This window comes from Hermetia illucens, chromosome 2 (genome assembly GCF_905115235.1).
Source record: "Hermetia illucens chromosome 2, iHerIll2.2.curated.20191125, whole genome shotgun sequence".
Taxonomy (NCBI): domain Eukaryota; kingdom Metazoa; phylum Arthropoda; class Insecta; order Diptera; family Stratiomyidae; genus Hermetia; species Hermetia illucens.
The window spans coordinates 8,552,275-8,624,157 of NC_051850.1; the positions used below are offsets into that span (position 1 = coordinate 8,552,275).

At 47.4% G+C, this 71,883-nt stretch overlaps 4 protein-coding genes across 4 annotated transcripts; all 4 read left to right on the forward strand.

The window, feature by feature from the left end:
- The first annotated feature begins 1,161 nt into the window (after positions 1-1,161).
- On the forward strand, positions 1,162-25,564 carry LOC119647572 (mucin-2-like). The gene is made up of 4 exons (XM_038048572.1): positions 1,162-1,295; positions 1,369-2,115; positions 23,739-24,251; positions 24,723-25,564. The coding sequence occupies exons 1-4, from the start codon at positions 1,289-1,291 to the stop codon at positions 25,448-25,450; spliced, it is 1,995 nt and encodes a 664-aa protein (XP_037904500.1). The 5' UTR covers positions 1,162-1,288; the 3' UTR covers positions 25,451-25,564.
- A 7,652-nt stretch (positions 25,565-33,216) lies between these two features.
- Positions 33,217-34,384, forward strand: LOC119647816 (peritrophin-1-like). The gene is made up of 2 exons (XM_038049044.1): positions 33,217-33,358; positions 33,439-34,384. Exons 1-2 carry the CDS (start codon positions 33,352-33,354, stop codon positions 34,215-34,217), a joined length of 786 nt encoding a protein of 261 aa, XP_037904972.1. The 5' UTR covers positions 33,217-33,351; the 3' UTR covers positions 34,218-34,384.
- Positions 34,385-53,780: 19,396 nt separating this feature from the next.
- Positions 53,781-56,151, forward strand: LOC119647815 (mucin-2-like). The gene is made up of 2 exons (XM_038049043.1): positions 53,781-53,879; positions 53,944-56,151. The coding sequence occupies exons 1-2, from the start codon at positions 53,873-53,875 to the stop codon at positions 56,031-56,033; spliced, it is 2,097 nt and encodes a 698-aa protein (XP_037904971.1). The 5' UTR covers positions 53,781-53,872; the 3' UTR covers positions 56,034-56,151.
- Positions 56,152-65,816: 9,665 nt separating this feature from the next.
- LOC119647820 (peritrophin-1-like) lies at positions 65,817-66,664 on the forward strand. The gene is made up of 2 exons (XM_038049050.1): positions 65,817-65,972; positions 66,031-66,664. The coding sequence occupies exons 1-2, from the start codon at positions 65,966-65,968 to the stop codon at positions 66,501-66,503; spliced, it is 480 nt and encodes a 159-aa protein (XP_037904978.1). The 5' UTR covers positions 65,817-65,965; the 3' UTR covers positions 66,504-66,664.
- Positions 66,665-71,883: the final 5,219 nt, after the last annotated feature.

The following is a 71,883-nucleotide window of genomic DNA, read 5'->3' on the forward strand; positions in this document are numbered from 1 at the left end:
TGCCGAATTATGCAACTTAAACCTGAAGCATAATCACACCGGGATGTCAAAGTCTGTATTTTCCGGGTTCCTCTCCATGTCGGGTTAGAAGGCAATGTATCAGTTGTTGATCTGGCCAGTAAAGCAGCAGGAATGTCGCTATACTAACCGGGATCCTTTTGTGGAATCAGAAATGGGATCATGACTGTGATGGTAAAGAATAAAGAAAAACAGTTGAGGAAACTGCACTAAGCGAACTTAGTCTAGGCTTATGATGTGTGATACGAACCCAGGCCCTTACAGGATTGCCTAAACTTCACTAAGAAGAGCCTTGGGATGATAATGGGTATATTCACCGATCATTGTTGGTGGGACTGATGCTATCTGTGGACATTGTTGGCGCACCTTTTAGGACCATTAAAAGGGCAGAATAGTTCTCCTAGGACGCGATGAAACTTCTCTTGCTATGGTATGTTCTGAGCCACTGTACATTCATGAATAAAGTCAAGGCAGGTCACTTGGTCTGCACGAACGAGGAAGCTCCTGTTTGGAAAGTCCATAAGAACAACATCTATCGTAAAGGACGACAAAAAGGGCTCTGATTTCCGTTTAACTATGGTCTCTGCGAGGACCCAAGGATCTTCTTGAAAGTAACGAGCAGGGTGACCTTGACTTCTTACTGACACTTCTGGAAATTTTAATGCGGTTGTCCGAGCCCTGGCCTTCTTTTTCTTTACAGTCCTTTATTCGGGGATTTACCAAAAACTGCAGATGTCCGGGGTAAAAACCGTCTAAAAATCAAAACGTGCTTTTTAGCAATACCGAAGTTTCTTGTATGACAGTTCACTCGATTTTTGTGCAACTCAAGATACAAAGTAAAACAAGAGCAAATTCTTGTATGACATGCATAGATCTGATGCTTTCGATTGACAGAGTTTTCAATTTTCCTGCTTGGCTCTTGCGTTTGATTGCATTTTTGTGAACCTCACAAGTTCACAGTGTTATCTGTTGTGTTAGCAACTTGTCTTGCTTGCATGTCTCACATGAGAATCAATGATTGATAACGCTGGGAAAACGGATGATGCTTCAGTAAAATCTAATTAATATTTTTTTTTTGTTCCCAGCAGTGTTAGCTTTTGTCCTTTTTATGTCAAACCGTTCAAATGTTATCAGAAGTTGACACATTTTGAGGACTATAAAAGTTGGATTGGAGTTTTGGAAAATCATCAGTTCGACAGGTGCTTCCATCAAGAGTACGCCTAGTACTCTGAGTGCTAAATAAAAGATTGTTCCAAAGGAGGTTGAGAAAATGAAGGGTGAGATCCTTTTCTTACTGGACATGATGCCTGTTAATACTAAAACTGGTACTCACTGGTACTTTTTTTCCAGTTTTGGTCGCTATCGTTCTAGGGATCGCGTTTGTACCGTGCATGGTGCGAGCATGTGACTGTTTGTACCCGAAATACAGGCCAGATCCTGACACTTGTTGCAAATACTATGTTTGTGATAATTGCGTAGAAACACACATGACTTGTCCTAATGGACTTCATTGGAATAACAAAACAAACTCTTGTGATTGGCCATGCAATGCAGGCTGTGGTACAGGGAGTCCAGTAAACCCAATCCCAGGAACCACAACAACGACGACGCCTTCAACAACGACGACGTCTTCAACAACTACGACGCCTTCCACCACCACCACCACCACCACCACCTCCACGACAACAACAATCCCTGGCCCAACGTCACCAGGGGGTTGCGATTGTGAATGCAAGGATGGCGACTACACGAGCGGAGATAGCTGTTGCAAATACAAAGTTTGTGTGGCTGGAAAATATGTTGACATGACGTGTGCCGGAGGATTGCATTGGAATAATAAAACAAAAGCTTGCGATTGGCCTTGTTATGCGGGATGCGCAAATGGTACCGGAACTTCCCCACCGGTTATCACACCACCACCCGGGACAGGTTGCGGGGAATGTGAGTCTGGTGCATACGCCGCGGTTGACGGAGAAGCCTGCAAGTATAAGGCTTGCGCCAATGGATGCTGGACAACTCTGAAGTGTCCTGCTGGCTTGATCTGGGATCAAGCTTTAACCTCCTGCAAATGGCAAATTTGCGCAAACAGCAAACAGTAATTAAACTGAAGACAAGGGCTGGAAACTATCCAATACCTAAAAGCATGAACTGGACCACGATTTGACTTAACTTTTTTATCTTTTTTTATTTTTATTTCAAATTATCCTTGTAAATATCTACATATATAACAAATTATACGGGCCTGAGCATCTTTAATGAATCTTTAAGTTTTGTGGAAATTATTTTCAATTGAGCCCTCTAGGAGGGGTGTGCTCGGTTACTTTTCAGTTAAAGAGAATTGCATAGAAAGGAAAATCACATCAACCCGAGTAGGGACTGCACCACTCACGTAACAGATGGGGAGCTATCCTGGAGCTTGAACTACTCATACGGTTAGTGGAGCAGAGCTTGGAGAGAGAGATGTCATGCGCGTGTTAGGTTGCAATTATTCATGGGTAAATTCTTGCTATCCCAACTCCCGACAGTAAACTGAATTTCACGTCTTCAGACTCTGAGGCTTCACCAGCCTAACCCACCGTAAAGGATGCAAGGGGATGCAAACAACAATGGACTGAGTCAACGCCACCAACGAACTGTTGGAGGATGCGAGGACCAAAGATCCGCTTACGCAAACTGAGGGTGCTGCTGGTCTTCCTGTGGAAGGAAGGGGCCATACCATCAAAGGGCTCCAAAGTAAGGGACCCTCCCTCCAAAGCACAAGCGACCTTGAGGTCCAACAGTGCCATTGTGTCGTTCCACCAACATTTAGGATGTAGGATTTACCTAAGGCGCTTCGTAGAGCTAGGTTTGCCTTTGCTGATCATTACCAGGTATTTACTAGCAACTTATGTTCGTGTATTCTCCGAATGGCATAGAAATATCCCGAAGACTTTCGTAGACGCCCCTATAGAGCTTTGATGGCAACACAACGATTTCCAGCTCTAGCTTGGGAATTGCACAGGCGTTTGATCGACACATTTTTAAGGGAAGGTACTACTCCTTAGCAGCTAGTAACCGGACTGGTCGCCTCGTTTTTAACCTGGCTGTAGACTACCCCGTACTAATTTATCTGTGCTGGGATCTCGGTCCTTTGAAGGGACGGGGAAGATGGGGCAGCAACCTTGTCGGGAAGACCAAATCCAGTGGCCGAGGAGAACCTCCACTTGGTGGCACCAGGAAACGCTATAAACTCTATGACTTTTTTTTTTTTAAGTTAACGAGCACTCAGGCCATTATTAGGCCCATTGTACTCTCCCCGTAAGAGTTGCCTATTCAATGGCTTCCCACCTACGTTGTTCGCAGGCTTTAGCGAATCTTTTTTTTTTTTTTTTTTGAGGAGGTGGAAATTTTCAAAAGACTCTGGCCTGGGCACGCCAGAGTGTGGGATTTTTACCCACTAAAACCACCCCCGACTCCCCCCCTACCCCGTGGGACCACCTTTAGGTATAACATCACGGGGCGGGGTTAGCTTACTTTAGCTAGGTCTTCTTCCGTCTACCGCGTCTTCCTCACTTCTTCTGTTTTTCGCAGTTTTTCCTGGATTACAGCGATCATGGAATTGATCGCATCCCAGTCTTCCTGACAGGCTACCATTCTTCGGACAAAATTTTCCGGTGATAGCACTTCACCTAGAGTTTCCTCCAGGTTCCTCCTTTCTTCCACGAACCTAGGACATTGGAAGAAAACGTGCGCCGGGTCCTCTGGGACCCCGCAGTTTGGACAATTAGGCGAGGTGTCCAATTTAAACCTGTACAGGTATTGACGGTATCCTCCATGGCCGGTGAGAAACTGGGTGAGATTATAATTGATCCCCCCATGCTTTCTCTCCAGCCACTCTCCGATGGAAGGGATCAACCTGTAAGTCCAACGACCCTTTTCTGACTGGTTCCATCGCTGTTGCCACCAGCTTATGGATCTCTCCCTTTCGGCTTTTTTCACCTGAGATAAGGGAGAGATGGACCTGGTGTTATAAATGTTCATCATTTCGGTTGCCAGGATGTCAATCGGCATCATTCCCGAAATGACGAACGCTGCATCGTCTGAGACGGTCCTGAAGGCAGAACACACCCTTAGGGATGTTCTTCTGTAGACCGCACTCAGTTTATGTGTATTGCCTAAAACCTGCAGTGCTTTTCCCCAAACTGGGACTGCATACAGCATGATAGAGCTCACCACCCTGGCTATGAGCAGCTTGCAAGTATGCCGCGGGCCTCCTACGTTCGGCATAATCCATGCCAGAGAAATACTCGTGGTGGATGCTCGTTTACAAGTATGCTCTATGTGCTGCTTAAAATTAAGTCCTCCGTCTATCATCACCCCCAAGTATTTGATGGCCGGCTTGGAAGTGATGATACGATTCCCGATTCCCGATTCTAATGCGGGCGTAATTTCTTTTGCAGCGCTTAGTGATGAGGACCGCTTCCGTCTTTTCCTCCGCGAGTGTCAGTCCAGCACTCTCTAACCAAGCCTTAATAACACTGATTGCTTCGCTTGAGTACAACTCAGCATCCTCGAGATGCTTTGCAACCACAACCAATGCTATATCATCGGCGTAACCCACCACCGTAGCCTCCTCCGGAACCGGAAGGTTGAGCACATCATTATACATGATGTTCCACAGTAGTGGGCCCAGTACAGAGCCCTGGGGGACACCCGCGGAGACAACGTACTCTTTGGATCCGTCATCGGTATCATACCAGAGTGTCCGCTCTTTCAAGTAGCTATCAATAATAGCGGCGAGGTAGGTGGGAACACCAATCGTCGCCAGAGACTTTCGTATAAGGTTCCAATTGGCCGAGTTAAATGCATTCCTCACATCTAGGGTCACCACCACGCAATATTTGCTGGTACAACCCCTTCCGTGAATTGCATTTTCGGCCAAGCCAGTAACCATTTTGATGGCATCGATGGTTGATCTGGCTTTCCGGAACCCATACTGCCTATCTGAAAGGCCCCCTTGGCTCTCGACGACTGGAAGTAATCTATTATAAATGGCCCGCTCCAACATTTTCCCCATAGTGTCTAGAAGACATATGGGTCTATAGGAGGACGGTTCACCTGGAGGTTTGCCAGCCTTAGGTAACAGTACCAGCTTCTGCCGCTTCCATGGTGCGGGAAAAATACCCTCCGACATGCACGTTTCAAACAGCTCCGCGAACATATCCGGTCTACTTTTGACGGCAAGTTTGAAAGCCTTATTCGGTATGCCGTCAAGACCCGGGGCTTTACTGTCGCCTATTCGACTGCAGATCTCTAGAAGCTCGTCCCTGGTGACTGGTGGAATCGGCGTCACATTCAGGGGGCGCTGGAAGGTGTCAGCACCCCCCTCTTGCTGGGGAAATAACCCCTGGATTATTTTCAACAAGAGCATAGGGCACGTGATCTGCGGAGACGATCGGCCTCTGAATTGTCCTGTCACGATTTTATAGGCGCTACCCCACGGATTTATGTCCGCTTCCGAACAGAACCCCTTAAAACATTCCCTCTTACTCCGCTGGATGGCGAGCTTGAGGTTCTTGCGAGCTTCCCTATAGGCATGCTCCTTTTGCCCCTGATCGATCCTACCTATTGCCCTCTGAGCCGTTCGTCTGGCTCTGTGGCAAATCGATCGAAGATTGGCAAGTTCACTATTCCACCAATAATTGGGTCTTCTAGTGGGGAATGAGCATCTCCTAGGCATCGACGCGTCACATACTTTAGAGATGCTCTGTGTGACATGAGAGCTCTATCCGTGGAGGTGTCTGCTTTGCTAGGCAAGTCTAGCCACACCTCCAGGAACGTCTGCTCATCCATCGCTTTGGCAGACCATCCTGGTGTTCCTCTGGATTTCGGCTTCTGGGGTGCGGGACTCCTGCCTTGTGGCTCCATCCTTAGTTCAAAGGTGATTGCCTGGTGGTCGCTGTACGTGAAGTCCTCACTAACTTGCCAGGACATGTCACGTGCTAACGCAGGGCTGATAAAAGTCAGATCTACAATTGACCCAGTGCCCCCTTTCCGATAAGTGTTTATATCGCCTTCGTTGGCCAGAACCACATCCAACTGGGCGAATGCTTCTAATAAGCACCTCCCCCTTGCGTTAGTCTCTTTGCTGCCCCACTCGATAGCCCACGCATTAAAGTCACCGGCTATCACCTTTGGACTCCGTCCCCTTGCATCGTGAACAAGATCGTCTAACAGTTCTTCAAACTCGGGCAGTGTGAGGCTCGGTGGGGCGTAACAGCTATATATGAATATACCGCTTATTTTTGCTCACACAAAGCCTCTAGACGCCTGACCCCTGCTATATTGTATGGCTTGACGACCGCACGCCCATATCGCCGCTCCACCAGTCCAATCTGTGACCCATACAACACCGTCAAGATTTCTGTACGGTTCACTAATGATAGCAATCTCCATTGCAGATTCGTAAGTGGTCTGCGCAAGCAAATCTTGTGCGACCCTGCAATGATTAAGGTTTATTTGTATTAACCTCATTTTTTCAGTGCAGTTAACGCCTTCCTGAATTCTGGGCATTTCCCACTTCCGGCAATATGCCGGTTATCCCTTCCCTCCTTTTCTTCGCACAAAATGCATTTGGGGTCTCTATTGCACTCCTTGGCAATATGTCCTTTTTCCCCACATCTTCGACATCGATCGGACCGATCGATGCCGCTAGTGCATGCCTTCGCGAAGTGTCCAAACATTAGACATTTGAAGCACCTTTTTAAGGAGATCTGTTCCCTTAGTCGGCAAACAACCCATCCAATCCGAACCTTCCCCACGGCCAACACTTCTGCGCTGACTCCACTGGCAGTCGCATTGTGGCCGTTTGAGTACCGCCATAAGCCTTTCTTAGGCTCACGATGGATTCTTCCCTGAAATCCTCCTACTTGAATTGTTCCTTCAAGGCAGTGCAGATCTCTTCTCTGGATGTTACCTCATCGAGATCCTTGCACTGAATATAGATCTCATGTTTTTGGGAACGAACCGCGACATTCTCCCCAAGTGAGTTTAAAACTTGGTTACCAAAGTCATCAGTTTTACCCACGCTGGATTTTTTCAGCTCAAACATGAGATCACCTTTCTGGGTTCTCCGGATTTTGCTAACATTTCCGCCTAGGTCTTTTAGGTCGGGGTCAGATTTCACCTTCTTCAGTATCTCCGCATATGTTAGATGTCCTCTGCTGGAGATTACAATTGCCTCCGGGCGAATTCGCACCTTTGGTTTCTTATTTCTTTTTTTTATTCACGACCTAAGTCCAACCATCGTTCTTATTTTCTTTCAGTTTCGGTTCGCTAGCCGACTTTCCTACTTTTGGTACTTTGGGCCCTTCTGAACTTTTAGTTTCCTTTGTTGGACTGGTCAAGACCCCTTTTTTCCTTTTTGGGGCCTGTTGATTCGCCAAAGCTTCCCCCTCCTTGTCTCTCACTCTTTTACTTGAGCGAAGGTCGGCGACTTTGTGATTGGGTGTCACTTGGGTCGCCTGTGACACTGTTGAGGCTGGGATGTCCGGCTTTTCCTTAGGCTTTCTTATTTCTTCCTGTGACCTATTATAAAGCACCCTGATGGCTCTCACCATGTTCTTAATGGCTTGGTGCACGTTGTGCTTGTCCTTGATGAATTCGGACAGCTCAACTATTTTAGTACCAAGCTGCATAAAAGGTAGTTCTTCTGGGTCAGGGCTCTGTTCTCGGTGAGTCCTGGCCAGACTACTCCTTTTACTGACTCCTTCACCTTTTTCAGTTGCTGAGCTCCCATGAGCTTTCTCTTTTGCCGGCTTTGATAGTGGAGGAGATCGTAAAATTGATGAGCTTCTCCTGAATGGATCTATTTGCTGCTGCTGGAGTACCTCTTGATCAGATCCGATGGGTGTCGAAATCGCCTTTTTTGGCCAGCTATCTCCTTTTAGTCCATCATTCTTTGCCTTCGCAATTGGTGTTCTTGGCAGAGTTGTGCTTCGTTTGAACACCTCCTTCTCCAAATCTAAAACACTTGCAGTATTAGATGCAACGGTGGCCAAGTTGTCCACCACCGAAGCACTGCGGTCGAGGGATATCGACGGCCGGGAGCCCGCTTGTTCACTCCCAAAAGCCGCCGGTACTGGGGTTCCGAGCCCCTGCACCGTAACTTTACTCCTTCTCAATTCGTCCATGTTGGTTTTATTTTCTGGGTGTCCTTCCCATAGCCATTTTGGTCCACGCACCAGAGATGAGCAAACACTAACAAACAAATGACAAACAGTCAGAAAAGAAAAGTGCATGAACACATATTTACACATCAATAGGTATGCCTTTATCCGCCACCTGGGGTCGCGCCTGATGGGAGATCTGGCCACTCCTCACAGGGGCTTTAGCGAATCTGAGAACATTCTCAAGAGGCAGAGAGTGTGCAGATTCTTCATTGAAGAAAACCTTGCCAAGGTGTCTTCGACTGAGATCTGAGGATGCCGGGCAGCTGCATAAAAAGTGCAAGGCTGTTTCCTCCTCCTCCTCGCATTGGTTGCACACAGCCGAAACCACTACCCCAATCTTTTCCATATGGTAGTTTAAGGGGCAGTCAAAAACCCTAGGATTTTCATGTCCCACTTCTTAAGGGACAACAAAAATGCCGCTCTAGTGGCCCTAGGCTCCTTCACAAGGATTTTCGCTTGCCGGCAAGAGTCCAAATTTCTCCACCCGGTTGCGTGAATCCTTGCAATTTCACCCTTCAGAGTAGACTTGACAGTAGATGGTTGGATTCAAAGAGCTGGTTCTGGCCCCACCATTGTGGATCCAGACCCTCGGCGAGCCAGTCCATCAGCCTCCTCATTACCGGCGATGTTAGAGTGCCCCGGCACCCACATCAGGAATGTTTCGTTCAGTCGGCCAAGTTTCAGCAGCACCTGATGACAACTCCACACCATCTGGCTTGATATGTTGTTGTGATTTAGTGCCGATAATGCCGCCCGACTGTCGGAACAGATTCGAATGGTGCGACCCCTCCATTTTTGTCGCAGACATTCTTCTGCTACCAATGAAATGCCATATATCTCCGCCTTGAATATGGTCGTCATTTTTCCGAGGGGTTGGGCCAGTTTTGTAGGGCCTACAAATAAGTTCTGTCGGTTTTTTCTTTAAATTTGAAGCTTTATTGCGAAAAATTGGTTATACATTCATTGTTCAAAGTATTGCCCATCGTTAGCCACAACTTTCTTCCATCTTTCAGGCAATTCATAGATACCATCGCGCCAAAAATGCAAATCGAGCCATTTTTTGAGTTTGTTGTAATTGGAGAAGTGCTGGTCAGCCAAGCCATGCTGCATCGACCGGAACAAATGGTAATCAGAAGGAGCAATGTGTGGAAAGTACAGCGGGTGGGGTAGGACTTCCCATTTCAACGTTTCTAGATATGTTTTAACGGGCTGTGCAACATGTGGACGAGCATTGTCATGTTGCAAAATAACTTTATCATGCCTTTGCTGATATTGCGGCCGTTTTTTTCTTGAGTTCGCGGCTCAAACGCATCATTTGACGTCGGTAGAGTTTGCCCGTGACCGTTTCGTTCGGTTTTAGCAGCTGATAGTATACCACACCCAGCTGGTCCCACCATATACACGGCATGATCTTCATACCATGAATATTCGCTTTGGCCGTCGATGATGAGGCATGGCCGGGGTATTCCCACATTGCCCGACGCTTGGGATTATCGTAATGGATCCACTTTTCATCGCCAGTAATTATTCGATGCAGAAAACCCTTCCTTTCTTGCCGTTGGAGCAGATGTTCGCACGTGAAAAAACGGCGTTCGACGTCTCTTGGCTTCAGTTCATACGGAGCCCAACTTCTGACCTTTCGGATCATTCCCGTTGCTTTTAAACGGTTGGAAATGGCTTGCTGAGTGACTCCAAATGTTTTTCCAAGTTCTTCTTCCATTTGCGATGGATCTTGGTCGATCAATGTCTCTAATTCTTCATTTTCAAAAATTGTTGGCCGTCCGGCGCGCTCTTCGTCTTCCAAGTCAAAATTGCCACTTTTAAACCGTCCAAACCACCTCTGACACGTTCGTTCAGATAGAGCATGGTCACCATAAACTTCCACCAAAATGCGATGACTTTCGGTTGCTTTTTTCTTCATATTGAAATAATGAAGTAGAACTCCCCGCAAAAACACATTATTTGGTACAAAATTGGCCATTTTCGTTGATGAAAAAAGTATTGTTGTTTACACTTCAATTAAATAATTTATACTGACGTTTGTGCCTATTGACCGTAGCTTTCCGATGAATGTTTAGAAATGTGGATCAATGGAATAAAAAACAAGCTACGCCATCTATTGTGAAAACCGACAGAACTTATTTGTAGGCCTAATATAATCGGATTCTCCGAGAACACTCCTGCACCCGATCCATCCTTCGTGACTGACCCGTCGGTGAAGATTATTAGGTTTGTAATCTGAAAAGACTCATGGCCACTTATCGACCATTGTTCTCTTTCGGTGATTACGACAGTGTATGTCTTTTCAAAGACGAATCTGAAAACCATATGATCGGTCGGCATCAGGGCTACCGGATGTTTTTCAAGGAATTTCCAGATAGACGCATGCCCGTTGGATTAGCTGCCTTTCCACGCCTCAATGATATCGAGCCTATATGCGTCGTTGGCCGCTTTCCGTTTCACCTCCAAGTGAATGGGGGGTAAATTTAGGATAGCTTCAAGTGCCGCAGTCGGCGTAGTACTCATTGCTCCAGTAATACTTAGACAACCAAGTCGATGAATCTGCAGCTTCCTGCCAAGCCAAGTTCAGCCAAGTTCAGTCTTGGCCACCAGACGATGCATGCATACATCAAAATGGGTTTTATTATGGAAGTACACATCCAATATATCCGTTTAGGTGAAAGTCCCCAGGTCTTACCTATCGCATTCCTACAGCACCAGAGCAATCTGCAGGACTCCAGATATTGCTCCTGGATATGATGCTTCCACGTTAACTTGGAGTCGAAATGTACTCCTAAGTACTTGACTGTTTGTGCCAGCTGGATTTCCGCCCCTGCGAAGGTGGGTAGCGTATACCTGTCCCACCTGACGTTCCTAGTGAACATAACTAGTCCAGTCTTCCTAGCGTTCACCGTGAGTCCATTGCGGAGGCACCAGCTGTGGGTTACATGCAGAGTTGCATTCATGCGGTCACATACTGTGTCCGCAAACTTGCCGGTAATTATTACGGCTAGGTCATCTGCAAATGCTTGCGCGAAGATTTTTTTGTCCTCCAGGAGCCACAGCATGGTATCCATCACCAAGAGCCATAACAGTGGAGAGAGAACCCCTCCCTGTGGGCAGCCCCTCAGACATCCTGCTTCAATAGACTTCTGGACGACCGATATGTGGATTTTTCTCCACTCTAGCAGGAAGGAAGGATCCAACTGATTAGCAGCGTTTCGATTCCATGTTGTCTTGGCGCATCACAAATTGCCGCAAATGAGGCATAATTGAAGGCACCTTCGATGTCCATGAATGCGCCTAAGGTGTATTCTTTTTCGGACATCGCCTTTTCAGTTCATGGAGTGCTGTCTCCGTGGATTCGTCTTTCTGGTAGGCGTGTTGCCTATGGTGAAGTGGCCACTTAGGAATGTGTGTATCCCTTATGAACCGATCTACTAGTCTTTCTAGTCCTTTTAGCAGAAAGGACGTTAGGCTGATCGGTCGAAAGCTTTTTGCGTCTGTGTAGGTGGGTTTTCCTGGTTTGGGAATGAACAACACCTTCAAATCCCGCCATTTAATTGGAATATAAGCGTGTGCTAGGCATGCACGATATATATTCCGAATGTGTAGACCCAGGGCATCCATTCCTTCTATTACTAGCACAGGGATGATGCCATCCGGACCTGCAGACTTGTATCTGTGGAACGATTTAAATGCCCATTTCACTCGCTCCAGTGATACTACTTTGCTTGCCAGATTTCAGTCTTTCGGTTGAGGGCTGTATGCACCTGTTGGCCCCGAGATTAGATTTTGGATGCTGCCTGGGAAGTGTACTTCAAGCAAATGAATAGCCCAGTTTCTGGCTACGTTCTTTGACCAGAATCCGCTTCAGCTTTGAGGTTGCCTCAAGAGAGTTAGTCTCTTCGCAAAAGCGTCTCCATCGTTTAGCCGATCTTATGCTCTTCTTTAGAGCCTTCTGTGCCTCTTTATAGCGATTCCAGCTAGTGCCTGATTCACCCTTCAGAGCTCGATTAAGGAGCATCCTTGTCGTTCTCCTCTGTTTTGCCAAATCCGAGTTCCACCGTAGTGTTTTACCCTTCTTTGGCATCTTGAGTGGACAGCTTTCTTCGAAAGCTTCTCTCATGCTAGTTGTGATCATCTGGGTTGTCTTCTCAATTCCAGCAATGGATTTGATGCGCTTCCCAGGGATCGTGACTCGGATTCCGAAATGGAGTGGGTGGAGGTGGATCCATGCCCATAACGAAATCAATGCGTCTGTGATCCGAGAGTGTGATATCGTTAGATACTCTCCACTCTCCGATTAGAGCCGCTATGTGAGGAGATGCCACCGTGATGTCGATGACCTCTCGCCTAACCACGTTGAAGAAAGTGGGTTCATTACCTACATTTAGGATTTGCAAATCGGTTCCTACTACATACTCCAGTAGTCTCGATCCTCTTGCATTGATGTTCGAACTTCCCCAGCATATGTGGTGAGCGTTGACATCACATCCTGCTATGACCCCCATGCCTCTACTTTTGGCATATTGGATAGCTCTGATGAATGTTCCACTGGGAACGTCTTCTGCGTCGTAGGGGAAATATGCAGAGCACCATAGTATCTATTTATCTCCCTGTTGACTTTTTATGGTTAGCTTAGCCAATGTGGTGTCGCCATCACATAGGTCGTTAACCAGGTTAGCCTGGAAGTCTTTCGAGACTACCATGCGGATGCGGGGTCGATCGCTTCCATTGGCATACAATAGGTCAACATGTTGGAAGTTTAGGCCCCTGACTGCCCCACCAACAACCCACGGTTCTTGTATGAGGTATATACTCTATGACTTACTGGTCGTGATGCAGTAGGCGAATGCTCGAAGACTTGTACAGGTGATCACACTCGAGACGGCACAGAGGCTCATCTGAAGTGGCTTCGGTCAGTAAACCATACCAGGGATATACTGATACGAAGGGAACAGGGGTCATGATCATCAACCGCGCAACAACCGCTACCCGGTCGAGGGCTGCCTTAATAAAGAACTCCAGACATCCTGGTTTTGCGCCTAGGTCCACCAATAATATGTCCCTAAAAGCTGTCTGGCGTTCTGACCTATGCTATCGCTCCAACTCAAGCAGAGTCTGCCTCGTCTTCTATTTCTACCATAGATATTCCCTTATAGACTTTCCGAACTGGATCATCCTCATCCATAGGGATTAGGTAACCAACCCACCGCAATTTGTTTAGCCGAATACTATCCACAACCAAGCGGTCGCTAATGTCGGCCGAAATTCACTTAGTACTTGCAGAAATAAACACGACTCCAGGAGATAAAGTACACGCGTTCGGTTGAGTCTCTGTGGCTGTACTGACTTCGGTTCCGTGCCGATCGGTGCGTCCAATATGCGGTTTGAAAATCCGATGCGGTTCGTACATTTGATGCCTCTACTGTAGGACGCATCTCGCCACATCGCTCCGTTCCCAGCTGAAACCGCGCGGGTTAAGCGATGCAATTCCGCGACGTGACTACGACTTGCAATTAGCATTGTGTTGCCGGTACCAAATATTGCCCCGGAAACGACTTGAGTCTCGATAGGGATGCCTACTTGGGCCCGCCCCGGACATCCAGTTTGAATTCGTGAGTGCATCGCTTCAGGACTTTGCAGGGACTCTTGTATGGTACCTGCAGCGGTACTCGAAAGCATCCACCCTTATGAGGACCTGCAAAGCACGTCTCGAGATCCCTGGGGGCCCTGATCGTAGTAGTCCAGTATCGCGTAGGTGGAGGCGGTCGCAGTTTCAAAAGCGTGTTCCTAAGCAGACGCGGCACAGCAGTATCGCTTAAACTCGACCTGGTGTAGAGTATAGGGTCGGCAGGCAGTCTTAATTTCTCTCCAGCGCGGTTTTTCGCGAATTCCTCTCGCTGGGCTGTTCAGAGGCCGAGTAGGACGAAGGACAGAGTCCGCGACCAAGACCGATCGCCACGAGCCATTAAAGCGGCCTTCAGCGTCCGGTGGCATCATTTCAACATCCTATTGAACTGAGGGTGGTATATAGTTGTCCTACTGCCTTTGAAAACCTGGAGCTTGCCTAGCTCTGGAAAAAGAGTAGAATCGAAGTCCATTCCCTGGTCTGTTGTAATAATGGCTGGTTCTCCAAAGCGCGGGAGCCACTCTCGGCAGAGGGCCATAGCACATGATTGTGCAGTCATATCAGCCTTCAGGTCACCGCGTAAACCTGACGATGATTGTGGAGCAATACTTGAATCTATGCAATTTTTGCAAAGGGCCAATAGTGTCGAGGTAAATGGTCGACCAAGGGATTACGCCTACTTCTTTTCTTACAAGCTTGGTGACCTTCCACGTTTGACAGGCGATGCACTGTCTGGCCCAAGAACTGATGTTCTTGTCCATGGCGGGCCGGAAGAACTTCCTGTTACTAACCGGTTCATTATCCGGATGCCTGGTTGCAGGAGATAGTAGACAGCATGAAGAATGCAGAATCTATGGCCTTGGTCCCTTTTGCGAGGTCTCGCAGAATAAGTGAGAGTTTGAGCCGAAGATAGGAAACTTTTGACTTCATACTTGGAATCTTTCCTTAGGTTCTGAAGTTTTGCGACTTCTTTCTGTATCTCGGCGATTGCCATAAAATCGACCTCGTAACAAAGAATCTGCAACCACGTTGTCTTTGCCAGATACGTGTTGAAGATCAGAAGTGAACTGGCTGATGAAGCCCAGTTGCCGAAGATGGCGAGTGGATCCTTTGTCGGGCTTCTGTTTGAGGACGAACATGAGGGGCTTCTGGTACGTGGACACTGTAAACAGCCTGCCTTTGCGGGTGAATCGGACGTTTTTAATGGTGAGGTAGTTGGCGAGTAGCTCATGATCGTAGGGGCTGAGTTCAATTGCTTGGAGAAGAAGCTCAAGTATTGCCAGGTTTGATTCTCCCGTTGACGAAGAGTAATGCCTACCGCTGTGTCTGAGGCATCGGCGAACACGGATAGGGGTCCATATGGTTGAAGAAATGGCAATAAGGCCGCATCAACCAACAGTTGTTTGATGGTTTCAATCGACTGAATGGCCTTTGTAGACCACGCCCAAAAAAGTAAGCGTTGAGGATCAGTTGATAGTGAGCGGTTCTAGGCAAGAAATGGCAAGAGAAGTTTAACATGACTAGAAACTTTACGGTTTTTGAGAGCGGGAAGCTTGAAATGACTTGAACCTTGTCTGGGTCTGAGTGGATTCCATCAGGAGTAAATTGGGCAGCAGAGCAATTTCACCTGCTTTCAAAGAAACTTGCACTTATCAACGTTAAGAACAAGTCTTGCCTCATGGAGACGTTGGAAAACGCACTGGTATAAGTGCTCAGATTCTGAGGAAGAAGCGACTGAAACATCATCCATGTAGACGAAATAGAAGTTTAAGTTCCTTAGAAGAGAGTGGATGGACCTGTGAAACGTTTGCGTTGCATTGCATAGGCTGAAGAGTCCCAAAGGTTTGCAAATAGTCGTTTTCGAGATATCTTCAGGAACTACAGGGATTTGATGGTACGCCTTGGCTAAATCCAAGGTCGAGAAAACACGGTAGTTTGTCAAATAATACGCGAAATCATGGATATGTGGAATAGGGTATCGGTCAGGAACTGTCTGAGTATTTAGATGTCTGTAATCCCCGCAAGGCCTCCATTCCGCCGTTTGGCTTAGGAACCATATGGAGTGGAGATGACCAACAACTGTTAGAAGATCTGCAAATACCCTGTTTCATGAGCTCAGAAAACTCTTTCTTGGCAACAGGAAGCGTCTGGGGTGCAACGGACGCACCTTGGAGAAGATAGGGGGGCCGGTAGTATTAATGTGGTGCTAAAACTCATGCTTAACCGGGTTACTGATGCGATTGTTGTTGCTGCAACTGCTGTTGTTGTTCCGAGCCAGGTGGAGGCGCCGTAGATTTTGCTCGCACATTTGATGCCTCTCCGTGTAGCCACAGTGGTATCGCTCATAAATTTCATTGTTACCGAGGCTGCGGAATCATCCATCCTCATGTAGGGGGCCAAAAAGTCTTTGGAGGATCCTTTTCTCGAACGGGGCCACGCAATTCTCCTTGTTAAGAACCCAGGTCTCCGAGGAATGCATAAGGACTGACAGAATCATTGTCTTGTACAGTAAGAGCTTTGACCCTATGGTGACATGTTTCGAGCGAAACTCTGTTGGCTGCCAACAACCGTGAGCGGATTTCATCATCGTAGCTGTTATCGGTTGTGATTTTCGACCCTAGATAGGAGAAATTACCAACGGTCTTAACGTTGTAGTCTCTTATCTTTATACTTTCCGTTTGACCAGTGCGGTTTGATGTTGTTGGTTGGTAGGTTTTTGGTGCTGATGTTGTCACAGTGACATTGATATTTTCCAACGGACACTTGATGACCTGGCTAATTTGGGTTTCCGAATCATACCCTGCCTGCCACAGGCTTTGAATTTCAATCCAAAGCTTGATTATAACTGGTAGCAACCAGCCTATAGGGTCGTACCGTAGTGCAGTTATTCTTTCCATTTGGTGAACTGGATAATGGGGCAGGTTTAACTTGGCATAGGAAATGGTCGGACGGAGACTGACGAACCCTCGTTGCAAGCAGATCTGCATCACTCCAAGTGCGCCTTGACTAATCTGTTTCCTAGAGGAAGACGTTGAAATCGCACTAGTACAGGAACCCTGGATCGGATACGAACGAACCATGAAAGGGCTCAAAAGCAAATATTATAATTTGTTTCACAGCGCAAGAGATATTGATCGGGACAGACCTGGAGCATGTATCCTCGCGGGGAAGGGTCTGCACGCTTCTCGCGACGAAGAGTCTGCACGCTTTTCTGTGTCCGGACCTGAGAGCCAGCGACCTAGTCGTGGTGAAGCAAGCGGGGTCAGAGAACATGTATATTTCCTCAGGTTACATGACTCATAAGTAATCAGCTCCGCTAGAAAAACTGCAATATTTGACGACTTCCGTAGAAGCAAAGAAAGCCAACCAGAAGCAGCGACGCAGGCGAGGCATACACTTTTGGGTAGGTCGAAAATCAACGAAAGAGGTGAGTCCTTTCTGATTTTATTATTAATACAAATCTATCAGTGTGTAACAGGGGCGGTACACCAACCTTCCATATCCCCAGCTTGGAGAACTGTAACGGTTAAGGGGAGGTCCTTGAAATCACGCTATTATCCGACAAGGGAGAGTGAAGAACTGGAGAGTGTCTGGCCAGAGATCCTTCTCAGATCATAGTTGGATACTTTTAGTCTAGATCTCGTGCACCGAGATCTCTAAACCTTTCAGAGAACCCAGGACGACGGACTGCAGGGAGTCTAGTCAAGTTGTCAAGAAAAAACTCCCCTGTACGTATACTGGTAAAATTGGCACGTGAGAGGAACTGGAGTCAAAGGAGGACTGCGAGTTAGAGCCTCGCTTGGCGAATATGCAGCCGCCGCAGCCAAGCGAGACTATCAAATCGGTAATTTCCGCCGATAAGTTTGGCCCTTCTCAGGGCCCAGATGACATAATGCAAAGAGTTGTACCGCGGCTTGTCGAGATTGCCGGAGCTGTACCCCTTTGGTATACGTGCCACACCCTTCGACACATGCGCGCGGTTTTCATACCGAAACCGGGCAGGCACGGCCATGAGTCTGCGAAGGACTTCCGATCAATCATCCTCACTTCTATCGTGGTGAAGATCCTAGAGCACTTCTTGGATATCCATTTAAGGACAATTATAGGAAGAATGCCCTTCTGTATGACTCAGTACGCCTACCGCAAAGGCAAATCCATAGAAATCCTTCTCCATTTCGTAATTTGCACGGTTGAGTGATCACCAGTACAAGCAGTATACCCTAGCAGCCTTCCTGGATATAGAGGGAGCATCCAGGAATGTTAGTACCAATGGCATCAAGAAAGCCTCAACCAGTATTGGATAATCCAGTTGGATTTGGGAGGCGGCCACTCGACCAGAGTTGTGAACAGAAGCACATCCCAGGGTGGCGCTATCTCTTCGGTGTTCTGATTCATTGTAATGCCGACGACTCAGTGTGAGTGCCAGCATAGAAGGAGGGTTGGGAAAGGTGTACCTGTGGGCCGTAAGATGCCGACTCGACATAAACCCATCCAAAACGGAATTGATGCTACTCACCATCAGGATAAGGGAACCCGAATTCCACCTCCTACGGAAGAATGAACAAAGATGAGTTCTTTCCTCCAATGGAAAGTATCTGGGTCTGATCCTGGATTTGAAGCTAAATTGGAGATTGAACATAGAACTGCGAGTTAAGAAGGTCAGTATAGCTTTTTATGTCCCAGACGAAGTACCTCAACAATTTGGGCATTCTCCATGGACTATGCCACATGCAAGGTGAACTTCATGAGAAAGATTGCTGTTGTCTTTTCAAACAAGGTAGCCCCGCGCGTCGGCGACAATTAGCATGGAGTGAAACTATCGGCGAGTAGCAGGGGAAGTGGAACGAGTCAGAGAAATGCCGATGGACTCACAGAATAATACGGGGTAGATGGGAAAGGGATCGAGCGAATCCACGGCGAAGCAGGTTTCCGACTTAACACAAGCTTTGAGCGGAGACGGAGGTTACGTGCATATCTCTATCGATTTGGACATGCCAATTGGCCATAAAGTGCCCAAACATTGTAGAGAACGCAGAACACGTCCTATTTCAATGCCCGAGGTTGGTGACCAAAAGAGCCGCATTTGAAGCTACAACTGGGAAGCGCTTTACTCCAGAACACATGGTGGGTCATACGTTGAAATCGCAGGGGATATGTAGTTAGTTGAATAGGTGATCGGAGTTATGCGTAGCAAGCTTAGGCAGGATGAAGTCAGCCGGAAGGAGAAATGAGGGAGGAGAAAGACCGAGAACACTAATTCAGCCAGCAGTAGGCCTTCGTCAAAGAATGACGGGATGGTCGGGGTGATTTTAGTTTAACCACGGTGTCCCCGAGCAAGAGTAGAAACCCAGTGGTGGAAGGGCTGACCTAGTATCGAGCATAAGATCGCTAGGGAGTCTTAAATTCTCTCTCGGTAGAGCTGGTGGCAAACCGGTTACGATGAGCTCTACGTAGGTCAAGTAGAACGAAAAGATGGACTTGCGACCACGAAGAGTCATCGTTCTCATTATAACGGCCTTCAGCGTCCTTTGACACGGTTCCGGCATCCCAGTAGATTGCGGGTGGTACGCAGTCGCCCGATGGCGTTTGAAGCCTAGGAGTTTGCCTAACTTCGAGAACAGGGCCTGATGTTGTACGGTTTTTAGAAAGAAACGGCGACATAGGTTTAACATGCCCGAAAATCTTCGCAGATCCCTGATTGCTTTTGAGTGTGGGAGGTCTGGGATGGCCTGAACCTTGCCTGGATCCGGGTGGATACCCTCTGAGGAAAGAGTATGGCCTAGAAACTACGGCTGCTGCATATTGCCGATTTCGGAATGTCTTCTTTGGCCATATTGATTTGATAGTACGCCTTGGCTAAGCACAAGGTCTTAAAAACACGGCAGTTGACGAAGTTACGGTCAAAGTCGTAGACGAGTGGTATGGCGTAGCGGTCTGGAAGGGTCTAAGCATTGAGAAGTCTGTATTCACCGTTGTGCTTGGCATCATCTGTAGTGGAGAAGAGCAGCAGCTCTTTGATGGCTTACAAATACCATGCTTCGAAGGCATGTCAAATTCTTGCTTAGCAACAGCGAGCTTCTGGTGTCGTAATGGACGCACTTTCGAGAAGATAGGGAAGCCAGTGGTACGGACGGGGTGCTGTACATTATACTTAGCTGGCTGCGAGAGACTACCTTCAGTAGTCATGTTGCTGTATTTTTGAAGAAGCGCGTGAGTGCGAGGGCCTGCTGCTTGTTCAAAAATGATAGAAAGGCTGACGGTTGAACAGGTGGTGAGTTTGCCTGACGATCTGAGGGAGGTTACGAGTTCTATAAGCGACCTGTCCTGCAGATCTACCGGCAATCCAAGTGACTTCGAAAGTCTGGGCCTTATATGGGACTGTTTATGTCCACTATAACAAAACGGCATGAAAACGTTTGTCGAAGTCCTAGACGTAGTTTGAGTTGTTGTGAGATCAACTTGTGATCCCTTGACTCCGAGAGGACCGAAACGTCTACGCCTGTGTCAACTAAGTAATTTCGGTTGCTCAAAGGGTTATGTTTCTGGGTGGCCGCCGCCGGAGTTCTCAACAAGTTTAGTTTTTGGTGCTGTGAACGTTCACGGACTGGAACACTCTTTTGCCCTTGTCAGTAAAGATGTGGCGATACCAGCGAACTGCAGGACTCTTTGAGGTCCCCGAGGCGCGAGTACTCGATCGCCTATTTCGGTTGGCGGACCGCGAACGAATTCGGAACCTAGCTGCCAACGCAAAGCCCCCCCTCCCCCCTGTTGCCGCTAGCTTTGAGAGAGTTGTCTCGAGGGTGGCCACCGTCTGCTGAAGCTCGATAATTTGGCCCATGGCCTCCGGTGATCCTTCACTGGCCACGGGCCGTACATGCACCTCGTGAATCTTCTCATCTTTAAAGGCCCATAGTTTGCACAGGATAAAATGGCCTGGGGATGCCTTTCAGCTTTGTGTAAGAACACGTACTCGAAGAGTACGTCGGCAACGAGCCAAATCCAATCCGACGAGTGCGTGATTAGATCGCGTGATCTCAGAAGTGATGCCCGCAAAAACGTGACCCTAGCGGAAAATTCAAATGTACCACGACCGAAGCGGAACTCACCCCTGCAACGGAACCACTTGACCGCCAAAGTCAATATCAAAATGACGAACCAAGGAAAGCGCCAGTGGCCACAGCCTACTCAACTTTGTACTTAAAAATACCCCGGAACGGCTCTTGCGGTCTAGCGCTTTAGTTTTATTTAATTAATAACTAGAACCTCTTGATTCGGATGATTTACCAGTGGTATGTTGGTTGGCCTGAGATCTAGGGAATCCTTTAAAATTCAAACTGAGTCGGTGCTTGTCTTCAGCTTCGTCTCCATGGGTATTTTAAATTTGGCGTTTGGGTTGGGATAAAGCTCAAGGGATTGAAGGTGATTAACTTGCGGTTTTTGGATCAAACGATTGTTTCGTGTCGGATGCAAAGGCTGTATTTGCAAAAGGACTTGCGCTGAATATTGATCCTGGATAGGTTGGGATGAATTAACTATCTTACTTGCTTCTTGAGATGGCGGTTTGCATGGGTTTAGATTACCGAAAAGTGAATCAGTTGTATCAGCCGCATTGGTAGTTCATCATCATCAACGGCGCAACAACCGGTATCCGGTCTAGGCCTGCCTTAATAAGGAACTTCAGATATCCCGGTTTTGCGCCGAGGTCCTGCGCCATCGCTCCATCTTAGGCAGGGTCTGCCTCGTCTTCTTTTTCTACCATTGGTAGTTAGTTTTTTATAATATCTTAAAAAACGGCTCGATCGCGCATTGAGTCTTAAAACTCCGAACCCGAGTGCTAAGATCGAGAGGGAGGATCCACGATGGACCGCATCCTCATTTGATGCTTCTTCTGTTTGGCATCGTCAGGTCATTAACAATGAAGTACGCCCCTTTATTAAACTAAGCTCTGAGGAGGAGGAGTAGAAGAAGTCCTCAAATCAGAAAGGATTATATCATTGTGTATTGCGGAAACCACTGCCACTCCTGCTGTTACATTTTACGTCTTAGGCGGTAACAATTTGGCGCAAAAAGAGGCAACTTTGACTTACTGTAGCTTTGTTAACAATAGTAGGATTTCCACCAAACTTATCAGTATGCTGCTTCATATTAAAACCTATATTCTAATTTTGCATTCGCTGAAATCCGATCATGAACTTCAAATTCAAAGCGGCGGTAGCCGAAGACACTTATCCACATAGGGGGGATATGCATTTGTCAGCTTCTGGATAGTTTGCGCTGCTTTCTTTATCGACGTACTATTAGGTTAGAGGCATGCAGATGAATCTTCTATGAGTACGCTTTTAAGGTCTACCCCGGTATAGTTAGCGAGTTCGGCCTTCCCCCTTTAATCCAATTCTTGAATTGCATTTAGAACGTTGGTTGGTACCGATTGTCGGACTAGTACTCATTGACAAACCAGGCCTACCCAAAATCGGCATTCCAAAAGAGACATTATGTCCATCACATAGGAGCTACCACCACGGTTTATCCCACAGTTTTGGATACGTGCATTTCAGAAAGCTCCTTTACATAATAAGGAAGCCTTGTGACCTTTAATACCCAACCTTCGGATAGGGTTGGCCATTGCAGGCGTCGAGGTGACGATCGATGTTGGGGATATTTGGCATCCGAAGAATTTGTTATACTCGTCTTACGTCCATAAATTTACCGAGCTATTCGCCTTTCCTATCTTAAGAAGATGCTCCTTGTGTATTTTTGTATAGGAATTGTGGAGTCCTAAGTACACTCTGGCCAAGCTATGGTTCGAACTGTGGGCGGATTTACGTTGGATATAATTCGCACCCTTGTTGTGTTCTGTGAGCAAACAAAGGGAGCGTGTAACACCAGCGAGCCACTTCGGTCACGCTGCTCTTAAGCAGAGAGTAGGCAGCGTCTGATGAGTTGCGTACGAAGCCGTAGACGTCTTCCTTCCTCTTTTATGTCCTTGTGCATGTCTTGTTTCTCATTGAGCGTTTTCTGTTTTTTCTTATGTCAACGTGCTACCCTATCTGATTTTATCGGCTCCCCAAGTTATGGACTGCATCGATTTGATCCTTCGACTATTATCAGCATCGGTTATCAGATTCGTCCAATGGTAATCCATGTGCTATAGATTTTCCTATCTACTTCACGGGACCGATCTCGATCACAAAAGATAGCTTCACCTTTTAACGATAAATTCAGCAGCACTGAAATCCTTTCAACGCTTGATTGTAAGGCCGTTAGTATGCAGCTGCATTGCACGGTAACCAGTGACAATCAGATGGACAATCGATAGCGAATTTTTTTATGGAGCTTACGCGAGAACAAATGAAGTTGACGAAGCGGCAGCAAGAAGTACAATTCGTTGATTTTTATTTGTAAAATCTTAAATTTCTTTGTGCGTTTCCTTTGTTTAGATATTTCTTAATAATCTATCAAGTTCCATACATTGTATTTCGTGTTAGTAAACTACGCATCTACAAATGTTTCACATGTGAATTAATATTGATAACGTTGGGTGAGGGCATGATTTCTTGCCAAACTAGAAGATAAGGGTTGTATTTCGGTGCTAACTTTTCCACTTTTTAACTAGAAGCGCTCGAAAATAATCAGTACTTGACAGATCTTTCAGGACTATAAAAGAAGATCTGATTCTGTAGCTAATTACCAGTTCAACGGGAGATTCCATCAAGAGTACGCCTAGTACTCCGATTTCTGAACGGAAAATAGTTTCAATCTAACGGAAGCTAACTGGAAAAACGTCGAGGAAATGAAAGGTAATATCTTTTTCACATCACAAGACCTACCTATAGGTAAAACGGAGGAAACTGACAAGTGTCTTTGTTCATTTTCAGTATTGGTCTCTATAGTTCTAGGGATCATACTTGCACCATGCATGGTGCAAGCATGTGGCTGTGGTTACCCAGGTTACAGGTCAGATCCTGAGAGTTGTTGCAGATATTTGGTTTGCGATAATTGCATTGAAAAAACAATGACTTGCCCTAATGGACTTCATTGGAATAATAAAACACAAGCCTGTGATTGGCCATGCAATGCTGGTTGCGCAGGAGGCGAGGGGGGAGAAGTAACTCCACCAGTAGAACCAACAACTGGGATCCCCACTCAATCACCACCAACAGTAACACCCCCACCCATAACCGGAACACCATCAACTGGCTCTCCAGGATCTTGTTGCGAATGTAACGAAGGTCAATACACAAGCGGTAGTGAATGTTGTAAATTCAGGGTATGTGATCATGGAAAGTATGTCGAACTGAGATGTCCCGGAGGATTGCACTGGAATAATAAAACAAAAGCTTGTGATTGGCCTTGTAATGCGGGATGTGCAGAAGGTGGAGGCGAAGGAGGAGAAGTCACTCCACCTATAGAACAAACTACAGAGGTCCCTACTCAGCCACCATCAACAGAAGAACCGACCACAGAGGTCCCCACCAAACCACCACCGACAGAAGAGCCAACCACAGAGGTCCCTACCCAACCACCACCAACAGAAGGACCAACAACAGAGGTCCCTACCCAACCACCACCAACAGAAGGACCCACAACAGAGATCCCTACTCAACCACCACCAACAGAAGAACCAACAACAGAGATCCCTACTCAACCTCCACCCACAACCGAACCACCATCAACTTGCTGTCCGGGATCTTGTTGTGAATGTAACGAAGGTCAATATACAAGCGGTAGTGAATGCTGTAAATTCAGGGTATGTGATCATGGAAAGTATGTCGAAATGAAGTGTCCTGCAGGATTGCACTGGAATAATAAAACAAAAGCTTGTGATTGGCCTTGTAACGCGGGTTGTGCAGGAGGTGGAGGCGAAGGAGGAGAAGTAACGCCACCAGTAGAAACAACCACAGGGGTCCCTACCCAACCACCACCAACAGAAGAACCAACCACAGAGGTCCCTACCCAACCACCACCAACAGAAGAACCGACCACAGAGGTCCCTACCCAGCCCCCACCAACAGAAGAACCAACAACGGAGGTCCCTACCCAACCACCACCAACAGAAGAACCCACCACAGAGGCCCCTACAACAACAGAGATCCCCACCCAACCTCCACCAACAACTGAACCACCATCAACTTGCTGTCCTGGATCTTGCTGCGAATGCGACGAAGGTCAATACACAAGCGGAAGTGAATGTTGTAAATTCAGGGTATGCGAACATGGAAAGTATGTTGAATTAAAATGTCCCGCAGGATTGCACTGGAATAATAAAACAAAAGCTTGTGATTGGCCGTGTAATGCGGGATGCGCAAATATTACCGGAACCAACCCACCTGTTATCACTCCCCCACCTATTGTCACTCCCTCATCTGTAAGTCCTCCACCCGTTGTAACTCCTCCCGGGACAGGAAATCCTGGTTGCGGAGAATGTGAATGCGGCACCTTCTCCCCAGTTGACGGAGAAGCCTGTAAATATAAGGTTTGCGATAATGGATGCTGGACAACTATGAAGTGTCCTGCGGGTTTGATCTGGAATCAAAATGCAACAACTTGCGCATGGGGAAACTGTCAACACTGTGAAAGTTCCAAATGAAGGCTAAGTTGATCACTGGAGTCGAAATTATGCAAAGGATCAGGATTTGAATGGACACATTTTCTATTTTTATCTCCAATTATACATGGAAATATATATATATAATTCAAATTATACGAGCGTATGTATTTTATTGAAATCAATTTCTAAGTTTAATGGCTTCCCATCCTTATAAGGATGGGAATTAGTTTGGGGATGTTTGGCAGTAGTCTGGCTTGGAGGTTAAGTCGTCTAATATTTCCGTCTGGGGATGGATTCCCGGGCTAGTTCATTCATGGTTCCACCTTTATGATTTGTAGGAGGACGACTAAAGACATTCGAAATTTGTGTTCACCAACTTGTGAGAGTCCTAAAAGAAACTATCCCCATTCTCCTGTGAACCTGCGTCCTTTTCCAAGGCATATTTGACCCTCAGGGTATGGACAGTAAAAATGCAGCCACTTTAATTGGCTAGCTATCTGGTAGTTTTTAGTCGATCGCAAATTTCCACAAAAATGCGGTAATTTTGTCAAATTTGTTTTGTCAAATATTGCCCCCCCCCTGTGAAACGGCAATGCGACTATTGACTTTTCTGAAAATAGTACTATTTTCAAAATTCGCCTGGGTTATCTTAATCTAGTCCGCACTGTAAGGGTTAAGTACTTCGAAACGCCCGATGCATGGACCTGACCCGAATAACCAACTGCCAGCCAGCAAAGGGATCAAACGTGCTCCTGAAAAGAATCGATAAAGGCATGCTTCCCGGAGATATTGTTGTCTGAAGGGATTATAATGTTGGTCTCCCCTCCTCATTCCTCTCATTGATGGAGCATAGGATATCCACAGAGTCTCGGGATTCAATGAGAATCCTCTCTAAGTAGTAAACCTCCAGCCCCAGGATATCGTAAATACGAACACAAACATCCAAAACGACAGGGATCGAAAAGCTGATGCTCAATTAACTCGACCACTGCATCGGTCAAAAAAATCTTTTGCCTTTTACTTTTCAATGCCATTTATCCAACATTTTTAGTCACCCTGGCCCCGTTAATTTGAATCCTTACAACCACTTTTAAAAATTTTCTCTGGGGTGCTATCACCTTAAAACTCCTCCTTCAATTTTTTTAAGCCGTCATCCCCTAATACTTCTCCTCCTAGTTCACTACATGTGTGATTTGTTGATTTTATTTCCAAGCTGTTGCTGTCATGAGAATTAGCTGAATGTACTCTTTCAATATTTCAAGCGGAATTATTTTCGTATGCGAACACAACTGAAGTTAAAATATGATTTACCATGACTTTCGGATTGCTCCAAAGTCCGCCACCACCTCGTTTTCCGTGTGGAAGACACTTCTCCTTCATTGTCTTCGAGTTTCTTTAAGGACTTTCGGAAATGTCTTGCCTTCCGTTGGCTTATTGAGTAGAGCCGAAGGTTTAGTTCTTCTTCACTTCCTCGTCTTTTCTGTTACTGTCTTTTTATATGTCGCCTCCTTCTGTTTGGACAAATGGAACCTTCCTTTGGCGGCTGCTTCTGCTTTCCACGGGTATTGGGCTGATATCCACGTTCGCTTGAAGAAGGAAATGCGGGTCCCGTATTTCCACCAGCTTCATCAGCCATTCCACTCGATTCGTGCCCGAATTAACCCGCTCAGAACTAGCAACTCTCGCTAGGCTTTCTCCGGAAGGGAGTTATAAAATTGCCGGCCCCGCACCATCATTCGCGCCACTTGGTAAGGCATCCTCTTTATCTAGACGTCCCGGTATCATATGGGGTATTTCAGCCCTCGTTGCTTATTTCGCTGGTCGCTATGGTGAGCGATGCTTCCGAAACTCACGGACGAACCAGCGCTCGCGGCTATGCGGTCTACTAACATCGGTTCGAATGTACACTACCCAACCCGGGGTCTCCAAGCGACTGGTTCCCGATACACGTCATAATTATCACCTTGGTAGGGAGCTGCTGACAGCTCCGGGAACTCTCAGTGTGTTCCGACTTGTACCGGTCATTCACGGTTCGCACTTCAAGAAGATTCTTTCTCAAGGCTACTCACTGGGACGCAGGTATACTGCCAGCTAGGGGGTCAGAATTACTTACTCGGGCATCTCAGGGACTTCACTTCACTTACCCTCCTGCCAGGACACAGAAATTGTATCACCCTCAATAGTCAAAATAGAAAACTGCACCCGCCCGGGGTAAACTACTCTAGAAACGTGAAATCTTAAGGCGGGTTAATACCACCGACAATTTCAATCCGAAAGGAGCAAAGGCCTAATAAGGGAAGGGACAAAATCAGATAGAAAACTAACGTGAGCGGGACGGACGGGAAAGAACTTTGAAATTTCAAAGTTGAATCTCCAACCTTCTATATTGTGGCAATCGCCTCGTGCGCCAGTTGTACCGCTGGTGATGTTTTGTCGGCCGTCACGGTATCAACTTCCTCTGATCGATGTGCCGCAGTTTGGCCCCGGGGATATGTTGAGGTGCGAGCTGCCTAGGAGTGTCCTGAGAACTACACTTTACGTCCTTCCCACAGAAGGCTCCAACGTCACTCCTTCTGTCATCTGGACGCCTAGCCGTTCCTTCACTACACTGGGCAGGAACTTCAGATTCAGCTTGGCGTTATAATTCGAGGAACTTGAAAGTAGATGGTCGTGCCCTCATGTTGTGATGGTCAGCTGCTCTCTGCTGGGTCAGTTGCAGTGTGTCTTGTACCTACTGTTTTAGGATCTCCGCCCTCGCATCACCTGAGATGAGGTTCAATTGGCACAACAGAGAGTAGGACCCCCATGAGTGATCATATTCTGACCAGAAGTCAAAGAGCGAAGGGTGTGTCCGGTGGCTGAGTTAACGGATTATCTCAAGATATCATGGACTTTTTGGTCCCAGTTGTGTTGATCAGGAGAGGCGTAAGCTCGAATTGAGGCTATTAGGGGCCGGTTGACTGGTTCGGAGACATTCGGGAGCGGATAGGGAACCAAGGGAGCGCGAAGCGTTTCATTGGACACCTTCGTGGTTTTGAATGTAGTGCAACTGTCCACATATGACTTTAGTTGTTAAGTTGCACCGAGCCAAAAGTGCACGCTTTTTAGACGACGTAAGATCTTAGCAGTCAACTCACTCGGAACCCAAATTTTCCAACTCGAAGCTTCCGGAAGACCATCTCCCGAGCCATGTTCTATTCTTTTGTAGATGTCCCTTCCGACTGCACGTAAATCCGGAAGTCGCTGAGAATTGTCCTGGATTTGGGCTATCGCTAGGAGATATTCCCCAGAATTAAAAGCCGAAGAGTTCAAGTTGAGTTCAGTGGTGTCCTCGTCGCTGAATGTCGACATCTCCAAGACATCAGTACCATGAACGCGGGACAGAGTGTCGGGAACGGTATTCTGTGTCCCCTTGCGATGCTTGATGGTGAACTTGAACTTCAACGCCCATCGTGCAAGATGACCACTTAAATCACTATGGTTTATCAGCCATTTGAGGAAACCTGGTCTATGAACAAAAGCCAGACACTCCTGCTCCGTCACCGTGTAATTCCGTTGCGCAGCGTTAGGTTTCTGCGACGTGAAAGCAATACGGACCTTGTCTCCTTCAGGTGTTATTTGGACGAGAATCACGCCTATGTTGCCTTTCTTGGCATCGCGATTTTGTGAAATCTGCATTATGCAGCCAAGGCATGGAAGTAAGCGCCGTATTCGGTTGATGAAACGCTTGGAGACCATCACTGATCCATTCGAACCGACGACCCTTACATAGCATATTGGTCAAAGGATTTGCAACAGTTGCGAAGTCGCGGAGAAACGCGGAGATACCCAAGAAACGCCGCAACTTTCTCACTGATTACTCACGGCAGAAACTCTTTATTTTGGCTGGGTCAGTCCGAACTACTCCATGTCCGACGATATGCCCCAAGTACACGACCTCCTTCCGTGCGAAATAGCTTTTCTATACATTTTTGGGGGGATTTTTCGGGCAGGGGGGAGGAGGGTAGAGTAGGGTAGGTGAATTGCATTTACTCACAAAGTGTTAGACTCTTGTAATGATACGTCAAACTACGCACTAAAAACCTCATTATCGTCTGAAAGCTAGCCTGGAACCATTTGTCAGATTACTTCGGGATAGCCCCGAAACTTGCGGAGCCCCCAAAGCAGAGAATTTCTTTCGCCAACTGAAGAGGAGATAACAAAGGGAACTGTCAGTTCAAAAAACTTCCTGCCAGTCGGCTCCTCCACCGGTCGAACCCTCTGCTGTGATGAGCTTTTCAAGCACTTTCCCAGCAGTGTCAAGCATACAAAATGGGCGATATGAAGATGGCAAATGATCAGCCCAAGCCTCGCGACCTTCCAACGAAAAGGGAAATACCTTCTTTTAGGCAAGCGTTGAATGCGTCGACCAGTAGGTCTGATCGATGTAGCAACACCGGTTTGTATATCTTTGCTGGGGCACTATCGGGTCCTGGCGTCTTTCTGTTGTCTTTTCCGCGCCGACGTCATCATCTTATACCCGTACAATGCGGTCCATCTTCTCGGCTTTAAGTGAACAGGGGTTTCGCCGAGCAGCTAGGATTTTTCGGGTTACCAGTTTGTAACCGAGTCCCCACAAATCCTCATTCCCCTCGTCGACCAGATCCGAGCAGCGGCGAGATTTGCTTCTGTTTATTCCGCTGTGGAGTCTCCTTTTAGCTGATCTGGACTCTGTCCGGAGTTCTGCAATTTCCGCCGTCAATCAACTCATATAAATCTTGCTACGTCTCGATGCCCTCCTGGGCATGGAAGCTGCCCGTCTTTATCAGGTTCATAACTGAATTGACGACAGTGTCAGCTGCAGCGTAACCACCCCCCGGAGTACCCTCCAGCGTGGCCCCATCTGCTCCAAGAGTTTCGACAAACATCCTGGTGTTTTCACCTCCGCGACGTTCCTTGCACAGAAAGAGCTTCCGGCGCTCGCACACCGAGAGCTTGTTTTAACCACTTTGAAGGTAATGTGCTGATGATTGCATGCCGAGAAGTCTTCCGGAACTCACCACCCATCCACCAGCGCCACCAGTGACTTCGCCGTGAAGGTTACGTCTGAATGCTTCCTTCGCAGTCTGGGCGCCGGAACATTAGGGTGTGGATCCGGGGCTTAAAACCGCATATCCCATTCTCTCCGCAATTTGGAGAATTCGTTTCACTCTGGAGTCTGGGTGAGGCATGCCCCATTCAATTGCCCTGACATTGAAGTCAGCCCCGGCCAGAAAAAACGTTATCCCTAAACACTAAATTCAGGCAAAGGCATCTTCTCGGTCTTGGGCAAGAACCCTAAGGTGGGTGCTGTCCCGGGCCCAGATGGCAGCAATACCTGATATGTCAGGGTGTCATGAAGCTGTCTTGGTTTCGGTACTGCTCACTGATGAGTATCAAATTAGCTCTCCACAGCAAACTGCACTAGCAGCTCGTGAGGGGTTGCACTACAGTCCATACTGATTTATAGGAAGCGAACAATGTTAACCGAGTCCTAGCTCTTTCCAGTTCTACTTTGAAGTCTGGGCTCCACCTCGAGCCCTCAGTGTGCCCAATGATTTCATCAGACGTGTCACGGTCCCTGTGTAGGGCGCAACTCTCTTTTTCGTTGGATGTGTTTGCTTTATGGTCTGTCTTACTGCATTTGACTCTGATTTTCCCGCTGTTTAGAAGTTTCCTTGCGTATTGCTCCGAAACTTCCACCACAGCGGGTTTTTGACCTCGAGAGTTCGCAGAGGTGGTACCAATCCGGAAATTGGTTACCTCCGGACATTCGCATTTGATAGCCTTTTCTACCCTGTTCTTTTCTGTGAGGCAGTCAAGATCTCGGATTTTCAGAGAGCACGTGGATTCCAGGCTAGAAACTAAAACGTTCCTTCCTAGAAGCCTCTTGACTGCTTCACAGAATGTAATTTTATTTGTTGTTTTCGGGCCTAATTGGACTTGGCTCCACCACCCTTCGTTTTTTGAATGGAAGACACTTCGCGCTCCTCTACCTTCGGGCTTGATCTTGTAATGGATTTCACCGAGCACATCCACAAATGTCTTGCCTTCCGTTAATAAGCAGAGCAGGCTGTCAAGTCCTTCTTCGTCTCTCCACTGTTTCTTTTGGTGCTCCAATCTTTTTGTCCGCCTTAATTTTCTGATGGCGCGGCTGGTTGTTGTCTCTTGTCTCTCTTCGCATTCTTCATTTTAGCCTGCAGAGTATGTGAGTGATGTCCTTTTTAGATGCCCCTTCCTCCTTTGCCTTTTCCCGAGTTCAGTCTGCAACGGGCTGGCTGTGATCCGTTTAGCTATCGTGTTTTTTCATGCCGTTACTGGCATTTTTCTGGAGGAAAGTCACAGACGGCATCTGCTTCACAACTACCGCGCATTTCTTAATAAGACTTTTCTCTTCAGCTTTCGCCAGAGTAGTTGACAGCACTCCCACTTAGCTTATGTTCGATACCATTTGGTCAGTTTCCACTGTGCCTATTTCTGTAATTATTGCACTGCGTGATACTGTCTGAATGGACGTCTCTGTAGCAGGTGCCGCATCACTTTGAGAGTCTTCTTCTATGTCTGCGCATCTCAATATCTTGTCGGATATTTTAGCCCTTGCTGCATCCTTCCCTGGACGCTGGACGCATTCTCCATTCCGATTGTCTCCCCATTCCTATTGTTTGAATTTGGCTGTTAAGTTTTTACCAGCGCATCGTGTGTAAGGGAGCGGCCCGCAATATTCAGGAATACGTATACCCTCAGGGGACATAGCCCCTACCCCAGCTCACTGAGGCCAGACCCACGATTGGCTGATCCCGGAACTCACGGACTGATTAGCGTTCGCTGGGACCAATGTGGTCTACTAGTACCAGTTCAATGCAATTTACTAATGCCGGTCCAATGCCACAACTACGACCTTGGCAGAGCTAGGCTCACATCACGGACATCGAAAAGGAGTTGACTTCGAAGACTCCCAGTGAGTTCTGGCATGTATCTGTCATTAGCAGTTCGCTCTTCACCAAGAAACTTTCTCGAAGCTACTACCTAAGACGCAGGTATTTTGCCAGCTTGGGGGTCAGAACTACTTGCTCGGGCACCTCGGGGACGTTATACTTCGTATCGTAAGTGACCTATTAAGGACCCTTGAGGGCTCTCAAGGATGAGAATGTGGTCCTCGAACGTTTCAGACACGACCAACAAATCATCCAGATAGACGAAAGAATCAAGTGTTCAGATGAGCTGGAATCATCTTATCCGTTAACAGAGTCATCCAATGTTAATCCATGCGCTACCGACTTTTCAAACTGCTTCATGTGATTAGTCTCCACTACCAAAGATAGCTTGACAGTTCAGCTATGAACCCAACTTCATGGAAATCCGTTTAATGGCTCAGTCGTAGGGTCGTTGGTATTAAGTTTCCAAGTCGCTACACGGTGCCTTGTGGTAATCGCAAAGCCCCGTTGAAGAATCTAACCGCGTTGCCTACCCAATAACGAAATTGGCAAGTGCAATTTGTAGTTCATGTTAACAACTCAAAAATTCGCTATTTCCTATTTGTAGATTTCTCAATTACTTTCCACACTTTCTTTTTTTAATTATTTCCCAAAAATCTATCGAGTTCAGAACGTTGTATTCCGCGTTAGCAGCCTACGTAGGTACATCTATTCCACATGAGAATTAGTGATGATAACGTTGGGTGAGGGCATGATTACTTGCAAAACTAGAAGATAAGGGTTGTAATTCGGTGTTAACTTCTCTAGTTTTTACCTAGAAACGCTCGAGAATTATCAGTAGTTGACAGCGCTTTTTGGACTATAAAAGTTCACCTGGTTTCCTAGCAAATCACCAGTTCGACGTGTGATTTCATCAGGAGTGCGCCCAGTACTCCGATTGCTCAACAAGGAATAGTTACGGTTCAACGGAAAAAGGACGTCGAGAAAATGAAGGGTGATAACTTTTTTCACTTCACAAAACCTAGATATACCAGAAAAACAGCGGAAACTGACAGGGTTTTTATTCGTTTTCAGTTTTGGTCGCTATAGTACTAGGGATCGTACTTGCACCATGCATGGTTCAAGCATGTGGGTGTGCTTACCCAGGCTACAGGTCAGATCCTGAGAGTTGTTGCAGATATTTGGTTTGCGATAATTGCATTGAAAAAACAATGACTTGTCCTAATGGACTTCATTGGAATAATAAAACCCAAGCCTGTGATTGGCCTTGCAATGCTGGTTGCGCAGGAGGCGAAGGGGGAGAAGTAGCTCCACCAGTAGAACCAACAACAGAGCCCACAACGGAACCACCAACAACAGTGCCCACAACGGAACCAACAACAACAGAGATCCCCACCCAACCTCCACCCACAACCGAACCACCATCAACTTGCTGTCCAGGATCTTGTTGTGAATGTGACGAAGGTCAATACACGAGCGGCAGTGAATGTTGTAAATTCAGAGTTTGCGAAGCCGGAAAATATGTTGAATTAAAATGTCCTGCAGGATTGCACTGGAATAATAAAACAAAAGCTTGTGATTGGCCGTGTAACGCGGGATGCGCAAATATTACCGGACCCAATCCACCTGTTATCACTCCTCCACCCGTTGTCACTCCTCCTGGGACAGGAAATCCTGGTTGCGGAGAATGTGTATGCGGCACCTTCTCCCCAGTTGATGGAGAAGCCTGTAAATATAAGGTTTGCGATAATGGATGCTGGACAACTATGAAGTGTCCTGCGGGCTTGATCTGGAATCAAAATGCAACGGCTTGCGCATGGGGAAACTGTCAACACTGTGAAAGTTCCAAATGAGAGGTTCGTTGATGCACTGGAGCTGAAGCTAAGAAGTTACCACAAAAAAAAAATGATGGCATGAAAAGGATCACGATCACGATTTTGAAGGGCACCCTTTCTATTTTTATCTCCAATTATACATGTAAATATCTACACATATACTACATTAAACAAGATTGAGCATTGATTGAAACCAATCTTTAAATTTATTGGCTGAGCCTTATAAGCTGTTATTGGCAATTTGTTTGGGGATGTTTCCAAATAGCTTAGCTTCGCGATTTTCGACTGGGCTGGGTCATTCACGGTTCAACCTTTACGATTTGCAGGAGAAGGAATGTACACATTGGGAATTTGCGTTCGATAGCTTTTTTTTTTTTTTGAGGAGGTGGAAATCTTCAAAAGACTCTAGCCTGGGCCCACCCCCGACTCCCCCCCCCTACCCTGTGGAACCACCTTTAGGTATTACATCACGGGGCGGAGTTAGCTTACTTTAGCTAAGTCTCCTTTCGTCTACCCGCGGGGTTCGTAACCGCGTCTTCCTCATTTCTTCTGTTTTTCGCAGTTTTTCCTGGATTACAGCGATCATGGAATTGATCGCATCCCAGTCCTCCCGACAGGCCACCATTCTCCGGACAAAATTTTCCGGTGATAGCACTTCACCTAGAGTTTCCTCCAGGTTCCTCCTTTCTCCCACGAACCTAGGACACTGGAAGAAAACGTGCGCCGGGTCCTCTGGGACCCCGCAGTTTGGACAATTAGGCGAGGTGTCCAATTTAAACCTGTACAGGTATTGACGGTATCCTCCATGGCCGGTGAGAAACTGGGTGAGATTATAATTGATCTCCCCATGCTTTCTCTCCAGCCACTCCCCGATGGAAGGGATCAACCTGTAAGTCCAACGACCCTTTTCTGACTGGTCCCATCGCTGTTGCTGTTTTCACCTGAGATAAGGGAGAGATGGACCTGGTGTTATAAATGTTCATCATTTCGGTTGCCAGGATGTCAATCGGCATCATTCTCGAAATGACGAACGCTGCATCGTCTGAGACGGTCCTGAAGGCAGAACACACCCTTAGGGATGTTCTTCTGTAGACCGCACTCAGTTTATGTGTATTGCCTAAAACCTGCAGTGCTTTTCCCAAACTGGGATTGCATACAGCATGATAGAGCTCACCATCCTGGCTATGAGCAGCCTGCAAGTATGCCGCGGGCCCCATACGTTGGGCATCATCCTTGCCAGAGAAATACTCGTGGTGGATGCTCTTTTACAAGTATGCTCTATGTGCTGCTTAAAAGTAAGTCCTCCGTCTATCATCACCCCCAAGTATTTCATGGCCGGCTTGGAAGTGATGATACGATTCCCGATTCTAATGCAGGCGTAATTTCTTTTGCGGCGCTTATTGATGAGGACCGCTTCCGTCTTTTCCTCCGTGAGTGGCAGTCCAGCACTTTCTAACCAAGCCTTAATAACACTGATTGCTTCGCTTGAGTACAACTAAGCATCCTCGAGATGCTTTGCAACCACAACCAGTGCTATATCATCGGCCAGTGCTATATCATGGGGGAACACAAACCGCCATCATCAGCCTACCAGTGGAGAACGCACTCAAACTGTTAGCAGCAGGGAGAGTGAGAATAGGCTGGGTTATGTGTCGCCTTAGGAAACAGGTGGCGTTAAAACAGTGCTTAGATGTCTTGGCTTTGGTCACATTGCGAAGTCATGCACTAACCCAAATGACAGGTCAAAGCAATGCAGGAGATGCGGAGTGGAAGGCCACATCAGCAAGGACTGCGGAGCTGACCCAAATTGTCTACTGTGCAAAGGCAAGGAGGGTGCGGACCATCGGCACATTGTGGGCAGCAGCAGGTGCCCGAAATACAGGAGAGCCCTTAGCACAAATCGCAGATGAGGTTGATACAAATCAATCTCAACCACTGCGAGGCGGCGCAGGATCTACTCGCGCAAACCATCCGCGAGAAAAACATCGATGTGGCCATACTAAGTGAACCATACCGAAACCGCGGTGGTAGCGTTTGGGTCAAAGACCAAAGGGGCCAAGCAGCGCTGTGGACTTGTGGAGAACAAGCTTTCCAGGAAATAATGGAGCACCCGGAGGAGGGCTTCATCAGAGCGAAAGTGAAGGGCATCCACATCTACAGCTGCTATGCTCCACCCAGCGCTACACTCGTCGAGTATGAGCGGATGCTTGCTGCTCTTGTTTTGGATGCAAGAGGACGTTGGCCGATCATAATAGGAGGCTATTTCAATGCGTGGGCTCTTGAATGGGGCAGCCGGGTAACTAATGTCAGGGGACGTGTTCTCCACGAAGCATTCGCGGAGCTGGACGTGGTACTGGCGAATGTTGGGTCTTCGTACACTTTCCGGGAAACGGGCCTGAGGTCTATAGTGGACCTGACATACGTGAGTGCCACTTTAGCCAGTAGAATCGCTTGGCATGTCAGTGAGGACTATACTCACAGCGACCACCAGGCAATCTGCATAGAGATCAAGGGCGGATCGACCTCGAAAAAGAGTTTTCGCAGAATGCCGGGTGGTATGCTTGGCTGGACAGTGAAAGCTTTCGAGGGGGACACGTTTTCCGCGGTGCTCAAATCCGACATATCCCTGAATGGTACGGCTGGAGAGAAAGCCACCCAGATCATTCGATGGGTGACGGAAGCATGCGATGCTACTATGCCCAGAAGGCGATTGCTCCCCAGTAGGCAACCCAACTACTGGTGGAACAACGAAATCGCAAGTTTGCGAGCCGCATGTTTTCGGGCAAGGAGGCTTTGCCAGAGGCTCAGGGGAAAACCCGGTGGCGACGGTCGAGAGGAGGCACACAAGCAATTGCGTGGCCGCCTAAAGGAAGCCATTCGGATTAGCAAAAAGAACTGCTTCAAACAGCTGTGCGACCATGTCGACATAAACCCTTGGGGCGAGACTTACAGAGTGGTGATGAAAAGGCTGCGGAAATCACCCCAGGTGACCTGTCCGCGCCTCCTGAAACAGATTGTTACCACTCTGTTCCCTCACCACGAAAATAGGGGGGCTAAGTTTTCTCCAGCTAAATGACGGCATAATATCGCCTGTAACTGTGGAGGAGCTGCAGGAAATATGTGGTAGGTTCGGTGACAACAAGGCCCCAGGGTTGGATGGCATCCCCAATCGAGCTTTGAAACTGGCAGTGAAGACTAGGCCCGACCTTTTCGCCAACACCTTCGAGGCGTGCCTAAAAGAAGGAATATTCCCTGCCCAGTGGAAAAAGCAAAAGTTGGTGTTGCTTCCGAAGCCTGGCAAGCCACCTGGAAACCCAGCGTCGTACCGTCCTATCTGCCTGTTGGATACAATGGGGAAGATGATGGAGAGAGTCATCTACAACAGACTCCTGCCCATCGTCGAAGTCAGCAATGGTTTGTCGGAACGCCAGTTTGGTTTCCGACGCGCCCACTCTACGGTGGACGCAATTGGCATGGTGGTAAACCTGGCAAAAGGTGCACTGATTTCTGGCAGCTGCTGTGCCGTGGTGGCGTTGGGTGTCAAAAACGCATTCAACTCGGCCAAATGGAATAGAATTAAACGGGCGTTGGCTGACATAGGTGTCCCCGGATACTTAGCGAATTTGGTGGAAAACTACCTCTCAGAGAGGACTCTCTGGTACGGGACGGATGAGGGCCCCAAAGAGTACATTGTCACAGCCGGGGTACCACAGGGATCGGTACTTGATCCCCTGTTGTGGAATATCATGTATAATGGGGTGCTTGCTCTTCCCGTCCCAGAGGGGACTACTATTGTCGGCTTTGCTGATGACCTAGCTGTGGTTGTTGCAGCAAAACACCCAGAAGATGTGGAGGTTTACGCAACGGAAACAATGAGAGCGGTAAAGTCCTGGCTAGAAAAGGCCGGGCTGACCTTGGCGGACGCGAAAACGGAAGCGGTCTTAATAACGAAACGCAGGAAAAATAACACTGTAAAAGTGGAGGTCGGTGGACATACGATCGTAACAAAGCCGGCTATCAAATACCTGGGGGTAATAATTGACACCAAATTTTTACGGAACACCTAGAGTATGCATGCCAAAAGGCAGCCAGTGCCACCACGGCACTTGCAAAAATGTTGCCAAATATTGGTGGGCCGAAACATTGCCGGAGGTTGGTGCTAGCCGGAGTGGTGTGCTCCATCCTGCTCTACTCGTCGCCTGTGTGGGCAGAGGCGCTTGCAAACTCTCAGAGACGGAACCAGGTGAACTCGGTTTACCGGCGGATAGCTTTGAGGGTTTGCAGTGCTTTTAGAACCACATCAGATGAGGCAGTATTGGTGGTGGCAGGCATGATCCCGGTTGACATTCTGGCCAAAGAAATGAGTGTCCTGTACAATGCAAGACATATGGAGAGGCATGTACAGCGTAGAAATGTGGCAGGGTCAGAGTCGCTTGATCTCTGGCAACGCAGATGGGACGAGTCTGCGAAAGGTGGGTGGACGCACAGGCTCATTCCCAACATTGGGGTGTGGTTTGAGCGAAAACATGGGGAGACCAACTACCACATTACCCAGTTCCTCACAGGACACGGTGGTTGCTACAGGCAGTATCTGCACCGCTTTGGGTTGGATGATTTTCCGAACTGTCCCAGATGCGATGGCATACCGGAGGATCCAGAGCATGTGATGTTTCACTGCCCACGATTTGCGATGGAGAGAAGGAGCTTAAACCAGGTGCTGGGCAGGAGCGGGACCCCGGAGAGCTTGGTTACTGAGATGCTGGAGTCCGAGGAGAAGTGGCTTGCGGTTGGCTCCGCAATCATCCAAATACAGGAGGAGTTGCTGAAGGAACAAAGAAGGAGGAAAGCTGCAAATAGGAGAAGGATGAGTGCCTAAGAGCAAACCTATCCCGCGAAATAATACCTCAATGGTGGTCCCGCGGGGCTGGGGCTGGAGAGGCCGGGGGTGGTTTTTAGTGGGTGTGAATCCCACACGCGCCCGCTGTAGTTCCGGCGTTCGGGCGGCGGAGCTGGGGCGGAAGTGTCTTTCTAAGATTTTCCACCTCCGTGTACGCACAAAAAAAAAAAAAAAAAATATCATCGCGTAACCCACCACCCTAGCCTCCTCCGGAACCGGAAGGTTGAGCACATCATTATACATGATATTCCACAGTAGTGGGCCCAGTACAGAGCCCTGGGGGACACCCGCGGAGACAACGTGCTCTTTGGATCCGTCATCGGTATCATACCAGAGTGTCCGCTCTTTCAAGTAGCTATCGATAATAGCGGCGCGGTAGGTGGGAACACCAATCGCCGCCAGAGACTTTCGTATACGGTTCCAATTGGCCGAGTTAAATGCATTCCTCACATCCAGGGTCACCACCACGCAATATTTGCTGGTACAACCCCTTCCGTGAATTGCATTTTCGACCAAGCCAGTAACCATTTTGATGGCATCAATGGTTGATCTGGCTTTACGAAACCCATACTGCCTATCTGAAAGGGTCCCTTGGCTCTCGACGATTGGAAGTAATCTATTATAAATGGCCCGCTCCAACATTTTCCCCATAGTGTCTAGAAGACATATGGGTCTATAGGAGGACCGTTCCCCTGGAGGTTTGCCAGCCTTAGGCAACAGTACCAGCTTCTGCCGCTTCCATGGTGCAGGAAAAATACCCTCCGACATGCACGTTTCAAACAGCTCCGCGAACATATCCGGTCGACTTTTGACGGCAAGTTTGAGAGCCTTATTCGGCATGCCGTCAAGACCCGGGGCTTTACTGTTGCCTATTCGACTGCAGATCTCTAGCAGCTCGTCCCTGGTGACTGGTGGAATCGGCGTCACATTCAGGGGGCGCTGGAAGGTGTCAACACCCCCCTCTTGCTGGGGAAATAACCCCTGGATTATTTTCAACAAGAGTATAGGGCACGTGATCTGCGGAGACGATCGGCCTCTGAATCGTCCTGTCACGATTTTATAGGCGCCACCCCACGGATTTATGTCCGCTTCCGAACAGAGCCCCTTAAAACATTCCCTCTTACTCCGCTGGATGGCGAGCTTGAGGTTCTTGCGAGCTTCCTTATAGGCATGCTCCTTTTGCCCCTGATCAATCCTACCTATTGCCCTCTGAGCCTTTCGTCTGGCTCTGTGGCAAATCGATCGAAGATTGGCAAGTTCACTATTCCACCAATAATTGGGTCTTCTAGTGGGGAATGAGCATCTCCTAGGCATCGACGCGTCACATACTTTAGAGATGCTCTGTGTGACATGGAGAGCTCTATCCGTGGAGGTGTCTGCTTTGCTAGGCAAGTCTAGCCACACTTCCATGAACGTCTGCTCATCCATCGCTTTGGCAGACCATCCTGGTGTTCCTCTGGATTTTGGCTTCTGGGGTGCGGGTCTCCTGCCTTGTGGCTCCATCCTTAGTTCAAAGGTGATTGCCTGGTGGTCGCTGTACGTGAAGTCCTCACTAACTTGCCAGGACATGTCACGTGCTAACGCAGGGCTGCTAAAAGTCAGATCTACAATTGACCCAGTCCCCCCTTTCCGATAAGTGTTTATATCGCCTTCGTTGGCCAGAACCACATCCAACTGGGCGAATGCTTCTATGATAATAAGCACCGCCCACTTGCATTAGTCTCTTTGCTGCCCCACTCGATAGCCCACGCATTAAACTCACACACTCACACACACTCACCGGCTATCACCTTTGGACTTCGTCCCCTTGCATCGTGAACAAGATCGTCTAACAGTTCTTCAAACTTGGGCAGTGTGAGGCTCGGTGGGGCGTAACAGCTATATATGAATATACCACACAAAGCCTCTAGCCGCCTGACCCATGCTATATTGTATGGCTTGACGACCGCACGCCCATATCGCCGCTCCACCAGTCGAATCTGTGACCCATACAGCACCGTCAAGATTTCTGTACGGTTCACTAATGATAGCAATCTCCATTGCGGATTCGTAAGTGGTCTGCGAAAGCAAATCTTGGGCGAGCCTGCAATGATTAAGGTTTATTTGTATTAACCTCATTTTTTCACTGCAGTTAACGCCTTCCTAAATTCTGGGCATTTCCCACTTCCGGCAATATGCCGGTTATCGCTTCCCTCCTTTTCTTCGCACAAAATGCATTTGGGGTCTCTATTGCACTCCTTGGCAATATGTCCTTTTTCCCCACATCTTCGACATCGATCGGACCGATCGATGCCGCTAGTGCATGCCTTCGCGAAGTGTCCAAACATTAGGCATTTGAAAGACCTTTTTAATGATCTGTTCCCTTAGTCGGCAAACAACCCATCCAATCCGAACCTTCCCCACGGCCAATAATTTCTGCGCTGACTCCACTGGCAGTCGCATTGTGGCCGTTTGAGTACCGCCATAAGCCTTTCTTAGGCTCACGATGGATTCTTCCCTGAAATCCTCGAACTTGAATTGTTCCTTCAAGGCAGTGCAGATCTCTTCTCTGGATGTTACCTCATCGAGATCCTTGCACTGAATATAGATCTCATGTTTTTGGGAACGAACCGCGACATTCTCCCCAAGTGAGTTTAAAACTTGGTTACGAAAGTCATCAGTTTTACCCACGCTGGATTTTTTCAGCTCAAACATGAGATCACCTTTCTGGGTCCTCCGGATTTTGCTGACATTTCCGCCTAGGTCTTTTAGGTCGGGGTCAGATTTCACCTTCTTCAGTATCTCCGCATATGTTAGATGTCCTCTGCTGGAGATTACAATTGCCTCCGGGCGAATTCGCACCTTTGGTTTCTTATTTCTTTTTTTATTCACGACCTTAGTCCAACCATCGTTCTTATTTTCTTTCAGTTTCGGTTCGCTAGCCGACTTTCCTACTTTTGGTACTTTGGGCCCTTCTGAACTTTTAGTTCCCTTTGTTGGACTGGTCAAGACTCCTTTTTTCCTTTTTGGGGCCTGTTGATTCGCCAAAGCTTCCCCCTCCTTGTCTCTCACTCTTTTACTTGAGCGAAGGTCGGCGACTTTGTGCTTGGGTGTCACTTGGGTCATCTGTGACACTGTTGAGGCTGGGATATCCGGCTTTTCCTTAGGCTTTCTTATTTCTTCCTGTGACCTATTATAAAGCACCCTGATGGCTCTCACCATGTTCTTAATGGCTTGGTGCACGTTGTGCTTATCGTTGATGAATTCGGACAGCTCAACTATTTTAGTCCCAAGCTGCATAAAAGGTAGTTCTTCTGGGTCAGGGCTCTGTTCTCGGTGAGTCCTGGCCAGACTACTCCTTTTACTGACTTCTTCATCTTTTTCAGTTGCTGAGCTCCCATGAGCTTTCTCTTTCGCCGGCTTTGATATTGAAGGAGATCGTAAAATTGATGAGCTTCTCCTGAATGGATCTATTTGCTGCTGCTGGAGTACCTCTTGATCAGATCTGATGGGTGTCGAAATCGCCTTTTTTGGCCAGCTATCTCCTTTTAGCCCATAATTCTTTGCCTTCGCCATTGGTGTTCTTGGCAGAGTTGTGCTTCGTTTGAACACCTCCTTCTCCAAATCTAAAACACTTGTAGTATTAGATGCAACGGTGGCCAAGTTGTCCACCACCGAAGCACTGCGGTCGAGGGATATCGACGGCCGGGAGCCCGCTTGCTCACTCCCAAAAGCCGCCGGTACTGGGGTTCCGAGCCCCTGCACCGTAACTTTACTCCTTCTCAATTCGTCCATGTTGGTTTTATTTTCTGGGTGTCCTTCTCATAGCCATTTTGGTCCACGCACCAGAGATGAGCAAACACTAGCCCATGCACAGTCAGAAAAGAAAAGTGCATGAACACATATTTACACATCAATAGGTATGCCCCAATCCGCCAGCTAGGGTCGCGCCTGATGGGAGATCTGGCCACTCCTCACAGGTGCGTTCGATAGCTGGTGAGAGTCCTAAGAGACACTGTGCTCGTTCTTTTTTGAACCTATGTCATTTTCAGAGACAAAGTTGAGCGCCTTGAAACGTCTAGCTGCGTGGTTCATACTCGAACTGCTGAGCTCCAGGCAGATTTTCTAACTGCAGCGGAACTACGAAATGTGATTACAGGAAAGTCACTGGAGCCACCAAAGGGATCAAATGTTCTCCGAAAAAGAATCGACAGAGGCTTGCTTTCTGAGGAAATACAGAAACCTGTTGCCTGGAAGGGTTGAAATATTCGTGATTTAACGGTCTCTTATTTCCTTTCCGTCATTTTACCTTTGTGAAGTATAGGACTGCCACACAGTCTGAGGTTTCAATGAAGCATTATCACCATCAACGGCGCAATAACCGATATCCGGTTCAGGCCTGCCTTAATAAGGAACTCCAGATATCTCGGTTTTGAGCCGAGGTTCACAAATTCGATATCCCTAAAAGCTTTCTGGCGTCCTGGCCTACGCCATCGCTCCATCTCAGGCAGGGTCTACCTCGCCTTCTTTTTTTATTGCCTTTATAGACCTTATAGGCTGGATCATCCTCATCCATACCATTAAGTGACCCGCCCACCATAATCTATTGAGCCGGATTTTATCCACAACTTGACGGTCATGGTATCGCTCACAGATTTCGTCGTTATGTAGGCTACGGAATCGTCCATCCTCATGTAGGGGGCCAAAAATTCTTCCGAGGATTCTTTTCTCTGGCCAAGAGTTCGCAATTTTTCTTACTAAGAACCGAAGTCTCCGAGGAATACATAAGGACTGGCAAGGTCATTGTCTTGTACAGTAAGAACTTTGGCCCTATGGTGAGACATTTCGACTGAAACAGGTTGTCTAACTGAAATAGGCTCTGTTGGCTGACAACAACCGTGCTCGGATTTCACCATCGTAGCTGTTATGGGTTGTGATTTTCGACCTTAGATAGGAGAAATTGTCAACGGTCTCAAAGTTGTATTCTCCTATCCTTATTCTTCCTGTTTGACCAGTGCGGTTTGATGTTGTTGGTTGGTTGGTTTTTGATGCTGACGTTGCCACCATATATTTTGTCTTGCCTTCATTGATGTGCAGCCCAAGATCTTGCGCCGCCTGCTCCATCTGGATGAGCGCAGTTTATACGTCTCGGGTCGTTCTTTCCATGTTGTCGATATCGTCAGCATAGGTCAGTAGTTGGGTGGACTTAAAGAGGATCGTATCCCTTGCATTTACCTCAGCATCACGGATCATTTTCTCGAAGGCCAGGTTAAAGAGGACACATTATAGGGCATCCCCTTGTCGTACACCGTTGTTGATGTCGAATGGTCTTCAGAGTGATCCTGCTACTTTGATCTGGCCTCGCACATTGGTCAGGGTCAGCCTAGTCAGTCTTATCAATTTCGTCGGGATATCGAGTTATTTCATGACCGTGTACAGTTTTACCCTGGCTATGCTATCATAGGGGGCTTTAAAGTCGATGAATAGATGGTGCAACTGTTGTCCATATTCCAAGAGTCTTTCCATCGCTTGCCAGATAATGCCTCTTTGCCAATCGTCAGGTATTGATTCGCTGTCCCACACCTTGAGCACAAGTTGATGAACCACTTGGTCGCCTCCATATTTAACTAATTCAGCTGTAATTCCATCGGCTCCTGGCTTTTTAGCCGATGAATTACACGGACTATTTCTTCTATACTTCGTGGTGGCAGTATTTGTCCGTCGTCTTGAGTTCAGTAATTTCAACGCTTCCTTCACTGGTAATGGCATTGCAGCTGTTTGAGTACTGCAATAGACTTTTTTCAAACTGACTCCGCCATGCTATTAACATAGTATGCTGGTCCCAAGCCCAGGTAAAGGAGGAGGGTTTGAGGCAACGTACTCTGTACTATCCTCAGTAAAACAAAAATAAAATGCTGAGATCAGGGAAAGAGATAAATAGAGTAAAGTTGGAGTTATTCTACTATGCTAAATCCTACCTGATCTCTCTTGGTGACAGGCCCCGCGACAGGTCGACCAAGAAAATGCATACAACGTCGTTACAAACATGATGACCGGATTGAGTCACAAGCCTCGGAGAAATGCTAGGGCGTCCAACTCAGTCGACGCGGCAGGACGCGCCCCGGTCCTGTCGAGAAATGGGCAAGGTTTCTTGACGCATGGACGGCGTCAGGACGTAAGCAAGTTAGTCCGCACACAACGAACAAAACAAATACGTGTCTGCACGCTAAATGTTGGTACCCTAACTGGAAAGACGGAGGAACTCGCAAGAGCCCCTCGGAAAAGGTGCATTGACATCTGCGCTCTGCAAGAAACTCGATGGTCTGGTGCCAAAAGCTGCGACATTGAACGCGAACGCGGTAGAAATGGCTACAAACTTCTCTATTTTGGTAACCCACACACTCAATATGGTGTTGGCATTGCCATCTCAGAGGATTTCCGTGATGTCATTAAAGAAGTCGAACGATTTGATGATCGGCTGATGAAGCTCACCATTATATCAGCTGATCGCACTATTCACTTCTTCACCGCGTATGCACCACAGACAGGTCGACCTGATGCCGAGAAAGATGCCTTCTGGCAACTTCTCGATGAAAAGACTTGTCACGTGCCTGCTGACGATTACATAATCATTGCCGGCGACCTTAATGGTCATGTGGGTGAAACAGCAGACGGTAGCAGGTGCCATGGGGAAGGGGTTTGGAGCGCGTAATGAAGGTGGCGAGCGTATAATCGATTTTGCGGACACCCATGACCTTGTACTTATGAATACATGGTTCATCAAACGATTGTCTCATTTTCCTACATTTTATAGTGGGAACAGTAAAACGCAAATCGACTATATTCTCATAAGACGCCAACACTTTACCACTGTCACTGATTGCAAAGTCGTTCCCTATGAGACCATCGCACCCCAACATCGGCCGTTGATTGCCGTCCTGCGAATTAAGCCACCGATAAAACAGCGTGAGGAACGTACTGGCCCGCCGCGCATTAAATGGTGGCGATTTGATGAGAAGAAAGAAGAAACGGTCTCACTCATACGATTGCAACCATTACGAATGTGGAAGAATCATGGAACCAAATGAAAGACACGATCCACAAAGCGGCCTCTGCAACCCTCGGGGTCACCAAGCCGGGTAAAGGATACATCAACCGAGATACTTGGCTTTGGAATGATGATGTTGAAATGAAGGTCCGTGAAAAGAAACGCCTCTACCACAAATTTCTCGACGATAAAACGCCTGCTATTATAATTGGTAAATTTATAAGAATGCCAACCGGGAAGCAAAGAAAGCAGTCGCTGTCACCCGAGCGAACCATTACAAAAATCTTTACGATAAACTGGACACTCGGAATGGCGAGAGAGATGTATACCGACTTGCTAAAAGCCGTAATGAACGTACACAGGATATCGAACATTTCTGTTGTGTTAATGACAAGAACTGTACTTTGCTTACCAACCGTCGAGTCGCAACGGATAAATGGGAAGAATACTTCGAGCAGATTTCAACTGAAGAATTTGCTCATCCTCCACTTCCACAATCATTGCCGGCATTTGGAGCAGTTCCACCTGTCAACGCAACTGGTGCTCAGAAGTGGCGGGAAGGAAGACGGGGCGGCAACCCTGTCGGTCAAACCAAAACCAAGTTGCCGAGGAGAACCTCCATAGTGGTGGCACCGGGAGACGCTGTACTTACTTTGGTTTACCGGCCGTGATGCAGTAGGCGAATGTTCCAAAGGCCTAATCAGGGCGATTAGGCCCGAGCCTGCCCGGGAACTCATCTGAAGTGGCAAATTGGTCACGAAACCTTGCCGAGGGTATACTGGTACCATGGGAACCGGGATAGCCCCTGGACTCTCATACTTCGGGTGAACTCCCATTGTATGATAGTACAGCTCGGTTGTTTGCGATTGACCCCCCTAGTGGAAGTTTCACGGTGGTTGTGGTTATGCTCAAGCGAGAAGAGACCTTAGGGCCTTGGCGTGGTGTTGCGTTTCAACACAGGTGCCGTACCCCTTAGTTCGGTAGAGATTTAGGTAATTCTTGCATCCACCAGTATGAATGCTAAGCCATGCACTTGGTATAGACTGGTACCGTTGTTGCTTGTCTCATCGGGGCTCTGATTGTGGTCACAAAATCGATCCGTGTCTGAAGAGGACCGTAGGATTAAATCTCACGACAGGTGTCTACGTTAAATACTCAAGGGGTTAACTGTCTGCGCAACTGAAGTAAAGGAGGCAATAAAACGAATGAAATCGAGGAAAGCCACAGGACTTGATGACATCCCATCTGAGCTCTGGAAAGCGAAGAATTGGGACCCAATACTGTGGCTCAGTGAATTTTTTAAGAATTGGGACCCAATACTGTGGCTCAGTGAATTTTTTAATCGGGCTATTCAGGAAGGAAGAACACCATCTGACTGGTAAGAAAGTACCACTGTTCCAATATGGAAAAAGAAAGAAGAAAGAAGTAGTCCAGCAGAATGTTCAAATTACCATCCGATCCGGTTATTTTCCCATACCATGAAAATTTTTGAACGCATTCTTGACAACCGTATTTGCGAAATCGTTGAAATAACCGTGAATCAAGCCGATTTGTCAAAACCTGTGGAACTACTGACGCAATATACACTGCGCGGTTACTCATGGAGAAACACCGTGAGAACCATCGCCCTCTTTACATTGCATTTCTGGGTCTAGAGAAATCGTTTGACCGTGTGCCACACGAACTCATCTGACATACTCTATGACAGCACTTAGTGCCAGAAGAACTCGTGCGCTGGTTTCAATTTGTCTACCAATCCGAAAAGTAAAGTTCGAAGTATGGCGCGTGTATCAAAACCGGTTCATGTCTCTGCTGGTGTTCATCAAGGTAGCGGCCTCTCACCACTCCTCTTTGTTCTTGTTATGGACACCGTCAACCGGATATCCAACGTTCTGCGCCCTACACACTGCCTTATACAGATGAAGTTTTCCTAGCATCTGATAGCAAAAATGACCTCGAGCAACTTGTCCAAAAATGGAATGACGGTCTGAGATTGAACCGAAACAAAACTGATTTTTTTACTTGAGCAAACCATCTATGAATCTGGGAGGAAACCAAAGGGTATGGACCCACCATGCCAGAAAACCAAGAAAGACATCAGATTGGTTTGCAAAAGCTTTGGATGAGCAAACCTCCATCGGGGTGTGACAAAACCAATCTACTAATGCAGGTATCTACGGAAAGAGTTGTCCATGTGATTCAATGCGTTACCAAAGCATACGATGCGTCCATGCCTAGGAGATGCTCATTCTCCGGTAGAAGACCCAATATCTGGTGGGATAGTGAACTTCCCAGCCTTCTATCAGCATGTCACTGAGCTAGACCAATGGCATGGAAGTTCGTAAGACTCACTATCCAGCGGAGCAAGAGGGAATGCTTTAAAGAGCTCTGCTCGGAAGCGGTCGTAAACCCGTGGGGGAGTGCCTATCTCCGCAGATCACGTACCCTATCCTAATAATACTATGCTGAAAATAATCCAGGGGCTATTTCTGCCTATGATTGGTAAACCTCAAGTGAAACCGTCCTCCAATAGATTCATATGTCTTCTAGACAATATGGCGAAAATGTTAGAGCGGGTAGTATACACTAGGTTACTCCCGGTTGTTAACAGTCGTGGTGCCCTTTCAGATCAATCATCAGATGATTTCCGTAAAGATCAATCAGTGATTCCATCAAATTTGTTACTGGCTTGGCCGAAGGTTCAATTCACGTAAACGGTAGTACTAGCAAATATTGCGTGGTGGTGACCCTGGGCGTGAGGAGTGCCATCGAAGGGGAGAGATCTGTAAATAAATGACAAGAGTATTTTGGTGGTCAAAGGAAGGTCCCAGGGCGAAATGTTGATTGTACCCACGATGAAGCATAAGACCTGGGGAACGCCCGATTAGCCAACATCAACAGCTTTACTACCAAACCCTACCTCCCTCCACGTGGTGACCGCTGGGACCCCTTTCTTAACAAAGCGTTGCAGTCCGAGAAGTATGAAGCGTGCCTCCCGCAACTAAAAACCGGACAAATTATACCAGCTACTCCTCCAGGCTTGGGGTTGGGTAGGGCTGACAACCTTACATGGAAAACAACTTGTTACGAAACCAGAAAAGAAGCAGCACAATGACCGGCGAATCGGGTGTCAAAAACGGAATAGGGATTTGCGCATTTTCTCATGGGACGTAGGCTCCCTGTATAGATCGAATACTGTTCAGCAACTGGCTGGTATTCTGTCCCAATATAAGGCTGATGTAACAGCGTTACAAAAGCACCTTCCGGGCATTAACCACTTTATCATTTCCGGCAGTATGGCCCGTGATTCCGTCCTCCGGATTTGGGGTCTCTATTGGACGGCCATATGTCTTTTCTCCCCACAACTTCTTCATCGATCTGACCGATCAATGCCGTTGGTTCATCCCTTAGCGAAGTGCCCAAACACTTGAAGCACCTCTTTACTGAAGTCTGCATTTTCCTACGGCAGACACTCCATCCGATTCGAACTTTTCCCGCTGACTGTAATTGCAGCGCTTCCTCTACCGGTAATCGCATGGAGGCTGTTTGATTACTGCAGTAGGCTTTTCTCAAATTCACAATGGATTCCTCGTCGCGAACCATTAAAGCGTCCTTCAGCGTCTGGTGCCAATGTTTCAGCATACCATTGCACTGTGGATGGTATGCAGTAGTCCTATGCCGTTTGAAGTCAAGGGGAGTTCCGAGCTCCGCAAAAAGAGTAAGTTCGAATTGCATTCCCTGGTCCGTGATGATTACGACTGGAACACCAAAACACGGAATCCACTTTTGACAGAGGGCCTCGGCACATGATTGCACCGTCATGTCAGGCAGAGGTATTGCTTCAGGCCACCGCGTAAACCTGTCGATGCATGTGAATCCGTGCGGATCTTGCAAAGGACCGACGATGTTCAGATGGGTGGTGTGGAAGCGCTTGGTTGACCTAGGGAATACACCTATTTCCTTTTGTACGTGCTTGTTGACCCTACATTTTTGGCACGCCTTGCACTCTCAGGTCCAAGATTTTACGTCATTGTTCATGTTGGTGCCTGGGTCCGCAAGATCGTGCATTGCGTGAAATCGACCAGAATGAATGGCCTAGGTCCCTTGTCTAAAGTCTCGCAGAGCAAGTAGGAGTTTGAGTCAAAGATAGGAAACTCCTTGAACTTCTATTTGGAATTTGCCTTCTGGCATTCAAGCTCTGCGTCGTCTTGCTTTACCCCGCCGATTGCCTTATAAATGACCGCAGTGTGGTCTGTGACTTACGAGATTGGAAACAAAGCATCTGCAACGACGTTGTCCTTTCTAGACACATGTTAGATGTCAGAAGTGAACTGGCTGGTGAAGCTCAGTTGCTGAAATTGGCGAGGAGATGCTTTGGCGGGCTTTTGTTTAAGCGCGAAAATAAGGGTCTTGTGGTCCATGAACATTATGAAGGGCCTGCCCTCAAGGGAGAAAAGGAAGTATTTGATTTAGAGGTACGCATTGAGTAGGTCACGATCGTAGGCGGTGTAGTTACGTTGAGCTGGGTTGAGCTGTTTACAAAAGAAGCTCAACGGTTGCCGGGTTTGATTCATCCATTGATGAAGAGCGGGGTCAATCGCTGTGCATCTGACCGAGAAAATGCTAATAGTGTAGCATCAACAAGCTGTTGTTTGACCGTTGAAACGGTCCTGGATGGTCTCAGCAAACCACGCAACCTATCGGAAGTCTTTGGATTTGGGCCCAGACAAGTAAATGTTGAGGATCACTTGGTAATGGGCGGGCTTGAACAAGAAGCGATGATAGAAGTTTAACATACGCAAGAACCTTCTCAGTGCTCAGATTTGGAAGAAGTAGCAACCAAATATACCATATCATCCATGTATCCGAAACAAGAGCTTAAATTTCGAAGAGTGGATGAATCTCTGGAAAGTCGGCGCAGTGTTGCACAAGCCGAAAGTCATCCTGGTGAACTTGAAGTGTTCGAAAGGTGTGCAGATAGCCATCTTCGGAAAATCATGGATGAGCGGAATGGGACACCACTCTAGAATGTCTAAGCATTCAGGTGCCTATAATCTCTACATGGTTTTTCGTCATTTGGCTTAGGAACCAAATGAAGTAGGGGGGACCAGCAGCAATTGGATGGTCTGCAGATACCCTTCAGTGTACTTCAGTGTCATTTTGACAATTAGAAATTTCCGCTGACTTCTGTAATGAGGTTGCGGGGTCTATCAAAGCTTTGTTCTGCAAGTCCACCAGCAGGCATAGTGACACAGGAAGTCTGAGTCTAATTTGGGGACGCTAATATTCGCCAGAACGAATCGCCACGAAAACATTCGGCACAGTCACCTACCTATAGCTATACGTGCGGATGGAGGAAGAGTCCGTGGCAGCCAGTCGTAGATTTTGCGGAATTAGGATGTTCGAACGGGGCACGGGGAGAGCCGACACCTCAGGAAGCAAGGTGTGCTTAGGAGGCCGAGGATTGGAAGGAGACGTGGTATTGCGCTTCGGGTAGCCGTTGCCGAAGAGTCCAGCGGCTCTAGCAGACGTCGACCGTAATTGCGATCAGGATCTACCTCCAGTGCGCAAAATACCAACCGTTGCTGTGACCTTGCTGACCGCCTCGGCCTGTGTCGTCACCATGGTCTTAAGCTCGTCTACTTCCCGAGACGCAACTCGGGAAACTTCCGCGATAACAGGGCGTGCGTACACCTCTTGCACCTCCCCGATCGTTACGGACAACAACTCCTGCGATCCCGAATCCGCGCAGACCAAGATGGCCCGGTTGCTCTCCGGGAGCCGCTGCAGCTAGAGAGACTTCAGCGGCTCTGAGCCAACCTTATCCCCACCCAACTGGCTCATTTCACGTCGAGATCGATGAGGGTGTGGTTGAACCAGGTGGCGTCTGTCGTGGCCCGCCAGTGCAAATTGTGTCTCAAATTGCCGGGAGCACACGCCCTAACCGTGACTGCCGGCAGGGGCGGTATCGTGCCTTGCATGGTCTTCTTTTTGCGTGACATATTTCAGGAGAGTTAGGGGATCGGAACGAGGACGGTCAAAACCTGGGAGCGGACTAACGACCGAGGCTCCAAATGAATTTTGCGTCCGCCGACGCAACAATCTTCGCAGTCATGCGGAAAACGCTCTGGCAGAGACCAAAGGGAGCAAATGCATATCTCCTCAAGGATGCTAATCAGTGGTACCTCAAAATCATGCACCAGATGAGATACGACTTGCTGGATCTTGATCACCGTGCACTGGTATTAGAACAACTGGCAATTACGAGATTCGTTTACTGTGTCCAGATTGTTCTTGAATTTCGGTGCTTGCCAGCCAACACCAAAAAATCAGATTATTAGTTTGTAATAGTCACCAGTGCTAGCAGCCACATTAAACGGAAAGTTTGTGGAGCCACCACTTTGAGGAACCTCTTGTCCCCAATAATCAAAAGATACATTTATCGTTTACTTTCTTCTTTATTGCAGTAAATTCGTTATTTTAATTATCACAATTCCTTTTATCATAATTCCGTACAATTCTTCCAAGTAGGACAAATCCCAAAGATGGTTCATCTCTGGTCGGTGAACGAGAGTTGAGTGAGTGATTGAGACTGTTGACAAATGCCCTGTCCCATGTCAGTCCGTCAGCTGTTTCTGCGGCCATTGAATAAAGCGGTGGAGGCGAATTCATAATGTTGTCTAGGTTCGCGCCTCCGATGTGCCGCCACAGAAGAGCGGTAGCGCTTCTATTCGCCGATTATCTCAGACAGATATTTATCGCCCCAGAATCTGACAAAGATATCACAGTATCAAACGGAATAAATTCATAAAAAAAGATACTTCTCCCGCTTACTATTATCGTAGTGTCCTTATTCTCAAGGGTAATCGTTATCTATATCCATTGAGAACATTGAACCGGAAATAGCGCAGACTAGAGCGGTCGCCTATTAGGCATCTACAGGGTGGGATTAGGAAATTTTGAGTTAGCTGCGAAAATGTGGATATAACATGCACAACGCTTTAAGCCTACCGCCGAAATGATGAACCCAATGAAACAATGCCTGAACTAGGTGATATAGGACCACACGCTCCTCTTGCATTCAATACAATTAATTTACCAATTTCGGAAGACATTTATAAAATTTAACATTTTTCTGATAAAAAATCTTGAAATCTTAAACTTTGCTCCGATAAAATGTATCTTATTCACATCAGAAGGCATCTGTATAGACACAGTTATTTTCCCCATATCATTTTCAATTGACCATGTTTTAATTTATTACTTTTGCAATTAATACTGTGCAGGTGATAACATACGGTAGCAACAAGAGCAGTCCAAAAATAAACACAAATATCCATGACGCAACCGGGATTCGAACCCGGAGCACAAGGTCGTGTGGCTGACGCTCAATCAATTCGGCCATCGCACCGTTTAATTTATCGTTCAAGATGAAATCTTAAGTACGTTCAATTGTATCTCGTTATCTCACGGGGTGTTGGGAAAAGTTATCTGATCGCAAAATATTGTGTGATGCACTGGAAATTCAAGAATGAATGCGAATTCCTTTTTTGCTTTTATTAACAGTAGCAGGTTGAATTTTTGGTGTTGATTTTCTTTCTTTTCAAATGGGCAAAAAGTTATCGAAATTCAACAAGTTTCTCAGGACTATAAAAGTTGATTCAGTTCTTTGTCAAATTATCAGTTTGGCGAGTAGTTCTACTGGGCTTTCAACACTTTGTGGAATATTGTTTGATTGAATAGGGATCGATGAAGGGTAGGACCGACTTTTAGATCTATTTTGTTACTAACTTGCATATTAACATAAATTATGTTTCCAGGTTTACTTGCTGTAATTACAGGCATCGTGCTTGCATCATGCTTGATACAAAAAGGAAGTTGTGATGTCAGGGCTTGCTGCATTTATCCTGGTTTCAAACCAGACCCGGAGAGTTGTTGCAGATATAAAATTTGCGATAACTGTGTCGAGAAAACTTTCTCCTGTCCAAATGGACTTCATTGGAATGACAGAACGAAGGCCTGCGATTGGCCTGAAAATGCAAACTGTGGCGGGGCTGTAGTTACCCCTCCCCCCTTCACAACAACATTATCGACAACCGAACCATCAACCACAACAGCATCAACAACAGAATCATCAACAGCAGAACCATCGACAACAACACCACCGATAACAGAACCATCAACTACAACGCAATCAACAACAGAACCATCAACCACAACACCATCAACAACAGAACCATCAACCACAACACCATCAACAACAGAACCATCAACCACAACACCACCAACGGAACCATCAACCACAACACCATCAACACCGGAACCATCAACAACAACACTATCAACAACAGAACCATCAACCACAACACCATCAACACCGGAACCATCAACAACAACACTATCAACAACAGAACCATCAACCACAACACCACCAACGGAACCATCAACCACAACACCATCAACACCTGAACCATCAACAACAACACTATCAACACCTGAACCATCAACAACAACACCATCAACACCGGAACCATCAACTACAACATCACCAACGGAACCATCAACCACAACATCACCAACGGAACCATCAACCACAACACCATCAACAACGGAACCATCACCAACAACACCGTCAACAACAGAACCATCAACTACAACATCACCAACGGAACCATCAACCACAACATCACCAACGGAACCATCAACCACGACACCATCAACGGAACCATCAATAACATCAACAACCGAGTCCGGAAATTGCTGTCCGGGACCTTGTTGTGAATGTGATGAAGGACAATATACAAGCGGCTCCGAATGTTGCAAATTTAAGGTATGTGTTGCTGGAAAGTACGTTGAAATGAAGTGTCCTGGAGGACTCCATTGGAATGACAAAACTAAGGCTTGTGATTGGCCAAGCAGTGCATGTTGTGGAGAAGAGGATTGCGTTGCTACAAATGCAACACAATCAGAGACAGATTCTACAATACAACCAATGACCCATTCAACTGCATCATCAATAAAAGAACCATCAACAGCAGATTCAGCGGCAGGATCAACAGCAGATTCAGCGGCAGGATCAACACCAGATTCAGCGTCAGGATCAACAGCAGATTCAGCGGCAGCATCAACAGCAGATTCAGCGGCAGCATCAACAGCAGATTCAGCGGCAGGATCAACAGCAGATTCAGCGGCAGCATCAACACCAGATTCAGCGACAGGATCAACACAAAATTCAGCGGCAGCATCCACACCAGATTCAGCGGCAGGATCAACAGCAGAATCAGGAATAGATTCAACAGGCGAAGCAACAGCAAAATCAACAACAGGATCGGGGGCAGAATCATCAAAGGAGCCAACACAACCATCAACAAAAGTAGAACCCACAACAGGATCAGCAACCCCATCAACAACGGAATCAATAATCGAGCTCTCAACACCTCAAAAAGTACCAACAAACAAACCAGGAATCTGCAATTCCGGAAGCAATTGCGAGTGTGATCAAGGTCAATATACAAATGGCACTGAATGCTGCAAATATAAGGTCTGCGTCGCAGGAAAGTATGTTGAAAGAAAATGTCCCGAAGGACTCCATTGGAATAATAAAGTAAAAGCCTGCGTCTGGCCGCAGGTTGCATTCTGTGATGAAGAAGGCGGTCTTCAGCCAACTACGGAATCATCACTGCTAGCGCTAGCGTCAATTTTAGGAATAACTCCAAAGATAAAACCCAAAAGTTGCTCTCCAGGTCAACTTACATCCGGTACTGAGTGTAGCCAGTACAAGGTCTGCATAAGTGGAAGGTATGTTGAAAGAAAGTGTTCCCAAGGACTTCACTGGAATGACAAAGCGAAAGTTTGCGATTGGCCTTGGACTGCAGGATGTATGAGTGAAACATGGGATTTGAGCAAGTGAAGAGTGACGTTATTATTATCCATCAGAAGAATTTAGTTTGGGCCATGATCTACTATTATATCTAAAGTTATAAAAGTAGATGTTAACTTATTGCAAATATACTAATGAGCCTCAGCATTTTAAACTAATCTTTTGGTTCTGTCCCACGATCCCATTCCCCTATATACCGTCCACCTACCAACTAAATCTCTGTATCATCGGATAAGCAGCCTAGAACTGTTTGATACATTGCTTCGGGCTAGCCCTGACGCTCTCTGCCTTAGAGAGCCTTCAAATCCACTAACGGAAGGGAAGAGGAGACCCGGAATTGTTAGGAACCTCTCCCCATCCGGTCTCTCCACCGGTCAAGCTCAATCTTCTACGCAACAAGAAGGATCCCAACGTAATGCGCAACGTGGCTGCATTTGCCAAAGCTAATAACCACTCTCTGACAATTTCGTCCAGAGAGAGCCCTCCTGTGTCTGCATAAAGGTGTCTATGAATACCACTATCCCTTCCAGAGAACCTGGGACCACAGTCAGCGGATTGGGTTTTCCCAATCTTGTGTAGATAAGGCGCCTCGCAATTACCAGTCATCGATTGTTTTCCTGAATGCCCCCTTGTCCTTTTTTAAAAAAAACGCTGAGGTGCAGAATTGGTCGAGCGGGCATGGTGCTCGGTCGTGACAACGGTGACCAAGTTGAACTTCGTGATGCATAATTACAGCATTACAGTATCGATTCCCGCCTTCTACCAAGAAGTTCAGCAGCATATCCGCCCGCCTCGGAGGTCAACCTGGTCAGCCAGTGCCGACGGTGAACTTTCTGGCGCTCTTTCTCGGAACTCTGGTTCCTTCAGATCGAGTAACAATTTCAAATTTACAAGGTCGTCCAGGTACCATTTGACCATTTCGTCGGTGGATTTTGAAACCATCGCCGAGGTTTCCGACATTGTCTGCACACCGCCGGCGGTCAATAAGTATGGGGTCCTAAAGGCTGCCATCATCTCTCATTTCACCTACTCACCGGATGCACACCATCGAGTTCGGAGACAGACATCCGTCCCAGCTTCTAGGCCACATTCGGTTACTTACTAAATCTGCGTGTTAAATAGTTGGGTTTGCTACCGCAACATAGTACCGATCAAGAACCAAAAGTTAGACGAGCTCGCCACTGTCGTCGAAGAGGCACACGAAGTGGGTCCGAGTGTCTGCACGACTTCACTCGCATTTTCACGGTCTACGACACCGTCCTTTGGCCGAGGGTCCACCAGCACCGCACTAAATCCGTTAGCCTCCGAGTTCACCGCCCTGCGGTTGGCTATTGTTCAGCTTACGTCACTCACTAGGCAAGCGCTTCAACAGCCTAGAGACACCACTGATCTCCTGCGAGGCCATTCTCGAGGACGTCATAAACGCTCTACGTTTCGGTTCGCAGCACTAAAACTAGCTTCTCGGTTGGCTCCGGTTCTGCCCTCTCCATCCTTCTGAGGCTTCTCGTCGCCAAGGCTCTTCGGAAAAAAACCAGCATCCTACAAGCAGCTACTGGCACACCTATTACCACTTATGACACTCAACAGCTGTCCTTGGATCCCGGACTACGCCGAGCCCTTCAATGGCCTTTCATCATCGCTGACATCCAGACCGCTATTTTAAAACTACTTTTCCACCAGGTGAAATGGCCGTTATTGACCATCACCACCGGCAGCCAGTCTTCTCACGCCCTTGCCGCTTCGTCGATGAACGACTCACCACGGCAAAGAGGGAATTCAACTCTTGTTAGAGCGCGGCGTTATCCGACCATCATTGAGTCAATGGCTCAGCCTTCTCAGCCATGGTTCTCACGGAGGAGGGTGGTTGGCGTGCCACTCAGGACGCCAATGACTCGGTGTTCTCCGTCATCGATCTTCAGTGGGCATTTTATTAAATACCCGTCGTCTCGGAAGACATATGCAAGACTGGAGTAACCACACCTTTGGACCTGTTCGAGTTTTTGGGCATGCCGCTTGGGCTTCGGAATGCAGTCCAAACGATGCAACGCACCGTAAACTATCTGCTCCGGAAGCTGCGGTTTGTCCGGCATTCTAGTGCTTTCGAATAATGACGACAACCAGCAGCTTCTTGACGAACCTCATACTTCGAAGCTACAGCCCAATTAGAGTGAATGCTAAGTTGGCCTACTAGAGGTTATCTTTCTCGGCTATCACGTCAATGAGAGAGGTTTTCGGCCATCCGTGTCAAAAACAAAAGCCGTTTCGGAGTCCTCCAGGCTAGTGAACTCTTCACAACTTAGACACTCCACGAGCTTCTCAAGGGCTGTTCCACGAAGAAAGATGCATTAAATTGAGCCTTTATGCCGAGTCTAGATTCGAACGATGCAACCAGAGTATCCTTGCAGTTGCCATTTTGGCATTCTTGTCACCCACTCAATCCTTAGCACTTTTCTCAAGGAAACTATCGGAGTCCCAGCGATGGTACTCTACCTACGACCGCGAGCTTCTAGCAATCTTAGCAGGTATAAGGTTTTTTCAACGCCGAAACTCCTATTGGCCTTGACGCAATGTTCAGACAAGACCTCATGGCCGCAGGGCAGGCAACTTGACTTCATCAGTCAATTCGACACCCGCATGTAATATACACCAGGCGTTGAAAATACCGTCACCGATGCTCTCTCACGCGCGGAGGTAGTCAATATGCCAACCGCTATCACGTTTCGAGCTATCAGCGAAGCGCATGAAGAGGATGTTCAACTAATTCACCCGCTGACCAGCCCACGTCTTAAATTCCATCAGCTGGAAATTGACGACCATTCGGCATACTACGTGTAGTACTTAAGCCATATATATCGGCTCCCTTTCGTCCTCAAGCCTTCGACACCGTACACCAACTGTCGCACTCCGGTGGCCGCGGCGAAGCCAAGTTCTTCTTCTGGTCAGGTCTACTCAAAGATGTTCTCCGCGGGGCAAAGAAATGCATCCCATGTCAGTTAGTCAAAGTTCATTGCCATAACCGTGCTGAATTTGAGAATTTCAGAGCACCAGATGATCGCTATGACCTACATCTACGTCGACCTAATGAAGCGGCCATTATGAGAGGGATACGAAAACTGCGTTACCATAATCGAGCGCTACACGCGTTTTCCCCAGGCAGTCGCACAACGGGACATCAAGTCCTTCACCGTCGCCAGAGCTCTATTCGACCACTGGATTTCAATCTTCTAGCTTCCGCTTGAGGTTACCTCCAACCAAGGGAAACAGCTTGAGCCAGGCCTCATCGCTGAACTTGCTCAATCCGTAGGAGCTCACCATAACCACACACCGTCGTCCCATCTGCATCCGTGCATGCGCTGGACATTTAGAGGCGCGCTTAGCGGCAATCTGGAAACACCTTCGCGCCAGGCACCTCCTAGAGTACTGCCGGGCATGAGTACAACCTTCAAGGAAGATATGCAGGCTTCACTGGCTGCGATGGAATTCGGCACATCGTTGCGTATCCCGGGTGAATTCTTTGGACCACAGGGTACTTCTGGTGCAGTCCACACGCTTCAATAGCTAACTTACGCCGGCTCTTCAAAGCAATTCGCCCAGTGTCGTCTGACAAGGCATGCAACGCACAATCCATCCGTTTTTAAGGACCACGCCACTTACGACTACATCTTCCACCACATAAACGCCATTGAAAAGCTTCTGGAGCAGCCGTACACTGGCCAACACCGTATAATGAAGAGAGTCGACTATTGCACCTTCGTCATAGAGAGGTCGTCAAACACGTTCCGAAAGACGCCATAAGATCTGGATAGCTACGGAATAATGGAAGGGGATCGTTGAACGGAAGGATTGAAGGCTATATTGAACGCTGCGAGGGATGGTGGGCTTGGCGCGCTCGAGCTTTGATACCCTGCGAAAAACCCGGAAGTTCAGCATAGTGTCCGCCATTACAATTATTAATGGGTACGTCAGGGAAGCGGAAAATGCGGAAGATCATAGTGTTTTTGGAAGTACCGCATCACAATGAACCGAACGGGGAACTCCGCGTACCAGGCGACCTCAGTTTCAACTTGCCTCGTCTCGCCAAAAGAGGGCTCTGTCAACTTATTCTCCCCGGTAAAATAAAGGCCATGGCAACCAGCTATTAAAAAGTTAAAAACCTAAAACATAAAAGAAAACAACAGCACTTCGATCATGAAGATTCAACCCTGAGCTTTTTGATGGAGAACCTGAATCTAGGCTCAGATTCTCTAATTATTGAAGTGGGAACCAACCCTATTTGGACCCAGTCCGTGACGGACGAGCCGAAGCAGTTTCCACCTGTCAGCATTCCTGATCCCGGGTACCAATCAGCGCCACCTGCTAAGGCTAAAGTCTTACCGACGAGTAAGTATCTGTCTTTGGTCAGCAATCAGAACAATTCCTGCGGGCAAACCGACTTCAGGCAAACCACCTGCGGGCAAAACGCAAACTCTGGAAAATCATTTCCATATTCTAGGCTACTTATTACGGATGTTGAGGAACTATTCAAAGGACCACGCCTTATTCTACCTGACTCGGCAAGGACATCGCAAAACAAAGATTACATCGGGGAGGGCTTAGGGATCTATCCTTAGTCCGAACCTTTGGAACGCCTTATAAGATAGGTTGATAGATCGTATCTGGTCAGATACGCGGATGATGTTGCGGCACTGGCTACCGCACTCACCGTTGAACAAACTTACGATCCATTTCGCCAACTTTCGTTTTTTTTTTGTTTTTGAGATAGCTCTTCCCTCTAGGTTGTCTCTGACCACTCATGACGTTCGTTTGATCATCCCAATCGCACCTAATTCATTACAAAAGGCATACTCCGCCGTAATCACCAAAAGAGAAGAATGGTCTATAAATGGCCACGAGTCTTTTGGCATTACACACTTAATAATCTTCACCGACGGGTCAGCCATGGAAACGAATCGGTCGCAGGGGTGTCTGGGGAAATCCGATTATAGAACTGGCTCGACTTCTCAAAAAAATGACGAATATATTCCAGCCGGAGATATATGCCATTTTATTGGCTTCAGAAGAATGTTTACGGCAAAAATGGAGGGGTCGCATCATCCGGATCTTGTCGGAACAGTTGGCCAACATTATTGGCACTAAATAGCGACAACATATCAAGTCGGTTAGTGTGGAGTTATTATGAGGTGGTGCTGAAACTCGACCAACTGAACGAAGTATTCCTGATGTGGATGCATTCAAACATCGCTGGTAGTGAGGAAGTTGATAGACTGGCCCGCCAAGATTGTGTATCACAATGGTGGGCCCAGAACCAGCGTTTGGCATCCGGGGATCTACTGTCAAGTCAAGTCTGAAGGGAGAAATTGCAAGGATTCACGCACTTGAATGGAGAAAGAACTTCTGTCGGCAAGCCAAAAAAAACGGAGGAGCACTCTTTTTGTACCTCAGGAACTGGGACTTGAAAGCCCTAATAGCCCTAAAGCTAAATGTGAGAAGGAGGAAGAGACGACCCTGCACTTCATATGCAGTTACCCGGTCTCCTCAAATGAAGATATCTTGATAAGGTTTTCTTCGATCAAGGATCTGCACATTCTTTGACTCTCAGATTGGCTCAAGCTTGCTTGCGCCGTAGATGAGAGGTCATTCTATAGGCGATTTACAGGGATGGCTCAATGGCTCTAACGAAGGCCTGAGTACTCCGAGCTGCAGCCTCCCCCCTAAACTTAACTAAAACTATCACCGAGCAAAATTTCAGGGGAATTTGAGGTTGAAAGCGGAGACGGGGGGGGGGGGGGAGTTGTTTGGATTGTCTCTTATCATCGATATTATTTCTTCTCGTTATCGGTGACGTTCCTCATGTCCCCTTGTCCGGAGAACATAAAGGAGTTCAATGGACGATGATATTTTCTTCAAACATCTTGACTACGCTTATCTACGGTTTATCTCTCACCGGGTCATGGAACTTGTTGTATTGAAGGTGGTAGACACCAACAAAATCAAGATTCTCAATCTGATGGATCAACTCGTCATAACTACATTTGTGGGTAGAGCATCGTAACCGTCGATCAATGTAAATAACTAGGAAACCTGGTTTCTGTCAATAGTGGCACATAACTGAATTTCGGTCGACAAATTACCAGCGTTAGACTTGCTTTCGCTTTCTTGTCTGAAAACTGGAAATGTAGTTATTTCAGCGCCAATATTAAGTTGAGACTGTTCTGTGCTGATGTTTTGTCTGTGACACCCCTGTCACTCCAAAGCTTCAAGTTCTCGTCAACACCTTCCGAGGTATCATCGGAGTACGCTGGCCTGATACTATTTCAAACATTTTTTTTTGTGCGTACACGGAGGTGGAAAATCTTAGAAAGACACGTCCGCCGCCCGAACGGCGGAACTACAGCGGGCGTGTGTGGGATTCACACCCACTAAAAACCAACCCCGGTCTCTCCAGCCCCAGCCCCGCGGGATCACCATTGAGGTATTACTTTGCGGGGTAGGTTTGCTCTTAGCAACTCATCCTTCTCCTATTTGCAGCTTTCCTCCTTCTTTGTTCCTTCAGCAACTCCTCCTGCATTTGGATGATTGCGGAGCTAACCGCAAGCCACTTCTCCTCGGACTCCAGCATCTCAGTAACCAAGCTCTCCGGGGTCCCGCTCCTGCCCAGCACCTGGTTTAAGCTCCTTCTCTCCATCGCAAATCATGGGCAGTGAAACATCACATGCTCTGGATCCTCCGGTATGCCATCGCATCTGGGAGAGTTCGAAGAATTATCCAACCCAAAGCGATGCAGATACTGCCTGTAGTAACTACCGTGCCCCGTGAGGAACTGTGTAATGTGGTAGTTGGTCTCCCCATGTTTTCGCTCAAGCCACACCCTAATGTTGGGAATGAGCCTGTGCGTCCACCGACCTTTCGTAGACTCGTTCCATCTGCGTTGCCAGAGATCAAGCGACTCTGACCTTGCCGCATTTCTACGCTGTGCATACCCCTCCATATGTCTTGCATTGTACAGGACACTCATTTCTTTGGCCAGAATGTCAACGAGGATCATGCCTGCCACCACCAATACTGCCTCATCTGATGTGGTTCTAAAAGCACTGCAAACCCTCAAAGCCATCCGCCGGTAAACCGAGTTCATCTGCTTCCGTCTCTGAGAGTTTGCAAGCGCCCCTGCCCACACAGCGACGAGTAGAGCAGGATGAAGCGCACTACTCCGGCTAGCACCGAACCCTGGCAATGTTTCGGCCCACCAATATTTGGCAACATTTTTGCAAGTGCCGTGGTGGCACTGGCTGCCTTTTGGCATGCATACTCTAGGTGTTACCTAAAACTCAATTTGGTGTCAATTATTACCCCCAGGTATTTGATAGCCGGATTTTATACGACCGTATGCCCACCGACCTTCACTTTCACGGTGTTATTTTTTTGCGGTTCGTTATTAACACCGCTTCCGTTTTCGCGTCCGCCAAGGTCAGCCCGCCCTTTTCTAGCCAGGACTTTACCGCTCTCACTGTTTCCGTTGCGTAAACCTCCACATCTTCTGGGTGTTTTGCAGCAACAACCACAGCTAGGTCATCAGCAAAGCCGACAATCGTAGTCCCCTCTGGGACGGGAAGAGCAAGCACCCCATTATACACGATATTCCACAACAGGGGACCAAATACCGATCCCTCTGGTACCCCGGCCGTGACAATGTACTATTTGGGACCCTCATCTGTCCCGTACCAGAGAGTCCTTTCTGAGAGGTAGTTTTCCACCAAATTCGCTAAGTATCCGGGGACACCTATGTCAACCAACGCCCCTTTAATTCTATTCCAGTTGGCCGAGTTGAATGCGTTTTTGACATCCAACGCTACCACGGCACAGCAGCCGCCAGAAATCAGTGCACCTTTCGCCAGGTTTACCACCATGCCAATTGCGTCCACCGTAGAGTGGGCGCGTCGGAAACTAAACTGGCGTTCCGACAAACCATTGCTGGCTTCGACGATGGGCAGGAGTCTGTTGTAGATGACTCTCTCCATCATCTTCCCCATTGTATCCAACAGGCAGATAGGACGATAAGACGCTGGGTTTCCAGGTGGTTTGCCAGGCTTCGGAAGCAACACCAACTTTTGCTTTTTCCACTGGGCAGGGAATATTCCTTCTTTTAGGCACGCCTCGAAGGTGTTGGAGAAAAGTTCGGGCCTAGTCTTCACTGCCAGTTTCAAAGCTCGGTTGGGGATGCCATCCAAACCTGGGGCCTTGTTGTCACCGAACCTACCACATATTTCCCGCAGCTCCTCCACAGTTACAGGCGGTATTATGCCGTCATTTAGCTGGACAAAAATTTGCCTTCCCCTATTTTCGTGGTGAGGGAACAGAGCGGTAACAATCTGTTTCAGGAGGCGCGGACAGGTCACCTGGGGTGATTTCCGCTGCCTTTTCATCACCACTCTGTAAGCCTCGCCCCAAGGGTTTATGTAAGCATGGTCGCACAGCCGTTTGAAGCCGTTCTTTTTGCTCCTCCGAATGGCTTCCTTTAGGCGACCACACAATTGCTTGCGTGCCTCCTCTCGACCGTCGCCACCGGGTTTTCCTCTGGCAAAGCCTCCTTGCCCGAAAACATGCGGCTCGCAAACTTGCGATTTTGTTGTTCCACCAGTCGTTGGGTTGCCTACTGGGGAGCAATCGCCTTCTGGACATAGTAGCATCGCATGTTTCCGTCACCCATCGAGTGATCTGGGTGGCTTTCTCTCCAGCCGTACCATTCAGGGATATATTGGATTTGAGCATCGTGGAAAACGTGTCCCCCTCGAAAGCTTTCACTGTCCAGCCAAGCATACCACCCGGCATTTTGCGAAAACTATTTTTCGAGTTCGATCCGCCTTTGATCTCTATGCAGATATTGAGTATAGTCCTCACTGACATGCCAAGCGATTCTACTGGCTAAAGTGGCACTCACGTATGTCAGGTCCACTATAGACCCCAGGCCCCTACGAAGACCTAACATTCGCCAGTACCACGTCCAGCTCCGATCTTGATCGGCGCATGGGCCTGTCACCCGTGGGCGGTATGATCGAATAGCGGAAGTGACAGTGTAAAGGTCACAGATTAAGGGAGGCCAACAGTTACATTGCAGACTACGTTATGCAGCGTTACCCACTTTTACAAGGTTGCCGACGAGTGGGTCGCCCCAGGAGCATTTGGCGCAGAAAAGTAGAGGAGGAGTACGTGCGTCTCGGGAAGTCCTGGGGGAACTGAAACGTTTTTCAGATAACTGCGAACGATGGCGTGTAGGTGTGATTGACGTGGTATACCCCACCCTAGGGTGAATGGTAATCATATATTGAATGGGTCTACCCTCGTGGATGACAACGGCCAACTGTGGATGTTTATTTTCAAGCTATTATATCCGAGATAGGAACCTGGAGACACCCAGATTCCCGAGTAGATAAAAAGGGACCGACTGAACAGTTTCAATGGAACAAAGCTCTCCTAACCTGCCTGGTGTCTTCGATCTTTGTTTCCTCTTAGTTGCATATACATTTGACGCTACTTTACTATCTATAATTTTGCAATTGGGCTGGGGATCTTTTGCGACATATTGAATTCGAGTATTTCCATTAATCACTGCGCTCAATTGTCTTTTCTTATCTGGTGAGCTCCTTTGGATTAACTTATTGTGAGATATTACCCCACGTTCAGACCATCACTGTAGATGTATTTTTTCATATAAAATCCAAAATAGATAAGTAGATATTTTTTGTAGAAAATTAGTTTTGAGTTTCGAAACGGATTTCAGCGCTTTTTATTTCAAATCATTCAAAAGTTATCTGAATTTAATCTCCTGAACTGTACTATAAAAGTTGGTCTGATTTGCGGCAGATTTTTAGTTCGCCTAGTGAATCTATAAGAGTACGCTAAGCATATCTTTTCAAGAAGTATCTTTTATCTAATAACAAATTATAGTGCACAGGAAGCCTGGGAAAATGAGAGGTATAGTTAGTCTATTTGTCCTTAAGTATCTTTCCTGAACGATATTTTTTGGTTCCAGTTTTATTTGTTGTACTTTTGGGCATTGTGGTTGCACCATGTTTAGTGCAAGGTGAATGCTGTGATTACTCTGGCTACAAGGCGGATCCTAGCAGCTGTTGCAAATATAAAGTTTGTGATAATTGTCTTGAGAAATCCTTGAGTTGTCCCGGTGGTCTTCATTGGAATGACAAGGTTAAGGCTTGTGATTGGCCTGCAAATGCAGCTTGTGCCACTGGAAGTGACGTAAACGAAGGCTTGGAAGAAGATCCTGCTCCTGCTCCTGCAGAAACACTGGAATTAATTGAATCCAGAAGCGCAGGAACCGTTTGCGAATGTGAAGGGGGTGATTACACAAGTGGCAGTGAATGTTGTAAATTCAAGGTTTGCGCAGGTGGACAATATGTAGAAATGAATTGTCCCGCAGGACTCCATTGGAATGATAAGGTAAAGGCGTGCGATTGGCCTTGCAATGCAGAGTGTAAAACCGCTTGAAAAATAGAAAGATAACCATTGGAAAGTGTTATGCATTCACTATTAACCTGATAACAAGATGTGAACAATTATGTACATAGATAAGTATCTTCAATTTATATCTTAATCTATAAATGTTCATACAACCCGTAAAATTATACTGAAAATTATATGGACCGACACGTTTGAGTTTAATTTGTGTCCCTCCGCAGTCAATTACCCCAAAGACAGCTTCAAATATTGATATCCCTAGGCAGGTTGATGAGGCACCTCCCTTCAATGAAGAGGCTAGGAATCACTTAAGGGTAATACAAGCGGATGGTAATGCCGGTACCTGCAAACTGGCGGCTGAGTTTGAGGCCCGTAAGTCGGCAAGGGGAATAATGGGGATGCATTCCCAATTTTTTCATTCAAAGGGTCTCTGGGCTCCATGTTATTGTGAGCGAGAGCTAGTACTCCAAGAACTTTCTCGAGTCTTAACTTCAAAAAGCTTCTCAGGAGACCGGTGGTTTGCAGCTCATTGCCGAAAATTTGCATCAATAAGGTCAAGCTAGTCCAATCCCAGCCTTTTCAGCATCATAAGATCCCCATGAGGTGGTGATCAAAGAGAGGAATCACATGTGGACAGCCAATCTTTTTTGGAGGCACTGGAAAAGCGGGATTATAAAGAGGAGTTCGGAGCTTGGAACGCAGAGGTGAAATGGCTCTGTACCGTGAAAGTGGATAACGACTAGGATCCGGTTAACGCCACCAACGAACTGTCAGGTGACAGGAGCACCAATAATCCACCTACGCAAGCTGAGGGTAGGGCACATAAATGTGTAACACTCGAAGTAAGCCCCAGCTAAACTGCTGGCCTTCCCTTTAGAGGATAGTTTTGATATTGCATTGATACAAGAGCTTTGGATCAGAGAAAGTCGAACCATCAAAGTAAGCGATCATGGAACAGGCGGATCCCGCACGCTTTTCTGTGTTAAAATCTGTATTACAGTCACTTAACTGGGGTCGAAGTGGACCAAGTAAGAGCGTAGAACGTGTACCCCTCAGTTTACAAGGCTTAGGACCGATTAACTCCACCAGATCCCACCACAATATCTAACACCCATCAAAGCAGTGAAGAAGGTTAACCAGTTATTAGGCTGCCAAGCCAATGCAGGACACATGCTTGAAAATTGACGAAAATGTCTGCTCCTGACTTAATTATTAACACAAATACATAATTCATCACCCTTCCATTTCAGTAGCTCAGGGAACAAGGACGTTTGGTAGGAGGTCCTTCATATCATCCCACTAACTAACAATGGGACATTCAGGGGGATAAGTGGAGAGTGGCTGACCAGAAATCCTTCTCAGATCACAGTTGGATACTTTTCAGTCTAAATTTCGCACTAGAAGTCTCCTACCCCAGTTTGGTCTAGTTATCAAGAGCAAACTCACTGGATTGTCTAAAAGACGTTCGAAATGAAAGCTCAAGCAGTTCTACAAAACTCAGTCAGATTTAGGCCTAGTAACAAAGAGGTCCATTCATGCTCTCTTAAAAAGTTGGAAGGCTCCTGGATCGAATCTCATGGCATGACCTTGGAGCTGCTAATCCATAAACATTCCCTTGCGAACGAGGAGGACTGTGAACCAGAATATTGCTTTGAGCTGCGTATGGACGCACTGAACAAGCTCGGCGACACAAGAAGACACCTTGCTGGATCGTAATCTGTGGTGTTTTGAGATGGTTTCACCGGACCTTACCAGTTTTGTTGTAAGTCTCATCATTTACATCGGAAACCGCGAATAAAGCCCTGCCCAGCACTTTAGATAGGCAGTACAAACAGATGCTAATGGTCACTTCTTGAGGGCATTTTCCTTTCCTATGGTCCCTATGGTACGGCTGCCCGGGTTTCAAACATAGAGCTTTCCTGGTTTTTATTTTTTTGGGAGCAGGGTTGGTGAATGCGTTTACGCATAGAGTCTTGGATTCCGCACGCCATCACACTATCAATTGAACACCTCCCTGCCATCAGAGAACTAGCCTGGAATCATTTGATACTTTACTTCGGGGCAGCTCTCCCGGCTTTGGGAGTTTTTAAGTCAGGGAATTCCTTTCACCAAAGAGAGAGGAGGGGGGAAGTGAGTTGTTAGTTCAGGAAACCCCTTGCCATCCGGTCCCTCCGCTGGTCGAGCTCAATCTTCTTCGCAATAAGAAGTGCCCGAACGTAATGCGCGTCATGATTCCATTTGCCAGCGCTCCTTAGCCTTAGTACTAATTTTCATAAAAGGAAAAGGAAATCTTGCGCAGGTAAGAATGAAAACCGAGCCCACTTAGAAGTTGGGTAAGGAAGTGATCGGTCTTACCAAGCCTTCAGTTCAGCCACGGATCTAAATTGCCGATGAGTCGTGCGGTCCATCTGCCACTCAGTTCATTTTGTCAAAGGGTTTGCCACCCGATAAGGATGCGTTGGAGTTCTTGACGGGCGACCACCTCTCTTCAGTTTTCACTTTTGGGGCTCCAGATAGCTTTATGCTCTTTAGCAAAGAGGGTAACGGGGATCACTCCCGCGACCACTATCACGGCTGGTTTTGAGACAGTGTGTTAAGAAGACCCCACTCGCAAAGTTCCCCCGTCTATACATTTTAGCAAAGCACTTACGATGTACCTCCTTATCAATAGCATCAGTCCATACCTTCACGCCATACAGCAGAACGGACTGCGTTGCTCCCATTAGAAGACGTTTCCTAGTAGTCATCACCTGACTCAAGACCGAGAATCCAACTGCAGCCCGGCGCGCTGCTGCTTTGATTAGCTGGAATAAGTTCACCTTCGAGTGTGTGGATCTCCCTGTTCAGAACCCGAACTGCCTTGAGGAAAAGTCCCCGGTAGAGCGGGTTGCTTCAGTGAGTCTACTCCTGATGAGCTTTTCGATTTCTTTCCAGGCCGCGTTAAGCATTCGCCGCGGTTGGTGTGCAGACAGCAGCTCCGGATATCTATATTTATCTTGCTGATCAGCGTGAGTCTTGCTTCCTTCCGGCGATAAGGAAAAATGCCCTCCTTCAAGCAAATGTTGAACGCCCTCGTGCAGCAAGTCTGGCTGTTAGGGGAGCATCAGTTCCGCCGGGATACCATCACGACCTGTACCTTCTTGTTTTTAATGGTGAGAACCGTTTCTTCGAAGTCTCTCATTGTAAAAAGGAAGCAATCATCGACGATTTTTGCGCTGCTGACATCAACCCGCACGGGATGTTTGAAGAATAACGCCTGTACAATGCGGTCTATATGGTCGGTACTTAGAATGCAGCGCTTCCGCAGAGCCCCGATTTGCCTCATCTGCTCTCATTCATTTCGTTTTATAGCACTGCGAAGCCTTTTTTGCTGATCTATACTTTGCTGTTATGGCACATCTCTCCTCGCTAGCGTGTAAAAGTTGTACCAAACGGCAGAGCTTATGACACTCCCTCAGTAAGTCGACAATTTACATGGAAGGTTTGTCCTCCTCACACGCTGTCGTTGTCATGTTCATCACTGAGTTTACCACACTGCCAGCAGCAACGCTACCACCCCTCAAAGCGCCTTCTGCATATTCCAAGAGCTTCAACGAACTTCCCGATGTTCCCCTTCGCGACATTCCACAGGCAAGGGGAACGTCGGGTTGGTGTACGCCATGATGCCAGAGATTCTGACGCAACAGTGATCTCCGGAATGCTTCCTTCGCAGCCTGAGCGCTGAAACGTTAGTGTGGATTCCTTGTTTTAAACAACGAGCCCGGTTCTCGCTACCATTTCCAGGATCCGTTTCCCTCTGGAGTGTGGCTGAGTCATGCCCCGTTCGAGGGGCCTAGTATTAAAATCACTGCCTACTAGGATTCGCGCTCACCAAGCGTGCTAAAATCCCTGCAGAGAACGCAACTTTAACTTTTATTGCAGCTCTTCGCCTGGTGACCTACTTGACCGCATCTACCGCATATCGTCCCCCTGTCGGTTTCCTTGCAAATTGTTGACGTATGTCCATAGTCCACCTGTAGGACTTAATGGGGGTTATCCGCATTCCTACCTTGCATCCTACCTAGGTACAGAAGTGATACTTATCCGGGCATTGGTTGCGTCTGGATATTCACACTCAATGGCCCATCCACTTTGACCTTTTCTGTGAGGCAGTTAAGATTTCGGATTTCTAGAGAGCACATAGGCTTTAGACTAGAACCGAGAGCGTTCTCTTGCAGTAACCCCTTGACCGCTTCGCAGAACGTATTATTGCTAGTCGTCTTCGGGCCCAGTTCGTCGAGGACTTCTCCACATTTCGTTTTCTGTATGGAAGACAGTTCTGCTCCGTTATCTTTGGGTTTCATCCTGTAGCGGATTTCACTATGGAGTTCCGCAAATATCTTGCTTTCCGTCGACTTAATAAGCAGAGCCGACGGTCTAGTCCTTCTTCTTTTCTGCTACTGGCTTTTGGTTTGTAGCATCCTTGTCTTTGGACAGACAGGTCTTTGGTAGCGTAGCTAGTTGTTTTCTTTTATCCTTCTTTACCTTTTTTCTGGGTCCTGGAAAATACTACTAAAGTCTCCTCCGGGCACGTCTTCTTCTATCCGCTTTTTCCCCAGTTCGCTTGACAGTGGGCTATCTGCGATTGGTTTGGTGCTCAGCGAGAGATGCGGAACCGTTTTCCGCTTCTCCAGTAGTAACTCCAGTCTCATCAGAGCCTTTTTTGACGCCTTTGATAACGTTCTTCTGTAGCTTCACCGTGGCCGCGCATTTGCTGATGAGCCTTTCCTCGAGTGCAATTCTACTCGGTTTGTGTCTGAATGCTTCTGATTGGACTTTTTTCTGGGAACGGGATGGTAAAGGGTATGGAGATGCTGTCCCCGCATGGTCAATCGCACCACTTGGTAAGACTTCTCCTTTATTTGGGCGTCCCGGTTTCACATCGGGTATTTCAAGCCTCGCTCCTCCTTTCGTTGGTCACTGCGGTGAAAGACGCATTTTTGTGTTGCGCCCAAATGCAGTCAGCTATTACCCTTTCTCAGCTATTTCGTCAATTTTTTTTGTATTCTGATTATTCACAATGGAAATTTCACCAGCGCCTCGTGTGCAAGGTAGGGGCCACAATAGTCAGTCAAGTTCCCTGAGGCCTGACCTACGCTTAATTGATCCTGGAATTAACAGACGGATCAGCGCTCGTTCGGGGCAACGCAGTCTGCTAGCACCAGTTGAATGCCCACTATCCAACCAGGGTCTCCAAAGGGACTGCCTCCTAATACACGTAACAACTACCATCTTGGAAGAGCTAGGATCTCATCACCCCATCGATGTCGGCAGAGGGATGTCGACGGCTCCAGGGACTTCCAGCGTGTCCCGACGTGTCCTGGTCATTCACGTTTCGAACTTTAGGGAGAGGCTTTCTCAAGGCTAGGGC

Excerpts from the sequence above, each read along its gene's own strand:
- LOC119647572 (XM_038048572.1), top strand. Across the intron at positions 2,116-23,738 it reads TTGCGCAAACAGCAAACAGT|TATTGGTCTCTATAGTTCTA; the intron begins AATTAAACTGAA and ends GTTCATTTTCAG. Across the intron at positions 24,252-24,722 it reads AGAAGGTGGAGGCGAAGGAG|GCGAAGGAGGAGAAGTAACG; the intron begins GAGAAGTCACTC and ends CAGGAGGTGGAG.